The sequence below is a fragment of the Polyodon spathula genome, chromosome 2, assembly GCF_017654505.1.
Source record: "Polyodon spathula isolate WHYD16114869_AA chromosome 2, ASM1765450v1, whole genome shotgun sequence".
NCBI lineage: Eukaryota > Metazoa > Chordata > Actinopteri > Acipenseriformes > Polyodontidae > Polyodon > Polyodon spathula.
In genome coordinates this window covers 19,443,028-19,515,116 of record NC_054535.1, presented here as the reverse complement: position 1 = coordinate 19,515,116, position 72,089 = coordinate 19,443,028, and the positions used below count along the sequence as shown (strand labels likewise).

Here is a 72,089-nt window from a genome sequence, read left to right as displayed (position 1 = left end):
TTTTCTTTAGTTTTTCTTGCTTTTTGTTATTCTGTTTTATTGTGAAAGGGGCTATATTAAAAATAATAATAATAAATAATTATTATTATTCTTATTGTGTTCAACTTGTGCTCATACATATCATTATTTTGGCTGGTCAGGATTCACAAGGCACCACCATGCACCCCCACTATGTATCTATAGCATCTAAAGAGGCCCATATCTAACTCACCCAGGCCACCAACATAACCAGAGATCTCTGTATATCAAACCCTTAGTGTGGAACATGTGCGTGTGGTTAGACTACAGTTTAACTGTCATATAAGAGGAGTTATGTTATTATTATAACTGTTGTTTTAATGCAGCCATTACACAGCACTCCAAGGGCAGCAAAAAGCCTATTACAGCTGTCTCTTTTTTCGAGCAACTCTCTTCTAATGGACACTGAGTTCTGTTACACTACTAAAAGCCAGATAATTCCTTATAAAAATAAAACCATGCCTTGTGTATAACCTATTAAATGTAGTGTTGTCACATCTAGAGCATTAACTATGACTTCAGCACTGTTATTACTGTGTCAATGAGGTACTATCATTAAAGCATATAATTTTAGCTGTCCCATTATTCTTGTTTTGCTCACCTACAGTACTGTAGCTTAGCCCATCCAGTACAACAGTTCATTTGATAACATAAGTCACTTCAAAGTCATAATGAAAGATATACATGTCATATAGTCACACAGGTACGCACAGGCAGTCAGACTGTCACACAGAGATAGATCATCATTTGTGCTGAACCATATATTCAGTTACTACCCCATCAGGAACACTGCAGTGATTCAAAGTGGGAAGTTGATTTCAAGTAATACTATAATATATATATAAAAATATAAAACACTAACTATATCAATGTGCAATTAAAATATTACAATAAAGCATTAGTGCTGGGACAAATCTGAATATTGGAACAAATATTTTTTGACATGTATTCGGATACAAAAATCAGATGTCCTTATTTGCTAGAAATTACTTACCGCCTGTAATTTTTATATAAAATCAATTCAGCAGCTCTCGAGCCTCTATTTAAAAGTTTAGAGAGCAAAAAGCAAACAAACCAGATTTTGCGTGAGCATGCACAGTGATCGCTATGGCAAGCCATCTGGATCAAAAAAGTGTTGTGCTGCTTTAGAGCGAGTCAGCACCTAAAGGGACTGTAGCAGGGGAGATCTGTACTGACTCTGCTGGCGTGTTCACAGTACTGCAGGAAGAGGGCGGCAGTCTTCCAACAATCGCCTGCGAGTCATGGCAGTGACACAGGGGGGGAGGTGGGAAAGTGGGTGTGTGGACTTTCCCCCTCTCTGAATGGCTGAGAGGCGAGTCTTGGGAAATTGCTAGCCCTATAAAAAAAATGCTCTGCTGTTTCCTCAGGTCTGCCTTTGTAGACGCGCTGTGTAGGAAGCGCTGGTCGAGGATGGAGAAATCAGCTGGGAGCAGCGAACAAGCCAGAGAGTGACAGTGGGGAACCCTTGGGCAGAACCCAGAAGTATTGTTTAGAGCAGGCAGGGAGCCGCTAGAGTAGGACGGTGATCTGGGTCGTGCGGGTAGCGGCGACCGGGATAACGCTGCCGAGTGCAGCACCTTTTATTTGTAGTTTTATTACTGTTTTATTTTTCCTTGTTCTTTTCGCCTTCTGTTCTCTATTATTTTGAACACCTGCGAGTGCGCCCACAGTTAATTCAACTTACCAGCTTTGGTATTACCGTGGTGTTGTTTATCATTGTTGATAGGCAGCCCACGGACAACAGTGCCCTCTGCGGGTAAAACAGTGAAAGTGCCAAAAATAAAACTGGGCACCTGGGTGGTGTTCCAAGTACAACTGTTCTGTCTCGTGTGTCAGTGAATTACCCACCACCCTTCCACAGGGACCAAAAAAATAAAAAATAAAAAAAAAAGGCAAGCATGTCATTCTGAAATGCCTTTGAGTACAGGGACCTGTAGAGCCTGTCCTATGTCTAACTCCATCATCACTCAAGCACTCGCATGCTCCAAGCTCGCTGTCCCTCACGCCCTTCTTTAGTTACTCTCAAGCCGTCGTCGGCGCCCAGTGAATTGTGTTTTGGTGGGGAAAAATGTTGCCCAAGACATTGACTTTTTTTTTAAGAAAGCCAAGATATTTCACATAAGAGTAAGTGTTTTTGTTTTCATTGTTATTTACAGATGCAATATATACTTACGGTTGTAGTCATGGTGCTTAATTTAGTCCATAAATAAAATGTGATTCCAATATGTGCAGGTCAGAATGTTGATAATGAATTCTACACATGACTGACTGTCCCAACTTCTTTCTTTTGTTGATTTTTGAAGTCAGAAATTACACCACTTGATTCCAAATACATTCAGTGGTATAGAGGTTAAATATTTTTCAATATAATCCCCATTGTTTTGATTTTTTTTTTATTCCCACATCATGGGTCATGATCACCTTGCGAAACAAAAAAAAAACCAAAAAACCAAACATAATGATAACACAGGGGTTCTCAAGTTGGTGGTCGCAGGGTTCGCGAGCACATGCAAAATCTACCAAGATATGCAATAGTTATAAGAAGTTTAAAAACAATTACGTCACACACACACCTTTGCACAACAATGTATTTACTTCAAAAACTACTATTTAAGTATAAACATAGTGATTATTGTTTCTTTTGTTTTTGGTATGTTTGGTACCAGGAAGGACTCCTACCCGCTTCCCAGTATCGATGAGTCACTGGACCTCATTGCCGGGTCTGAACCCTGCTGGCTCGAGATGCTCCAGTCTACGACCTGGAGATCCAACACCAGCGGACACTGTGACCGGCAGGTAGCGAAAGAGACAGACACACTAGTACCGGCCTCTGTGACCGGTACTACTGGGGGCGCTGCCGTTGTGATGTGGAGACCCACTGCCGATGGTATGACGACTGCACTGCCAAGAAGGGACCAGGTGAACAGTCACACTCACCCCTACAGCAGTACCAGGTCGGGGAACCAATGGAGAAAGTAGCTATTGACGTGATGGGCCCCTTTCCCACCTCAGACAGCGGAAATCGATTTGTGTTGGCAGCAGTGGCCGGAAGCCTACGCGCTGCCGAACCAGAAGGCGCAGATGGTGGCAGACGCGCTCCTCTGCGAGTTCTTCTCGCGGGTCAGGGTCCCGCAGGAGCTCCACTCTGATCAGGGCCATAACTTTGAGAGCAAGGTATTCGGCAACGTCTGTAAGCGGCTGGGAATCAACAAAACCCGCACTACCCCCCTTCCACTACAGAGCAACGGTTTGGTTGAACGTTTCACCCAACTGGCCGTTGTCACCAACGAACACCAGCGAGATTGGGACCAGCACCGGCTGCTCATCCTGCTTGCCTGCTGCACTGCATTACAAGGAGTCTATGTGCTGCACCCCTGCCCTGTTGATGATGGGGCGAGAACGCCGGCTGAGATCCCCTATTGTCAATCGTCAGGGATGAAGGTGCCACCAGGGATGGAGTACACCCAGCATCTGCAGGATTGCTTGTACAGCATCGACTCCTTTGCCTGGGAGCAACTCCAAGCTGCTGAGGTTCGACAACAGTGAAACTACGACCTGCTGGAGAGAGGCCATGACTTCCAGCCGGGCGAGTTGGTCTGGGTCTATAGCCTTCGCCGAAAGAAAGGGCACTCTCAAATTGGACGCACCCTGGATTGGACCCTATACTGTCCTGGCCCGCATGGCAGATGTGGTCTACAGAGTCCAGCTGCTAGTCCGGAATTGTAAGGAGGTACTCCACCGTGACCGCCTTGCCTCCTACCAGGGGTCCAGGTTGGCCGTAGCGTCCCCCACCCCAGCAGCCGCCTCTCCAAGAGTCCCACCATCGGTGACCAGGATGTCCCCTGTCTCACTGGTGCCATCAACCTCCTTTACCAGCTTGGGACCTGCAAGGAATTCTCCCCGAAGGGGGAAGTGGACACATCGACCCCAGCAGCCGTCGGCTCATTAACGGGACTTGGTATCCTTTGCTGCAAAGCCCAGGTGGGCAAGTGAACTGTGATGGTCCGGAGAGCCTAACGCTACAGTCACTCGGGGGGGGGGGGTAATGGGTTGCTTTGATGCTGAAATCTTGGACTGCTCATCAGCTGTGCCTGCCTGCTGCCACCGCTGTGTGGGTCGATAGCAGCAACATGGAAGACCTGGAAGGGTTCGCTAGCGATGGACCTAGACTCTTGGACATTGTGCTCACTGAAATTTGTTGGCAAAAAGACTAAGGTGGGGGTAGTGTAGCGATCCATGCATCTGTTTCATGTACTGTATTCCCTTTTGTTCCCATTGAATTTGTGTGCTGTTATTACCACTGTATTGTGTTCTTTCCCCTGTCTATTGCCTTCAGTTGCGGGTTAGCTCTGTCACTGTGTTTGTCTGTGAGCTAGCCTGCAAGCATGGTGCGCCTTGTGTCCCTGTCATTGGCTGTTTTATGTCAACGGGATATATGTATGCTCTGGCACCCGAGTAACAAAGGGGAGGAGCTAATTTAGCTAGCTAAACACAGTATCTGAAACTACACCTTTTGGCCTTCACTAGCGATGGTGTCAGTGTTATGTAACAAATGGTATTGTGAGAATTCATTACTATCGATTAGTACTGATGGTGGGTGACTGTCTCAGAAGTTGGTGGAGTGAACCATTTTCATTCATTTATGGACAAACTTTATTCAGTTTATAGTAGATCTCCTCAAAATCAGAGACAATTTGCAGAGTGCGCTTCCGAACTAGAACTGAAAATTTCAAAGATTGGTTGTGTTTTAAGCATGAGATAGGTAGTAAGTTCATTTCAAACCGTGTCAGCGGTGTGACAACTATGAAGCATTGTGTGCTCACTTTAATTTTGCTATGAAAGATGGAACAAGGTCAGTGTCAGACAGAAAAACCTACTATGATCTGTTAAAAGATTGTCTTCAATCAATTTCTTTTGGATTTGGCCCTGATGTACGACACACTGAATGAACCTGCTTTCCTCTCATAGTGTTTACAGAAATGTACCACAACAATTGCGTATGCAGACAAACTGATCCATCGCAGCATACGCTTTTTGGATGGACTGAAAACGCAACCGGGTGCCAAAACTCTGGAGATCGCAGAAGGAAAATTTGGAGCGGTTTTGTGAACAAGTAACAACTATTAACATTAATCATCAGGAGTTTCTTACAAGTCTCGTTAATAATCTCAAACATCGGATGTTCACGACATCTTCATTGAAAAGCTCTTGTTCACCAGCATCTCAAGTTCAGTCCAGCTATGCTTCTCTAATTAACTCTGAATACTGGCCAGCTGATATGCCTCCAAGGTATGCAGAATTAGAAGTAACTTCTCTGTCCAAGCAGTTTAAATTGCTATCTACTGCTGTGATAAACGCATACAGAGATTATGTTGTCGAAGTTGGGCAACGACTTCCGCAAGATTTAGAACCTTTGCTGAATTGTACAAAACTAATTCCATGCAGTTCTGCAGATTGTGAGCGTGGATTTAGCCACATAACCCTAACCTCCAACACGCTCAAGAATCCTAATCCGATGGGTATCTGCACTTATGTTTGTAAGACTGCATGGACCCACACTTACAGAATGGGATCCTACGAGTTGCGTTGCTACTTGGTTGTGAAGTCACCGCTCAGCTGAAGACACAAGGACAAGAGTGGCTATACCTACTGTGAACGACCTACTGGACCCACTGTGGAAAATATTTTGATGCTTCATTTTCAATAGTTTCAGTGTTAACTTTTAAAGTTTTTTTTGTTTTGAATATAAGATTTTTACTCTATGGTTTTGGCAGGGCTCCGGCACTATGAAATTTAGCACTACGCCACTCTGTATGTATGCGTACATATATATTACCCACTCAATATATCAGGCGCGTCAGGGTCCAGTATAAATCCTTTACGCAACCTACTTTTTCATATAAAAAGCAGCACACCGTTTTAATTCGTACAGCGGAGGGTAATTGCTTCTCATCAACTTCAGTCTCTAATTTCATGAGTCTTCTCTACTTTCTCAAATGAACAAAATGCTGCAAAATAAGACAGTAATTCTAAGTGCCTATGTGTATTGCAGCTAATGCATATGTAGTTAGACAGTAAAATTGGGAACCAACTCCAGGACAGCGATATATCAGAATCTACAGTATAGCGAGCGGCGATATCATGGGGGGTGTGTGTATAATATATCTCACTCCAGGGGGTGGGTTGATGCAATATAACCAAACACTTAAGGATTAAAGGTACTCTGCTTCACGTTATGCCTTAACGCCTAAGTGTGTGGTCAATTATATGCCCCATAGTATTTTCAACACGAACGTCATTGTAAGTAAAAAGTAAAGCCACCTCTGCTGAGCCAGTTAGTCAAGTCACACATATTTTTGTTCCATAGTCTGCGAGTTTTGCTTGTTTGCTTTAGTTTTAGCATGCTAAAAGGTTGAATTAATCAATAGATTAATAGCATCTCAGTAAATTTCAAACAGATGGGCAAATGACAACATTTAGTGAACAGCTTGACTATCCATTATCCATGTAACACTAAATAAATGTCACTGTGTTTGACATTCCCTGCGGTGAAGTCTGCATTTCAATAAGCTAATTTTAGTAAAGTTTCCTAACATCGAGACAGACCATTGCCCTATAATTACTAAGAAGAACCTTAATCGCACCAAAGAATACATTCTTCACAGATACTTGAGCCCAGAAAATGAATTGTTCTTATGAGTTAAGATGAAAGTTAAGATGCTCCTGAGCCAACACAATTTTATTGACTGACAAAAATTAAATGAAATCCCAACACTAAATATATCACATAGCATGTTGCTTTTTGAAAATCTAAAACAACATGGTGAATAAATGGGAGCTTTTTTTCCTGATAAGGATTACTGGCTGCAAGATATAAAAAATAATCCCCAGATTACCTTTTGCCAAGTATGCAGTTGTTAAAATATGTTTATGAGGTGCAAGGTAAACTTTTAACAGTACATTCTTGGTCTGGCACTGAAGCAGCTGATGACCGCTGAGATTGTAGGGCAGTGATGTGTGTTGCACTGACATTAAATCTGCTGAACCCTGCATCTGTGACCAGGATATGGGGTCTGAGCTTGAAAAAAAACAGAAGAATTTATCTTTTTCTCTTGTGATTTAGATACTGTGAGGTCGCTGGTTTGAGCCCAGACCCCAACTGTTACACATGCTTTGCTGTCTACAGTGTCTGGCTTTAGTAGGGCTACTTGGTTTTTCTGCTCACCCCCCCATTGCATTATGCCATAATTTCTTAATGGGAAATTTAATCACATTTCAGATTATTTAGGAATAAACTTATTTTTTTCACACCCACTTAAATGAATTTTATATCAACACCTCTGTTCATGTAGAACCATACTAGTTTAGCAGCAAATTAGTATAACAAACAACACAACACTGCCGTGATGTTAATAAGTGGCTCTGTACCCAGAGGCAAACCCCCAGCTGGATTAATGTACAGTGAGCACTGGTTGGCCATTAGGTGAGCAGTATAAAGAAACCAAAAATCTACACTTCAATCATTGTAATCTATTGATAACCTTGAAAATACTGTAAATTGGTCTCAAAAAAACAAAACTTGACTTGTGTAAATATCAGTTAAAAAAAATACTTGAAAAAAAGATAAAAAAAAAAGGCAATGAAAGTTATGGAGGGGGAGAAATAAATATTTTCAGAGAATAGTTGGGTTTGAACATTGTCTTTTCAGTTTTAAAGAAATACATAAGATTCCTGATCCAGTGAGCACATGACTGTGGTGCAGCACAAGAGTTTCACATTTTCATTTTTCTGTAAACTTGTAAACTACCCGAAATAAAATAATATTTCGCTAATGTACTACAGACATAAATCACATCATTTTAATAATAAAATGTTTAACCTATTGTAGCGATCTGTGTGTTTGTGTTTCCCTCCCTGTATTCCCGTCGCCCGTGTTTACTACGCAATTCAACCTGCTTGTCTGTGTTCTCTGTCTCCCCCTGTGATTGGTCCCGTCTGTGTGGGTGTTCCATTGGTCCGAAGTGTGTGGCCAAGGAACAATCTATGTAATATCTGCACCCTGATTTACATACGGGGGTGGAGCTAGATCTATAAAAAGGGTCTGTGTCTGTCATACTGTGTCACTGTTCCTGGATCCTGTGTTGCTGACAGAGCTGTGGACTCTGGCGGGTGCTGAGATAGCATCCAAATAAAGGATTGAAAAGAAACCAAGCATCTTTGCTGATCGCTGTCTCTTGTGTGACATGTTACACTGTTATTATTTAATCATAGCTGTTAACTTTACCTTACTGCCCTGTTTACAAAGGGGGGGGTAAGGTAAAGTTACTGTTTTACACGTCTTCTAGTGCAGGAAAAGGAATTGGTCACACAACAAAGTTCAGGAAAGAGAACGGTACCTGTATATTGTCGTGCGTGTTCTTTCATGCAGCGTGGGTTAAATGGAGTACACAACAAGAGTTTATAGCAATTCCAAAACATTTATTGCCTATCAATGCAAGGTACACAATGTCAGCACTCACCAAAAGGCAGGCGAAGGCAGTTTTTATTATTAACTAGATATTTACTCAGTTGCAGAACTCGCAATGTGGTGCTTCATCTCCACCACAGAACATCAGCTGGACGTCCGTACCATGACTTCAGCAGAAATCAGGTGGGCTAATTGCATTGGGGTCTGCAATGATGGTGCCGCAGCACTGACCGGAAAGCATTCTGGTGTTGTGCAAAAAATAAAAGCCGCTGCACCTCAAGCTATCACACGTTGCTTTAAACACTAAGAGGCGCTTGCTGTGAAAGAATGAACCAGGTCTTCACAGTGCTCTGAAATCCAGAGAAACAAACTCCAGGGGCCCTATTTAGCAAATATGTGCTTAGCCACTACAGCGTTGGCGAACAGCTGAGATAGCGCACGAAAACGTGATTTAGAAGTCGGGTATTACGCGTGGGCTAACACACATGAAATAGCGACTCATTTGCCCACCCAATTAAAAGCACAGTGGGGGGTGAGTAAGGTTACAACCAATAAGGATTCAACATTCTGCAATAGTGAACGGAGGGTATTTTGAAACCAAAAAAAAAAAAAAAAAAAAAGGACAAATCTAAAATGTCCAGCAGCCCAACTGAGGAGGATGACCAAGCCCCTCAAGCAAGGCTACAAATTTAGATTCAGGACTCTTTCTTAAGTTAGGCAAGTACAGCTCACCTTCTAACATTCCAGATAGATTCAGTGCTGAGTAAACTTTCTAGAACTTTCCAGTAATAGAAATAGTAGTATACATACAGGGGCCTTAAGCCCACCAGTTCAGTTTAGTTCCAGCTGCCTAAGTGGATACATATCTGCATTTTTCTGAGATGACATCAAGAGGCTGCAATGGTAGCATTCCTGATGGGTCTCCAAGGCGGTTTTACCAAGTTTCCCTGCTATCTTTGCCTTTGGGACAGCAGGGACACCAAGGCGCACTACCACAGCGAACCGAGTTCTCTGTGGGGAGGAACAACATCAAGTGGGAGCCACTGGTGGACCCCTGGAAGGTGCTGATGCCACCACTGCACATCAAATTGGGCCTTATGAAACAATTTGTCAGAGCGCTAGATAAGGAGTCGGCAGCCTTCAAGTACCTTCAAGACTTCTTCCCTAAGCTGTCTGAGGCAAAGGTCAAAGCCGGTGTCTTCGTTGGACCACAGATAAAGAAGATCCTGAAGTGCAATGAATTCTCCAAGAAGCTCACTAGTAAGGAGAAAGCGGCTTGGAACAGCTTTGTCGCAGTGGTTCGTGGCTTCCTGGGCAATCACAAGGCCGAAAACTATGTGGAGCTGGTTGAGACTCTGGTGAAGAACTACGGCACAATGGGCTGTAGGATGTCCCTCAAAGTCCATATCCTTGATGCTCATCTTGATAAATTCAAGGAGAACATGGGAGCGTACTCTGAGGAGCAAGGCGAGCACTTCAACCAGGATATACTGGACTTCGAATGCTGCTACCAAGGACAGTATAACGAGAACATGATGGGAGACTACATTTGGGGGCTGATTCATGAAAGTGATTTACAGTATAATCGTAAATCTCAAAAAACTTCTAAATCTTTTGTAGTCATTTTTGTATTACTTTAGTATAAATACATGTTAATTTGGATTCATATGTTGTTTTTTTCTGACTATGTGAACGAAAAGATACACATTTGTCCGTTTTCTCATTGGAAATAGATACATTTCGAAATATCACTGTCCTGGTCACAAAAGCAAAGTTTGTGGGGAATAATAGCCATTTTCTATACTTTTGAGGCATAAGCAATTAGTTATTAACACTTACTACCCAGGAACAAAAATTGTGTTACATAGTGTTATATCTCTGTTCGACAGGGGTCGTGGAGTTCAGTAGTGTTCAGTAGTGAGGTCAGTAGCCACCGCTTCAGTGGATGTCCATTTTCCCCTATCAACCCCTATTACTTGCTTTCAGCTCTTGAACAGTTGCATATTTCATGTTAGCTATAACATTTGATAAGTAACTTGAACTGCAACTTTTAGGAGCTGAAAATAAGTAAACATGTCTAATTAAGCACATTAACCGTTCAATTAAGGGTCTAGTTAAGTAATTGAGAGCTCGGTTGGAATACAAACCAGAAGCCACAGGGGGTCCCCAGGACCAAGTTTGAGAAGCCCTGCCTTAGGGGTTTGCGAATGTTGCTAAACAGGACCTGTGATGTGGAGCCCCGCCCCTTCTATACAATATCTGTGCACTGTTATTATTATTGTTAATATTATTGTATGTATGATTTATCGCAAATATGACAGGCAGAAAGCTTTATTACTGTAATGGTACGATTTAAAATAGAGGATGAGCGAGAATGCCATAAGCTATTAGTTATTGTTTGATTATTTTGTATTTAGTAGTTTAGTACCGCTTGCGAGTGCGTGACCTGTCAGCTAGTGATTTATTGAATAGTCATGCATAATTAAAACTCATGTGCGATGTGGCTAGGAATTAGTTGATCATATTTTTCTAATTAACTCCTAGCCACAGGATATAAAGCCTGGCTCTACCAGTGTGAGGGGGGAGAGGGTCAAAGGTGGAAAGACATGAGTAAAGTGAACTGAAATGATACGTATGCTTGGAGTTGTAACCAGAAACTGTACATCCTGTACATCCTGGTTCTGATGTCACCCCCACATCCTTAGCCCCAGGTGTAACAGTATTCTGGGAGACAGTCAGCATGGTTGTAGGACAGGGAAATTGTGTCCAACAAACCTGCTTGATTTTTTTGAGGATGCAACATCAACAATGGATAATTGCAAAGCCTATGACATGGTTTATGTAGATTTTCAGAAAATTTAGTAAGACCGCATCTAGAATATTGTGTTCAGTTCTGGTCATCTCGCTACAAAAAGGATATTACTGCTCTAGAAAGCAAAGAAGAGCAACCAGAATTATTCCGGGTTTATGTCATATGCAGACAGGCTAAAAGAATTGAATCTATTCAGTGTTGAACAAAGAAGACTACGTGGCAATCTGATTCAAGCATTCAAAATTCTAAAAGGTATTGACGATATTGATCCAATGGGCTTTTTCTACCTGAAAAAAGAAAAAAGGATCAGGAGTCACAAATGGAGATTAAATCCATGGGGCATTCAGAACAGAAAATAGGAGGCACTTTTTTTACATAGAAAATTGTGGGAATCTGGAACCAACTCCCCAGTAATGTTGTTGAAGCTGACAACCTGGGATCTGTCAAGAAGCTGTTTGACGAGATTCTGGGATCAATAAGCTATGAACAACCAAAAGAGCAAGATGGGCTGAATGGTCTCCTCTCATTTTAAACTCTTATGTTTTTATATAATCTCAAAGAAGAGTTGCATACTTTCCTAACTGATAAGAAACCTGAACTTGCCGAACTGTAGAAAGATGTGTGGCTGGCAAAACTCGGTTACCTCACAGACAGATTCAGCGAAATGAATAAGCTGAATAAAAACAAAAGTACAGAGCCAGGATGAACATTGAACATGGACCATGACATGCATGTGGGCTTGGCGAAAATACCCCCACATCTTGATAGAATTGTTTCTTCTCTCCGAGTGGTTGGGAGGAGGGCCTTGGTGGGTCGCCAGACCATTAAAAATAACCCTTTGCTACTTCCTCCGTCTTGCCTTTTAGGAACAGATAGTGTAACAAAAACAAACCCTGGATTAAAAACCATAACAGAACGCCAGTGTCTGGAGAAAGAAAAGAGGCAAGCAAGTGACAGCCACTGCCAAATAAATTGGATTGATTATTATGTACCCAAGTTGGATGTGAAAAAGTAGTTGGGGTGGTCTGGGCAACCCCAAGAGTTATAGCAAGGGAATAGCAACGTACAAATAGCACCAGAGCAGCATTGAATAGCAGCAGCTATGGAATACTGCCAATAGCAGCATCTTTTATTTATAGGTTTATTGCTATGTTTTATTTTCTCTTTTGCTTTTGTCTTTGGTTATGAAATATTATTTTCAGCACTTGCATATGCACTTGAACTGTGACTGTTTCTACCTGAGTTGGTAATCTTGTGGTCCTGATTACCACTGTCGGTATTCAGGCCACAGACAAGAGTGCCCTCTATGGGCAAAAATAAATCAGTGCACCCCTGTGGTGTTTCAAAAGAAACTTCTGTCTCCTGTGTCAGTGAACCCTTTCACAATCAAGAATGGAAATAAGGCCGCCATTGCATAGCAGTTTGATCCATGTTTGGTTTTAGTGGTGTAAGTTTAATAAGACAAACCCTGAACTTGTTCACACTAGGGCTAATCAAGCTCGTTGTAAAACCGGGAATGGGTGAAAGTGATATGCAACAGCAATAGGAGTCTTATTTCCATCCCTGGTGTGTGTGTATATATATAGAGCATCAAAAGAAACTTATCACTTATATTTGGACAAAATTCACTAGATGTGATTGAAAAATGTTGTTTTAGAGTAGGTGCAGTGACTTTTTATTATGCTTGTTAACAATTAACATCATAAAGATGCTGCAAAATGATCTGTTGATCTTGGACAGGTGTTGTGACTCTTGGTCTCCCCGTTCGTAGCCTGTTATTAATAGAGTGTGTCTGGTTATACGGTCTTGCCAGGTTTGAAATTGCTGAATGTGAGCATTCAAGAAGACAAGCCACAGTACACTGCCCCAGTCCAGCCTCCAACATGCCGATTGCACAAAGGTGCTTTTTCTGTGATTTTATTTGTTGCTTTTATTGAAGCTTGCAATTTAACAGCTGAAATCACCCCATATCCAGTGTCCAACCAACTGTCACACTAATTATGTGATTAAGTGCATATGCTTCAATCATAATCACTCAAGCGTGTCATGGTCAAGGATGAATGAGCGAGTGATTAAAAAAAAAAAACCAAAAGCAATTCGTCAGTGTCCATCACATACCTTTTTTTTTTTTTTTTCAAAAAAAAGTGTTATAATAAGTTTCTTTTGATGCTTTGCATATTATATATAGAGAGAGAGAGAGTAAACCAAGGTTAACTCAACAACCCACGGGGATGTCATTTAATGTCGACTTATCCAAGGTGTCGTGTTAACCACGGATGCAATAAGCCGTGGCATTAACATGCATATAAATTATAAATCATAGGAATATTATTGTGCAGAAGCTCATAAATATAATGATTTAATCATTCATTCAGTGGTGTTGAATTGTTTTTAACAAGCTGTTCCCCTTATAAAGCTGTCTCCTGCCTTATCTTCACCTGCTTTCATGATGTGGAGCCACTACGAGACTTTCGTATGCTCTGCAAGTAGTCTGCCAGAATATCCACCCATTATCGTTGCTTGTGATTTTATTTACACCTTTTTATATGGGCTACACCTAAACAAATTCATTTGTTTTACGTGTGAATTGACTATGAGGAACAATCAGTTTTGTTTTTTTCAATTACGCACTTTATTCATTTTAGTGCCTCTTTCAGAGGTGTAGTGCTGTGGGGTTGGCAGAGAGCACCGACCCCTCTCACTTCTTGGTCAGGTATAGAACCACTTCCATTCTTCATGTGTAGAATATTTAACAGTTTTGCTCCTGTGTGTGTATAATATATATAACCCATACAAATAAGCAACAAATAAAATAACCACAAGAAACCCTTGAGAGATTAATAACGAAAAAGTTTGAATATAGCATGCCTGGTCTAGAATAATAATTAAGAAAGGTGAAGGGAACCTGTATCAACGCTGTGCTAAGGTCTCAGCGTTGTACAATTACATGCATTAATGGGAACAGTTATTTTTAGACCCATATCAGAAATCCAGTATATAAATAAGCTAAACATTTATTTAAAAGATAAAACTCAGTCATAACAAACAAAGGGTACCTGTACAATTTTTTTTTTTTTTTTTTTTTTTGCATACAGATGCACTTCTGTTTCAAAACCTCAGACCCAGAGTGATAAACTGCAGTTCTGTTGAGTGTATGAGGAAATGGAGATGGCAGGCAGTGTGGTAGGGTAGATAATAGTGACCCCTTACTTCTAAATTTAGAACCTACAACCTTGGCCGCTTCATGCACTTCAGCTTATTTACCTGTAAGCGTCAATTCATTTCTGTACTTAATTTGCATATGTAGCAAAACAAAATCATTAGGTTTCTCAATAAATAAAATGATTAATACATTTCAATGTCCTTAGAGGAAAAATAACTCTAGATTATATTTATAATGTATTTATATAGTTTGAATTATAATAAATTGAAACCATGCAACTCATTTTGCACTACCCCTTCATTTCCTGTTTGGTAACATGATACAATAATCCTGTGCTGTGCATTAAAGTAGGGGACTAGCCGACCCCCAAATATGTTCTGCATCTTTTTTTTGTTACAACTGATGCTAAATTAGTATGGAGCTGATGATCCCGAGATAGTACCAAGCTTTGCTGTGGTCAACTCAATTATCAGGTATAAATATGGAACTGTAGTGCTTTTTGATAGTCCTCTTCCCTCAAGAGACATTCTTGTATTAAACATGGCCATTGACTCGCACTGTTTCAAGTGAAGTGCTGATCTTATAGATACTGTATATTGATATGGCATGTTCATACATGTTAACAAACAATAACTTATAGCTGATATCTGTGATCAACTGCCATGCAAATAATAAATAAATAACAGACCTCTACCACCCCTCCGTCCCACACACACAATTAATCGATGTGAACAACAATTATTCACTGAACTTAGAGGTCATAGCTTTGGTAAATCGAATATGCCACCTTTATTTGGTCCCTTTAAATAAGTCATGTCTGTTATTGCATTTCAGAAAATCCACATTATCTGGTGCCCTTAAATGACGTGGTAATGGATACTAACCATTAGTATCTTCAGCAGAATCGAGCATCTGTGGTGCTCTACGTATATGCTGCTCTAAAGCACAAAGGGGTAGCTGTAGTATTTTGGTCACAATGCATAATTTGGTTTGAAATATTAATTAGCAAAAAAAGTACTGATTGCTGAAAACATATAAAGTCCTTCAGGCTCATATAACATAATTCTTTGCAACATATTTGCACAGCTAAATAAGACGAGTTAGGTTTGTCCCATATTGCTGAAAATTGATACATTTGAATAGGAGAATTATATATTCATGTGTAGCAATAAATGAGTAAGCATGTAGTATAAGAGGGCTGAATAAGGAAACACATGTCACACCACAAATATCACTACATAACTAGAGTTTACTCCATTACAGATTAATGTTTTAATGCACGGCTAGAGGTCTCATTGTACCGTAAACTTTTTTGATACAATACCTTGAACGCCACAAAAAAGCAGGACAAACAGAATGCCAATAATAACCGTACAATGCAGACAGACAAGAAATGTTTAACACCTTAAATACTGTGAGCAGGAGTTTATTTAAAACCTATGTTGGACTAAATGTAAATTACAAAATATGAGAAATCCTATATAAAGAAACTGAGTTTGGTCTTCATCATACAGGTGTGTGGAAACACGTCATGTCACAATCAAAAGAAATCTCTTAGGATCTCACAAAAACAGTTATTGATGCTCATCAGTCTAGAAAGGGTTGCAAAACCATTTCTAAGGATTTGGGGCTCCATCAATCCACTGTCAGACAGATAGTCTACAAATGGAGAAAGTTCAAAACCAGAGTCACTCTACCCAGGAGCGGCCGTCCTACCAAAATCTCTCCAAGAACAAACTGGAAAATCATCAAGGAAGTCACAAAGAACCCCAGAGTAACATCCAAGGACCTGTAGACCACTCTCGTCTTGGCTAGTGGGAGTGTTCGTGACAACTATCAGAAAAAGACTGAAAAAGAATGGTGTTCATGGAAGGATAGCCAGGAGGAAACCACTGCTCTCAAAAAGAACATTGCTACCCGACTGAAATTCGCCAAAGAGAACACAGATATCCACAAGACTTCTGGAACAATGTTCTCTGGACAGACGAGTCAAATGTAGAACTTTTTGGTCTCAATGAGAAATGTTGTTTGGCAAAAACAACACTGTGTTCAAACAGAAGAACCTCATCCCAACCATCAAGCATGGTGCTGGGAGTGTGATGGTCTGGGGCTGCTTTGCTGCCTCAGGACCTCGGCGGCTTGCCATCATTGACACAACCATGAATTTTGCATTGTATCAGAAGAGTCTAGAGGAGAGTGTCAGGCCATCTGTCCGTGAGCTGAAGCTGACCAAAAGTGGGTCATGCAGCAAGACAATGATCCTAAACATATAAGCAGATCTACAAAAGAATGGCTGCAGAAGAAATTCCACGTTTTAGAATGGCCTATTCAAAGATTGGACCTAAACCCCATCAAATGTTGTGGCAGGACCTGAATCAAGCTGTCCATGCAAGGAAGCCCTCAAATGTCACCATAAGGAGGAATGGGCCAAAATTCCTCAAAACCGATGTGAGAGAATGACCAACAGTTACATGAAACGCTTAGTTGAAGTCATTGCTGCTCAAGAGGGTGCCACCAGTTACTGAATCTAAAAGTTCACATACTTTTTCACACATTAATATTAAATGTTGAATCATTGGTGGATAAATAAATGTTGAAAAAGTATCATGTTTTTGTGTCATTTGTTTAATCAGATTATCTATCTATTATTAGTACTTAGATTAAGATCTAAAAACATTGTAGGTTTGAAATATGTAAAAATCCTAAGGGGTTCTCAAACTCAGCACTATATATGTATTTGCAACAAAAAATATATTAGGGTCATGCATGATTTAACAGATCTTAGATATTGTAGGGAGCAGCTGGATATTTTTTTGTTCATTGCACCTTGGCATTTCTTATGATTTTTCTTTTTACTTTAATGCACAAATACTGATATTGCTACCAGTCACTGATGCACTTTGTCTCCGGGGAGTTTCTCTGTAATTAATCAAAGCAATGCATTCCGAGTGTATAAAGGAGAGGTTGATACTTTTAACCTAAACCATCTGTCTTGTTTACTGTGAATTTTTGTCAGCGCTTATTAAAAACAAATTACTCATCCAGCACTGAACCAAGAGAGGCATTGAATTTTTTTTTTTTTTTTTTTTTTTTTTAAGTACTAGCTTTTATATCTTAGTTTCTTACAGTTCTGTAGAAAACAAAACAAAAAAATAAAGACTACAACAGTTCTGTCTGGTAAATCAGAATTGTATTTTGTAATGAATTGGAATCTCAGCCCATTTCATTGAATACAAGCAAGGGCAGGATGCAAACAGCAAACTATACAATTCAACTAAACAGAAAGCGTTGTAGTTGAGAGGTTAGTATGGGTCTTATGCTGCTGTTAGTATTAACTCATCAGCCACAGCTGGATTTGCATTACAACTTCATATTGCTTTTTCAGTGATTATGTTACAACTCAAGTCCAGATATTGATTTGTAAAAATACAAGTTTATTTCCCCAGAAGAGTAAAATGCACTTCAAGCAGCAGTAACAGTATACAGGGATCCAATCTGTAAACAATTAGTAGTTGTTACTTTTTTTTTTGCTGCAAACTTGGAAAAGTATTTTCTTATTAATTGTGTTTTAATATTATTCCTGTATATTCGCTTTAAACAAGTTCAAATGAATAATATACCTGCATACAATTACTGATTTCTTGCAGATAGTTAAAATACAATTCTCTTTTCCCCCCCTTGAGAAAGTTGCTTCTACCAACGTTGCTAATAATGACTTCACTCAGGATGGAGAATCCGCAATGTGAATGAATTTAATTGCAATTGAATTGGTAGGCTAGTGCCGCAGATAGGAAGTAGCGTGTGGGCAACCTCCACCCAAGGACAAGGCATGCAGCAAGGCGGTGGCAGAGGAGGAGGCGGCCAAAGAAAAGAAATAACATGAACGAAAGCCCAACAGAGTCTTTATGCGCTTGGAGGTGACGTGTTGATTAGTGGGCGGATTTTCCTTCCAGAAATACAACCAAGTTTACCGTAAAGCAAACAACATTTTTTGTCACAGAAATACAAAACTACTAAGATTATATTTCCTTTGAAATAATGTCCAAGTTCTGCAAAAACAAACAAAAAAAATAAAGTTTTGTGAATATAAAGCTTATATTATTCATAATAATATTGTAAACAATGTCAATGCAATGAAATAGTAAACCTGGTTTTATACCGAGTTAACTTTCGCAGCATAGAAATACCATACTTTTTCTGGTGACCAACAAAAGAAAAACGCTCCGGCAATACACAACAATGTGTAATGCGCGGAGCCAAACAAATGGTTTACACTCCCAAACAATAAACGTTCTCCGCCCCACAATATTAAAACACGGTCACCAGTCCCTGCTGCGTGTAGTAGTGCTGGTGAAGGGTGATAACAGGTTATTTGGCAACAGTACATGCAGTGCAGTTCCGGCTTGTGCTGTCCCAAAAGCGACAGCTCCGGGAGTGTTTAGCCGTCTAGTGATACAATAAACAAGACTATTACTAACACTCAAAACAGACAAACACTCACGAATATTCCTTAGCAGCTTCTTCAGCAGCTCTCAGTCCTTCCACGTTTAAAGCGCAAACCCCATGCAAAGGAAAAGATTATCGTTTCTCTGGCCCCTTTTATGCTACCCCGCATGATCCCTTAGTAAACGATTTCAGCTGCGTCTATAGCTTGCAGATGCTACCTCATTTACCTTCCGGGTCAATACGTTCTTGCAACAGAGTCTCGCTTCCATCCAGGCTGACCGACTTCCCGACCTTGGAAACGAACTGTCAGGCCAGCCCGTCCAGATACTTTTCCTTTTACTATTTAGCACCCTCACAGCTCGAGAGGGAGATGTATAACCAGAACTTGTTGTATTTCTGTCACAGGGCCTCTGAAAGAAAACCTTTTTCAAAAAACAGAAATGTAGGCTTTTTTCATGTCTGTTTTATCATTAGAGGGGCAAACGTACATAGTATATGCAGTGTTCTTGTACATTAAAACCTGTACAATCCAGTGTTGCTTGGGACTGGAGAATTGTTCCAGATTAGACAGTGTGCTGGATTACAGTTACTATAAAAAATCTAACAATGTAGCTAAAACAAGGTAAAATGACATGCTGGGGGACACTGTTGTGATTGTTTGGTACCGTTCTGCCAAACCAGGACACTTTAATGTTTTAATGCAGGCAAAGCACTCTATGGCCAATGGGACATGCTGGAGACTATGGAAGCAGTCCTCTACTGCCACTGGGCGAGACCTGGCCAATGATCACCACCACTGCCAGCTGGTGGTCCCGCAGACCCTCCGCCCCAAAGTGCTGCAGGCTGTACATGGGGACCCAGGCATCGGACACCTCGCCTCTCCAAAACACTGGGTCGCCCTTGGGAGTGTTTCCACTGAGACCCACTGCCCCCGGCACGACCCCTGCACCGCGGCCACTCCACCTTGCAACAATACCAGATGGGGGCACCCTTGGAATGAGTGGGGGGGTCTACATCCTTGGTCCCTTGCCCCAGACCGACCTGGGTAACCGATTCGTCCTCGTGGCTTTGGACTACTTCACGAAGTGGCCCATCCCAACCGCAGAGGCAGCCCCCAGGTGCAGAGTACCTGACTGTGCTGCTGGAGCACCTTGGAGAGCACCCATGCTTTTCCCATGACCGTCTGCAGGGGGCCGGGCTCCACCAGAAGTGTGCGTGGACCCAGGGGGTTCCAAGCGGGGAACTGGTTTATGTATACTGCCCATACCAGAAGAGAGGTCTCAGCCCTAAGTGGCAGTGGAATGTGTGAGAGTCACCTCCCAACTGTGTGTTCCCCTGTGTATCTTGTGTAAAAAAAAAAAAAAAAAGTACTTAAACAACAGACAGGCTGTAAACAGTGCCGTCCCTGTATATTTATTTTAATTTACAAAACAAAAGCCTAACTCCACCAAGGAGTGCTTAACTAAACTTCAGCAAGTTCTATCTGGAGGGCTAAGCCATTTACCAATAACCAAAACACATACCTTTTAAGTGTCACAACACCTTTTTATGTTGGCCTGTCCCTGCAGGCTTCCCACAGGCCTAGCCTACACACAGACCTGTCAAACAGAGTTTGACTTGCTAATTTATACCTGTCTGCTAAATCCCAGGTAAGTGTCCCTCATTAAATTAGAGCCAGGCGATTCCATTTCTGGCTCTACTGCAACCTTATGGCATTCTAGGGGATGTAGTCCTGCAGCAAAGCCCTGGACTAAATCTTTCCTCCCCTACTCTGCCACAGTACTGTAGACATATTTTCTTTTCAGAATGTTTGAAACGATTTCCTTTGTGATTCTAAATTTTTCACTCAGCTCTATTTGTGTTGGTTTTGGTAAACATTAATCTTTTTTTGATAAGCAAACATTTTCTTTCAAGAGATAGCTCGTTGTGTGGATGTTTAAACATTTGTTTGCTGGTGGGAAATGTGAGTATATATGCAACATTTTGCTTTGTTTTTATTTTGTTTTTAATACCAGTTTTAAACTTTGAAAAAGAAAAAAAAAAACACTTGACCTGGTGCCAGATTGTGCAGTCAGATTAGGCAGAAAAGACTTAAAAAATAGCCTTTTAAATTTACATTTTACAAATTTACAAATGAAAATACTGGAAAGACGATTTTAAAAGAGTTTCCTCCTGAAAACAACATCTATTTGTGAAGTGAATCGTTAAGGCAGCAATAGTATTTCCTTCAAGGGGTATGTGTTTAGCTGAATACCATAACTGCTCAAGATTTATTGAATCACTGGGCAAACAGAGTAGGGGAGTGTGACAGTAGATAACATAATGTAAAGAGCAGTGCCTTCTAGGGTGTGTGAAACACTGAATATATCTGTTTTACACTGCTTAACAATTTCTTTATTATATACAATATGATATTCAGTAATTAAAAATGTGTCTCTTTAAATGACAGTTCAAGATTCCATTACAGCTGCTGAGTCCAGCTTCTCTGATCCCCTGCTCCTCTGCTGTATAAACTTCACTCAGAATTCCCTCCTCTTTCCATCTGACAGCTGTCTCTCTTTGTTACCTGCATGCTCACATGCCTTTAGTTCTTGCAAGAATGACCATTTATCCTGAAGGACAGCCCTTGTCCAAAAGCAGGAGTAGCTGCATAATAATGGGGAATCAATATGTCTTCCTTGAATTAAGTTTCCTGTAATCTTTTGTTAGCTTGACTTGTAAAGCTTGGGTTGTGCCACATGAGGAATGCTGTTCAGCATAACATAGTGCTGCTGTGAACTGCTTCTATCTGTTGCTTCTGTCTTTATCTCTTGTTTAATTAAGTATTAATTACGGTAATACACTGTTTGTTGGCGTAACTGCAAAGTCATTATCCTGGGATGTGCACAATACAGTACAGCTCACTGGCTCCCAAAAGCTTTAAGTGTTATTAAAACATTTTCTTTTTAACCTAGAGGGTTGAATGCTTCAAACCTTACTGAATTCGTGCCGACCTAGGTCCCAAACTTGTATGCGTGAGATGATGGTTTACTGTTGCTCCCCAAGATTATAGTGCATACTAAAGGGGAAACAGCCTTTTCAAACAAGACCTGCAGTAAGCAAGCCAGAACTGTAGTTAGAGGTATGTAAGATGAGTTACTATAAAGTTGCAACACCATATATTCTAAACATGTACATGTAATACTGTGTGCTAAACAATTCAAGTAACATTCAAGAAACATTCAAGTAATAAACCAAAAAACAATCAATCAAGTAATCAATGCCTGCTGGACAAATAGCCAATGAACACTATGTACTATACTAAATTTAAAACTGTTAGACTTCCCATTATTAGTAAAACCCAATTAAGTAAACTGATTGGATATATAGGAGCTGCAAGCAGACCTCTGTGTATTTTGTTTGGAGATATTTTTTAAATCCAGTCCAGGCTATACCAATGGCTTTGAAATTGCATGACAAACTGCCAAGGTTTGATCTGAACACCCTTAATTATCCCCCATAGTGAAAATAATATGCTATTCATAGAACTTCAAAGAAGTTCTTTTGTTTTCTGCAAATAGATTTCTAATCAACTCAATCTCATGATAAGACCAGGAATGTTATCCAGTTAACACCCTCCCTCATAACTTCTTGCACTTTGTGGAATAAAAAAATACAATTTTAGTTCATGTCTTGTCATTCAGCCAGTAACATGATCTACAGAATGATGTCTGTAAACTCATACTGTATGTTTATGATCAATCACAACAAAATGCACTGTCCAGTAAATCTTGAACGTGTCAAATGTGGTCTGAGCACACCAAATAACCCTAAATAAGCAGTAACCCTATGGTTACAATATCAATAAAGGGTTATATGAACATTAGAAGTTGCTAGCAGTGGAGGCCATTCAGCCCATTGATCTTATCCAGTTCCTAATAGCTCACTTTCCCTAGAAAAGCATCCAGACGGCTCTTGAAGGATCCTAGCAACAGCATGGCTTGGCAATACACTTCAATCCACTCTGTCCTTAATCTGTCTCCACTAAACTTCCAAATGTTTTAAAAAAGGGACTTGGGTTGACTTTTATCTCTTTCAGACTTTGATCAAGTTTCCCCTGACTCTTCTATTTCCAAGTGCAGCTCCGTCAGCATATCCTCATATCTCATACCATGTAGACCTGAAAAAGGAAGTTAGGAAACTTCATCCTGAATGTTATTTATTTTTTATCTCATTTTATTTTATTTTTGTTGGCTGCCATTTTCTCTGGCATGTGGGTAAGTGGTTATTTCACAGTATGACAGTGGATGCAAAATGGCCTCTTGCTCGTATAACCTCCAATTTCTATAAATCTTGAGTCACGTTACTCTTCTTTGAATCCTCCCAAGCTTTTTTTTTTTTTTTTTTTTTTTTGTAGTATCTGTATAAAGGGAGAAATCCTTTGTTTGGTGGTGTTTGAGGGTTGTTTTTGAGTGCTTGTCTGGTGATTTTGAACATTTAGTGACGGCTACTGCCCAGCCTAAGGGGAAATATTTAACCACATCCCTATTTAATTACATTAAGAGCTTTAGGCCCTGCCACATATACTCTAATCTGTGTTTACTATATACTATAATTAAGCATTCCATTAGCCTTTTGCTTGGCTCCACACATTGCCTGGATGCTGACAATAAAGTATTTTTTTTGGTTTGCCTGCTCTAGTTCATCTGGTATCTGTATCCTACCTTTTTATATCCGGTCTACTGTGCAACACTTTATATTAGTTAACAGTATTTGTCTGTCTGGTTGTGGTAGCTTTCATAATGCTGTCAGTGTACAGACAATAATCACACAAGGAGATGGAGCTATAACAATACAAATGGAATTTCCAATAAATTCATGCATTTTTGTTCTGTAGCATAAAGTAAGCAAGTAGCATAACTGATTTGCGAAAACATGCACTTGAGTAAATAAATGAATAAATAGTGTACAGCAGCTAACCTTTACTGTTTGTACATCAGTACACATCTACATGCCTACTGTGTAATGAGTAAGTTAAATAAATAAAGAGAAGTCACATTTTAAATAAGGCTAATCCAATAGAATCCAATATAATGTATTATAACAATGTGTTTGGGAATATGAAACAAACAGTGGTACAACAGTGGTACACTTTACATTAACTGAAATTTGACAGAGCTAATAAGTCTACAAACCCCAGTTCCTGATGCATGTTAGAGGTCTTTGTCAAAAATTACAGTATGTTCTGAACATTTGTTATGCACATTTATTTTCCATATGCCTATCAGGTCAAAGTAATTTTCAGTCATGGTTTATATTCAAAATTTTTTTTAATTCAAATTAAATGTCTGATGTTAGTTCAGTTAATGACAGTTTAAGTACTCACACAACCAACAATTTCACTTCTAGGTAGGCAGTTTGTCTGAGGTCTTGTCAGACATGTACTTTTTTCATATCGAAAAGGAAATTGTTTTATGTTGTTTTATTTTGAATCACTGATATTAGAGTCCAAAAAGTATTACTTTCTGTCAAGTGAAAGAATGCAGAAGCTTTGCTGAGTATGCCTTTCAAGTCAGACCCGTGCTTGTATTTAGCTTTGTGCCTAGATCTGTACCTACTTACACTTTTTGCCATTTAACCCTTTATACTCAAAAAAGGGCACATTCGTGCAGTTAAGAAAAAACTTGTTTCTCTAATAAACAACCAATAGAATAACCAGTCACTACAAGTCTGTTACATTGTAAAACAATACTGTTTTACTTAAAAGGTAGTTCCAGGAATAGTAAAATACAAAAAATACAACAAACATAGTGTTCCAGCTGTTTAAGAGCTGTTTCTGTCATTTTTCATTTCACTTTATTATTATTATTATTATTATTATTATTTTATTATATTATTATTATTATTATTATTATTATTATTATTATTATTTCTTTTTTTTCTTTTTTTACACTTTCAAGTTTTAAACACACATTTATCAAGCTGGGGTTTTCCCATTGGGGTAAGTCATTGACCCACTTATTAGCACTGTTACTTTTTCAGTTATTGAAAATCACACCTGTATATGACGTGCAACAAATTGAATACCTTAAAGATGTGTTTTTTTTTTTTTTTTTTAATGAACACATAACAAAATATTTCATTGTATGACGGGTAGAAGAGAGCGGTTGCAATTACAGTAAGTAAAGGATTAAAATAAAGAGGAAGAAGGGATATTGGATGTAAATCAGTCCCAGTCCCTCAAAAGTGTGAATTATGGGAGGTTTGTACAGTTTATAAATGAAAACATTGATGTTTCTTAACACTAGCATTTAATAACACTGGAAGAGTAGTAAGAGGAGAAATCTCTTGTTATGCTGTACACTCAGTGGGGTGCTAAAGGTACCGTGCATGAACCCCTGCTGTTTCTTATGTATGTCAGTGACTTAGATTGCTGTATAATTAGCAAGCTTGTATAATTTGCATATGAAACAAAAATTGTGGGAGTAGTCAACAAGATTTCATCCATGTCAACACATGTATTGTGTTATACAACTGTCACAAAAACGTAGCATCCAAATAGCAGATGTATAATATAGAGCTAAACAGGCCCACTAATAGCCTTTTCACACTTGCATACCCGAGCCGAGCCGAGCCAAGCCGAGCCAAGCCGGAACCAAGCAGAGCCCACCCAGCGCGGCTCAGGTGTGTTCGCACTACTGTTCAAAGTAGAGACTGCACTGTAGAAAGTGACGTCAAATTCAGTGGACACAAGCGCACAGAGGAGAGGTGTTGATTTGTTTTGAGAGTGGATCACAAGGTCGTACTGTCCAAAACGTTAAAGTCTACCAAAAGATTTCACAGGAATTGAGAAATATGGAACTAAACCGCAGCACCAGCGCTTAATTGTAAAGAAATTGGTACCGGGGCGCAAGCAATGACAATAATACTGACCTAAGAACCATACATTCAAAATCATAACACATTTATTTGAAAGAGTATTGTACGTACCAGTGTTAAATGTTTACAGTCATATATTCTACATCGTATACAAAGTAGTAGTATGTGCAGAAAAATGAATTAAAGGCAGTTGCAGAACAAATAATAAATGAATTTAAAAAAAGCCTTTATATATGTTTTGTTATGATTTTGCATTTAAATGGTTTAAAAAACAAACACATTATAAGGCATTCAGAGGTTGTCTGGAATGACGGCACTGATTAAAAAAGAAATACGCACCCCAACACGAACATTGGCTTCCACAGTCAGCACTATTATCAGTGATGTGTGTGCAACAGATGCCGCTGGTAGATTACACTTAGGCTAGGTAGTAGTTATCTTAGTATGTTTTTATTCTCTATTAGTTCAGTTATATTCATTGAAAAAGGTAAGAGAGAACCAGATCGTTATTATTTTTATTGTTTTGGTTGAATATAATATAGCAGGCTAATGTTCCTATTGAAGTAGGCTACAATATTTTTTCATTAAAAAGTTGCCATTGTTCTTTGTAGAAATTAATGTGGCGTGTGCTAGGATCCACTGGGCCCTAGTGCAAGAGAGTGAAGTAGGACGTTTTTGTTTTTGTTTTTCGATAATGGTCTTAAAAAATAAATAATAATAATAATTGATATGGGCGAAGATATTCTAGAATATCTTTGGAATGGGCCCCAGCAGAGGCTGGGCCTGGGTGCAGTCTCAGCACAAAAACCAGGACATGTTTTTGTAAGTCATTTTTTTCAGTTATTACAGTTACATTACAGTAGCATAAAAAATGAATAAACAGCCTATACTAGAATGACAGCTCTGAATGACAAGGCTTCTGGTTAGGAACAGGGCACAAGATGAAAACTGGGCGTTGGTTTTGACCTTAGAAAATAACCAGAACAATCCTGGTATTTAATTTACTGTATACAATTACCATTGCAGTAGATCTTTTATGACAATGTAAAAATAAAGTTTTAATGATGTCTAAAAATCCAAGAATAAAACATGTCTAAAACTGATAGGCTGTATCTTCCATCCCAGATAACACTGCTGCAACCTGAATCTTAGTGCAAACTGAGCAGATACTGTCTGTAAAAGTTAGCTCGGGGGAACTCTCGAGTGAGAATAATAGGCGCATGTACTGACTATTATCCGGGTGCACTTGACAGGTAAGAATGCAGCCAAAAATGTAAACACAACCAAGACTTGGAATAGAGCTGAAACAATCGGAAGCTTGAACCAGTTCATAATGCCGAAAAATAAAAGCTATTTGAAGTGATCTGGAAAGACTGGAAACACCACAGCAAGGTCCAATACATCTTACAGTTATTGTTATAACTTACATGGACAAGATATGGCTCGTTAAGTGGAGTAGACTCTTTACACAGAGAGCGGTGGGGAGGATAGAATTTATCACCTAACTATGTTGTTGTTGTCAAATCATTGGGATCTTTGAGATCAATCGATTTTTTAGTTCAAAATTTTTCTTATGTCTAAGAATTATGTTCTTATGTCTTCTATGATTTGTCACTGTGGAGAATAGACTTCCATTATTACACGTTTGAAAATGAAAGTCATGTCACATCCAACACGTTCAACAACACAAACTTCTAGTAAGATTATTTTTTAAACAAAGAATTATAAATAAATCCGATAGCAAAAGTGATTAGCTAATTACAGTACTTAAAATGTCCAAATGCACATTATGTGGAGAAAAGCCACTTCTAAATAATATTTATAAAAGGAAATACCTGTGTAAACACTGTGTAAACAAATTTCCTTGGATACCGATACATAGTGTAATGCAAAAATTACTTGACATAAGCCATAAGCGGTTTATTGAAATTATGTTAGGGTTTATTTAAACTAAAAGACATATTTCACTAAGAAATGTGTCTGTTTGCTCCTTTAAATTGAGTTATACACTTCCTTCAACAAAACAGTCTGAATAATTCCATACATGGTAGTTTCAAAAGGAATGGGTACTGGTACTTTACACAATTAAAGCCGATGTTCAGTTGAAAACCAGTGTAGTGTGTTTGTCGTATATTAATACACTAGGAGCCCTGTTTTGTACACGACAGAACATTCCACCAATACAAATAACCCACTGACCAACTGCGGTGACTAATGAGTGAAATATAATAGTGTGACTGTGGCGCACATGAATCATATGGACGACACAGCAGGAACCACATACAGGTGAGGACTATGACAGGACAGGGGCCCTCGACATATAATTATTGTAAATATTTGTTTTTATTTTGAAGAAAGAGTGTTAAACATGGCAGGATGGGTTAGAACCCCCTGCCTGCTAAAAATATGTGGAATGTGGCCAGGTGGTAATTGATTAATTGATGATCAATTGCTCCTGGGTACATACTATAAAAGATGTGCTGAGTTAGTTTACAGAAAGGACTGGGAGCAGCAAGTTTTATTTTGTAAAATAAAAGTGTGCAGCAAATGCTTTAAAATTGCAATCTCCTATCTCCTGCCTCTACTATTCCCACCAGTAGCTTTGACCGCAACCCTACTCTTCCAGAAGGATGTTTTTTAAGTGCATTCAGTAGTGAAGGGTGTGCATTCAATCTGCCATTTTTTTAAATAACAAATACAGGACAGACCAAAGGTAACTAGCCAATAGTCTAGAAATAACGTGTTGTAGGTTAAACGTCAAGAACTCCTCAATTCACTGGGGGCCCGCAGCAGACCCCGAACGTCGTAAGGTGACACTTTTTCATAGTATTTTTTTTTGCCTATACATTAGACAATTAACGTTGCCCCTTTTATAATCATGAAATTATGTTTATATTTTGTTACGAGACAATAGTCAGTTATATAGCATCAGGATTAATGTCCCCCCCCCCCCCCCCCCCCCACACACACACACACACACACACACACACACACACACACACACACACACACACACACACACACACACACACACACCATGACACAATAATAGCAATCTATAATGCTTAATAAAGGAAATTAGAGTCCTCCTCCCATAATTTCCCTCTTAAATAATGTCCAGGTAACTAAATACAAAAATTAGGGTGGTGAACTTTATAGAAACAAGAAACAGTAGTTGGCATCTAAAGTATTATGTTTAATAATGTTATTTCTCTTTGAGTATCTAAACCTATTTGAAAAAATAGATTATATATATATATATATATATATATATATATATATATATATATATATATATATATATGTGTGTGTGTGTGTGTGTGTGTGTGTGTGTGTGTTTGGTGAGAAATTTACCATAATTGTGGGACAGGCTTGGTTTTTGTTACGTACCAGATTTATATAGATACAATTATCAGTAACAGCACTTTACATTAAGTGTCTATAATTACTGTGTATTTACACAGTAGTTACCTAGTAAATACATGTGTACTTATACATAATTAAAATGTTATTATGCGTGGTAACAATGTACTTAATTTGTAGCAATTAGAGACACTTTATGTAAAGGGTAACCAAATTATCTTAATTCATTCAGGAAGAGGTGCCTTTCTTTTTGTACTTGCACTGTACCATGTCATTCCCATACAGATTAAGCATAACAAATTGTGATGCCGGTCAACATGAGAGAAGGGTGAGGCACATCATAAGGTGAAACAGATGTTGAGAGACGATCACTCACCCACTCAATCTCCAAATGCCTTACTCAATAAAGCTGAATTTATATCCCTGATGCAAGGGTTAGATGAAATGCAGATGTTGAATGGATGTTTTCAGTACTGGTGGTTGCAGCAATATGTCTAAGGGGGGACATCTTCAGTCAAAAGGGCAATCGTCAACTGACTTTGCATATAATAAGATGGGATCTGTTTTAAAACCCACAGTGATGTAATAATAGATAAGCCACATAATTATTGTAAGCATGACTTAACACAGAATAATTATTTTGTAAGTTTGTAGCTATTTTTGGATTGTTACAAAATGAAAACAGCAATGTATATCATAGATACTGGTGTAAGCCCTGCCATGGGAGGCAAGGAGTAAGAGGGTCCACATTTAAATTTGGACTGAAGCAAAATAACAGAATCTTATGGACATTTAATTTTTTTTTTTAAATGAGTCACAAAATGTCAGAGGTAGCTGTGCTTAACAGGGTGAAAAAGGTACAAATATACATTGTTTGGCTTACTTTTATTTTGTTGATAACAATGACCAGTTCCATTTTTTTACCCATAAGTTTACACCAAAGATCACCTGTCATAGCCAATCCTCAGGATAACATTTCTGCACTATGGAAGATGATTTTCATACAGGCTGTAACTGTCAGACATGCACCTGGGAGCCATTATTATGCTCAGTGATTCAGAGAATGAAGTTTTCAGGTATCATTTGAGCTGGGGAGGTGGGAGAGGGGTGTTGACAACTTAAATTTCTGTCAGCTCTGTGTCAATCAAATCAGTGAAAAGGGGTAAATATGAAACATGGGTTGTTATGCATGTGACAAAGTCCCCAAGGAACCTAGCCAGCTGTTGTCTAATTTAAACGAGTAATAGCTTAAAATTGCATTATATTATTATTATTATTATTATTATTATTATTATTATTATTATTATTATTATTATTATTATTATATGATGATGATGATGATGATGATGATTTCAAGGTGCTTTGACAATGAGTTTAGGAGTTGTGCGTCAGTTCTAGTTCCATGCCATAAACATTTTATTACAATTCTACTCACTCAAGTTGTAAATTACTGAAATTATGGGAAAAAAATTGTATTTTGCAGCCTATTATTGTACTGTACATAACATATACTTTCAAATGAAATGAATGTCTTGTACAAGACTAATACCAGATTCATTTTTTATATAAAGCAGGAGTATATACCTTGGTTATTGAGTTATTTTTCTATGCATTTTGTTGTTCTGTGCAATCTCCTATGCTTAATGTTTATGAGCTCTGCTGTAAAGTTAGCATGAACCTGACGTGTACTAGCTTCTGCGAATGAGGTTTCTGTTACATTTTTTTTTTTTGTAAGCACAGAACAAGTTCAGAGAGGTCTGGAAACAATAATAATAATTACCACTAAATGTGTTCTTCATAATTTGAATAGTGCAGACCATTTAAATCCAAAACACATTTACATTTTATTTCACTTGCATATTTGTATAATGTTTTCAGTCCCAAAAGTAATCATTGACTGTAGTTATTAAGAACATAAGAAAGTTTACAAACGAGAGGAGGCCATTCGGCCCATCTTGCTCGTTTGGTTGTTAGTAGCTTATTGATCCCAGAATCTCATCAAGCAGCTTCTTGAAGGATCCCAGGGTGTCAGCTTCAACAATATTACTGGGGAGTTGATTCCAGACCCTCACAATTCTCTGTGTAAAAAAGTGTCTCCTATTTTCTGTTCTGAATGCCCCTTTTTCTAAACTCCATTTGTGACCCCTGGTCCTTGTTTCTTTTTTCAGGCTGAAAAAGTCCCTTGGGTCGACACTGTCAATACCTTTTAGAATTTTGAATGCTTGAATTAGGTCACCACGTAGTCTTCTTTGTTCAAGACTGAACAGATTCAATTCTTTTAGCCTGTCTGCATATGACATGCCTTTTAAGCTCTGAATAATTCTGGTCGCTCTTCTTTGCACTCTTTCTAGAGCAGCAATATCTTTTTTATAGCGAGGTGACCAGAACTGAACACAATATTCAAGATGAGGTCTTTTAAAACTGGAAAATTGTAATTTAGTTATAAAACCGAATTCCATTTAATATGTATTTACATAAACAAATTCTCAGAACAATATTCTGTTATATAAAATCTGTAAAATAATAAAGTAGGAGCCAGTCAACATATGCATATTAACGAGCTTCACATAAACAGTGGGTCCAGTTTCAATACATTTTCTATGCTGGCTCCTGGGAATAATACCTTAGGGAAAACACTTGGTAACCTAAATCGCTTCCAAAATGTAAAGATGTGAAAACAGGTTCCTTTGAATTGTAATACCTGGTTCCTGCTTTGGTACCGATGAACCGGATACAAATATCAGGGATCTGGTTCCAGTGAGTACTATTATGTTTTTCGTAAAGCTGATTATTAAAACATTACTTTCTGTCAAAAGTACATTTGATAACTATAATTGAAATGTTCACACTTAGAAAAAAAAGTGTGCAAAAAATGTATTACAGCAATAACAGGGTTTTTAAACTTTTTATTTTTTTTTTATTTTTTATTATTATGTTTATTTCCCTATATATAATAATTCAGTCTCACTTTTACATGGCGTGATGAAACGTTTTAGGTAAAGTGAATCTTCTGCACCTCGATGGGATCATTCATAACCCCAAGCCAAACACAACACGATCGATGTGGTTCACAAACACGACCCAAGCCGAAAGGGTCGTATTTCGGTTTGGGATACTAACATACACTGACCTGTTTGCATTTTTTTAATGATATAAGCTTTGTGAAATTTGCAATTAACATGGTTCATATACATGGCAGACTTTTGCTGTTTTAATAAAACTCTTACTGTGCAAATTGGATATTTTGTTAACTTTAATTATACAAGGCGATTTCATAGATTGTACAATATTGTCAGACCATCGCAAACGCTGCATCGTTTATGGATCATATCTTATATGTACAGTGTCAAATATGTTTCCTTTGCAAAACATCTTTTGGAGCTGGCGTTGGAGCGGATGCGGTGCCAGAGGCTTTTCATGCTCACGCTCCACTCAGGCACTTTACACTATAGGCACGATACCACTGAATAAAAGAACCAGCCCTGCTGCTGCCTCCCCCCGTGCACGCTACAATATTATCATTGTGAGAAGCATATTTTCGCGATGATGTTTGTATTTCAGACTGTAACTTCTGCTTCATGAAAACACCAAGGAGATTTTTTTTAAGTTACAAAGGTATGCCGTTCAACTTTAAAACAAACATGTTTTTAAAAACGTTTTTGAGAGGATTTGACACTTAGTTTTTTTTTTTTTTTACGGGTTGAACTGTCAGAAATAAACAAGCTTCAGGCAGTTTACAGATTCTATACCATTATAACAACTTTCCAGTTTATAATGTAATGCCTCGTTTATTTAAACTGCATAAAAGTAAGTTGACAGCCTGTGTGAAAGATATAATACGCTGTAGCATATATATTTTTTTTTAAATAATAACAATAGTACAACTAAATTTCCAAGGTTTTAAGTTTTTATTTTTACTATTGCATTTGACCCTTTGGTCCATTTTAACTTCCATAATATCAATATTGCACCCGTTCAATATGAAATAAATAGATGCAATAATAAAAATATTGGAGTTGAGTAGAAATGGGCAGTATAGTGATTTATTTTAGTTTTGCTAAAATGTAGGCCTTTGTTAAAATGACTAGTAGTACATGCTTACATTTAGGTTTATTTTTAGACTATCAGCACCTGAGTCAAGCACATGGACAGAGAGGGCGATGCACACATTGGACAGTGAAAGCAACTAGAGCATTGAAGTTTGTAGCACAAATAGCAGCAGATTAGTTGCAAGTGCAAGTGCTAGTACTTCTTCACAGGAAGACAATACTGAGAACATCAATGATCAGGCTTAGAATTCTGAGTCCATCTGCAGTGAAGTGTATCCTGCAAATGCAGACAGATAAGAAGCATGTAATGAGAGTCTTACATCTGAAAACAATATAGTAGCAGACAGCACTCATGTGCAACTGTACACATTTGCAGAAGAAGATGAGGCTCTAAACAACAATTTACGTTAACATTACAGACCCCACCAACCCAAAAACGACCTTTTCAGACATCATAGTATGAATCTTGGAATTGGCTTGATTGGTGCTCAGAGTAACATAATGTTTTGCCACGCATGCCAGATGTGTTACTGACTTAAAATGCTGCATTTTTCAAAATGTGCCAATGATGCCTTCATCGCAGATGGATTCTATAACTGGAAGGGCCAGAAAAGTTTAGAACACGTGAGGCTTCTGCATGCCACAAAGAAGCTGCAGTAAAGTGGCTTAATTACAAACAGTCGACTTCTGTAATTAATCAGTTACATTCATCAAAACAAAAAGACCAAGCCACTGCCCAGGAGGCTTTTTTGAAGGTAATGGAAATAATGCTTTTCTTAGGTGAGCAAGGTCTAGCTATTAGAGGCAGTACTGATGAAGACAGCAATTTTATGAAGTTGCTTCAGCTAAGACAAAGGATGTTCCAGTTCTAGCAACTTGGCTTCAGAGATGGAAAACATTCTTTTCTCATGAAATACAAAACAAGCTTTTGGATTGTATATCTGTCTGAGGAAAGTGTTAGCTGAAATAAGAAGCAACAAATTCTTCAGCCTCATTGTTGATGAAACAACAGATGCTTCAATGAAGGAACAAACTGCAGTACTTACTTAGCACATTTCAGACTTCCTTGGCTGCTAAGGATTCAGCAAGCATTGTAAAGATGAAAAAAGTTGCATTCATTCGCTTTGATCTAAATTTACAAAACCTTCAAGGCCAATGCTATGGTGGAGCTGCGAATATAGCTGGTCATCTTCATGGTGTGCAACCAATTATTGCAGCTGAGCAACCAAAAGCTCTTTTTACACACTGTGCTGCTCACTCTATGAATCTTGCTCTGCAGGAAGCAGTTTGTTCTGAACCACTGGCTAGAGATACCACAGACTACATCGAGGCTACATCAGCTTTCGTTCGTATGTTTGCCAAAGGTGAATCTGTTTTTGAACAAGCTCAGAAAGACCTTGCTGCTGAAAACAGCAAAGATTCTGCGAGGTCTGGTACTGAAAACTCTGTGTCCCACGAGATGGGCAGTACATGTCAAGACTGCTACTGCACTTCTGCACCATTACAAAGCTTTAAGAAATACTTTAGAAACAATTGCCTCATCAGACAGAAGTGAAAGTGGAACAAAAGCTGATGGTTTTTGTGAGGTAATGATTTCCCAATTTCTTTTTGGCTTCATGGCTTCTAAGATTACTTTTGAATCAGCAGAAACACTCAATTGGATTTTACAAACCCCCAATTTGTGTGCTGCTGAAGCAAAAACCTCAGTTAAGAAAACTACTGAAGTCTTGTTTGCACTCCGTTCAAATGAACAATTTGCTACCCTGTGGCAGGACTGCATGAATGAAACAAGACAGCTTGAAATAAATGAACCTTGGCTTCCTCGGCAATGGCATCTTCCCAGAAAGAGGGATTCAAGTTCTGATACAGCATCAGCACCCCAGAAGACTACTATAGACAAATATTTTCAGATTTTGGATGTATTAATCAACCAAATTAAGGAAAGATTTGATCAGGATAGCTACGAGATCTATGTGAAGATTGAGAGCCTATTTGCTTTCTGCAAACACTGTCCAACAATATGTGATTCACAGCATTTGAAGAAGTGACTTCTCATTTTGGAAGTGACTTAGATTATGAACCAGCTAGCTGTCTTGCCAGAGCTCATGTGTGGAAAAGGTGCCAACTGACATAGCTTGCCATAGCAAAGGAAATAAATGAGGTTGGCCTTGCTACCCGTTTATACTCTTACGTGGTAAAACTGCTAAGACTTTTCCTCATTATTCCAGCATCATTAGATTATGCAGAGAGGTCTTTTTCATGTTTAAGGAAAAACCTACCTGAGCGCCACAACAATGCTCAAAGACTAAACAGCATTGCAGTGCTCCATACCCACAAGGACACATTTACCAACCTTGATCTGAGAGAGATTGGCAACGTATTTGCATGAAAAAACGAGAAGCAGAGGGATTTATTTGGAAAATTCTTAAGATCACTATTTATTTATTTTTTTATTGACAGTTAGTGTTTATAGGAGTGTTGCCACAGCGGAGTGCTGTAATGCAGATTTGTGATTTATTCTGTGTTATATGGTCTGCTCTGTCCGACACTGTGGCCCCCTCACTTTTGTATCCGTGGCGGCACCTCTGCAAGTGCTTCGGATCGGTGCTATTCCGTCGTCGTTGTGTTATTTTTGTGGTTAGTATCAATTATGTCAGTTGGTTAGTTTATCATTGTTCGTCATTGTTCAAATGACTAAACCGAAGCTTCCGAGAAACCTTAGAGAATCCATGTCTTAGGTCAAAACATCCTTCGGAAGGTGACCCTTCAAACAATATATATATATATATATATATATATATATATATATATATATATATATATTATATATATATATACACACACACACACACACACACACACACACACACACACACACACACATATATATATATAGATATATATGGCCTTTTTTAATGCCTGAATAATTTTTTCCGTATGTACAGTTCATATGCCCCAGAAGTCCATCACCCCAGTGGCTTAATCAGGTGCAGCAAAATGTTCCTTGAAACAGCTGGTTACAACTCTGATCCTGAAGACATGGCATGAATAGTTTGATGAAGAAAGTTCGTAAAAACTGTAGGTCCGGTGATGCGGATTGGGGTCTGGAGGACAGATATCTCAGGATGAAAGCATGGGGACAGAAAACATAATTAGTGTGAGCAATGAGCATGGTTTCACCTTCCATTAATTTATCAGATTTACTTGTAGCGAGGCATCTGATTAGTTATGCACATCGTGGGGAGACATGATTGCACTAATTAGCCATCGATTTTAAGAAGAATTTGAGTAGTCGACGTGAATTGATAATGTAGCCTGATGTGTATATCATTAGGAAAAACAAAACAAAACAAAACAAAAACCTAATTGTATTGAGTAAAGCGAATGTAGTATTCTACAATAATGCGACCGACAAGTATGACTGAGTATGGAATCCGATAACATTTGCCATTAATTGATGACACAGTAGATAGATTATCCTAGATCCAGCACAAATTCGAGAGGAATGAAATCAAGGTTGCTTTAGTGGCGGAGCTGATCTGAAAGAATGTCCTGAATTAAAATTCGGGAGGAAATATGGTGCTTGGGAGAGATGAACGTAGGAGGTCGCATTGTCAATCCCTCGAACAATTGATTTGTCTGGAGTGAAGAACAGGAAGGGAGGTTCGGATGAGCTGGTGTCGGGCACATCAGCAAGTAACTGGAAAGACCAGAGAAGGACGAACGACGTCCTTGTGTTAATGTAAGGAATACATATGTTGTAAATGTATGGAATGTTGTTGACATTTAGAGAAAATGACATCCGGACAAAAATGAACGTCACAGTAATACTGCATGTGTGATGAACTTATTGTTAGTTTGCTTGATATTATTGCCCACCGAAATCTGATATAGAAACTAGAAAATGTCACTTTTGACGAGGGAGACGTCTAGCGGTTCAGAAAAGGAACTGCTCGGCATTGTGACAGTGAGCTTGTAGCTTACGTAAAGAAAAGAATATTGCTGAATGAATGGCTTGGTCACACTACAGAAGATTGCATAGGTAGCATTACAAGACAGAACAAGATGACATGAGCATGACAGATTGGCAGCAGCAGAGCCGGCAGCGTGGCGAAAGCAGTAATAGGACAATCAAACCCATGGTTCAGTGCAAGTATCAATGTGGGTGTCATTACTGGAGCTCACTCAGGTGTAGGTAACAAGCCTTGTCACTCTATAAGCAATCCAGACATAATGAACACAGTCGTGGATGTAAGAGGCGCGGCAGTAATTACATATTTTTGTATGAATTAATTGCTAAGCCTTAGACAGACAGCAGAACCTGACTGTCTACTATTGATAATTTTTGTACAGCAGTATCAACGCTATGCTTTGGTGCGAGGGGTGCCAGGTTCGTGACGGCCCTCCATCTGTGTGTGGATTGCCTTGCCCTGTGTGGTGCGCCTGCCTGCGGAAACTGGGATTGCTAATATATATATATATATATATATATATATATATATATATATATATATATATATATATATATATATATATATATATATAGCGGATCCCAGTAAATGCATGGTTCATGGTAATGATAACAACTTACTTTATATGTGACTTAAGCTGTATTTCAAATGCAAGATCAGTGCCTGCACTCATGCTGCATTTAGTTTTCCACATTCACCATTTACACACAACGATATTGCCGGTCAATGTCGGAAATTTGGTGACTTACCCCCATTTACACAGAAGGCGGATAGTTAACATAATTTGCTAGTGTTCAGCACTGTGATCAAAACAATGATGCCTTTGGTACCTGCCTTGATATGCGTGATATCTTTATACTTTCTGAATATCACAATAGACTAATGAAAAGATTGGAAGATATACAGACAGAATTTAGCCATCACTTGCTTTTTATTAGCACAACACCGCTTGTCATTAACTATTCTACTAGTGTGGAATACACATTAGCATCTCACACAGTTCCATCAAGTTGTGCATTTATCTCTTTTTCTGCTCTGATGGTCAAAAGCTCCCTTCTGGGGGACTCCTGAGTAGCACATACGGTAAAGTCTCGAAGCATGAAGTGCAGGATGCGTCCTATAACCTGGAGGCCAACAGTTCGTCCAGACTATTCCACTGCTGACCGTGGATGGGAGCTCCCAGGGGGCAGCACATAACTGGTCGAGCACTGCCCGGGTGAGAAGGGCTTAGATCGGCCAGGGTGTCCTTGGCTCACCGCACACCAGCAACCCCTGTAGACTGGCCGGGCAGCTGCAGGCCTGCCTGTAAGCTGCCCAGAGCTGTGTGGTCCTCCAACTCTAGCTCTGATGTGGCTGCATGGCCAGCCTGCAGAGTGAAAAGAAGCAAACAGTTGCCGGCATAAAGTGTGACTGGTTTTTACCGGCATTTCCCATTTACACTGAAAGTGATACTGCATCAGCGTCAGCACAGACACAGCAATTTGCTTCTGTATAAACATGCCTTTAGTCATGGCTGTTTTTTGTTGGATTTATTGGAACTGAAACTGTAAAAAACAGACAAACAAAAAAATTTCACTGACTTGTCTACAGTGAACTGTATTGTTAAATACATCTAATTTGTGTATGACTGTGTTGTTTTGAACAGCGAAACACCTGTCAAATGTACATTCCAATTTCCAAACCAAAGGATCAAATAAATAGGTAATTTAATAATGCCATTATACTGTGAATATGTCTTGCTTAATGATGCAGTGTTTTTTTTTTTCTTTGTAATACTGTTTGTATTTCAACAAATTAAATTACCACCTCCTCACAGGACACAATGAATGATCCCCTTACTGTTTGAGAACCCTGGCTGGGTTGTAATAGGTTTCTCACAGAACAAAACCTTTAGAAATGACTAAATGACTTATCAGTAGCCAGACACATTTACCTGGAGTGCCGTGTTTTATGAAACCAGCTTGTAAAATCGACAGAAGATGAATTACTTATTGATTTGGTAATTTTCAAGGTAGCACATATCCTGTACAGCATGTACTACCAACATCAAAGCCAGTCTTGCTGTGCAATAATATAAATCACCGCAAGGCTTAGTAGTGAATTCTTCACCACAGGTCCTTAATGAAGTGCAGTTTAAATTCATCAGGAAACGTGGTGGCCACAGTGTTGTATCTGTTGAACATTGCTGTTTGCCTGTTTTCTGTTTGCTTCTAAAAACCAGAAAACAGAATTGTCAGTTATACAGGTGTAATAGAAGACTGTGAGCTAAAACATCTGAGTGCAACTCTTTGGAGTTCAGTTTTCAGCCTCCCCCAGATCACACTGCCTCCTGGTGTTTGCGAGTTAGTTATTCACTATTTGGTTTTGAGCACAATGAATATTTGTTAGTACTTATTTTGTTAATCACTATGTATTTGGTTGTATTTTTATTAAAACACTTATTATGTACTTTTTGTTTTCTAGCTTTGAGTACTTTCTTCTCCAGGTGACTGTGGCATATGGGAGAGGCCGCCATGACATAATTGTGCTTTATCTACCCATTCTTGCTTTCTTTTAGGTTTGAACCTACTGTAGCATATCATTGCTGTTTGTTAGTAAAAAGATACCTGTATTAAAGCAAACATTTCTCTTTTATTCTTTTGTCTGAATTATTTTTTTGTCGTAGATAAATAAATGACACCTTGCCTATGCTGGGTAAGGTTTAAACCATATGCACGTTTTCCTCATTCTTTCATTTGTTTGAAAGGGACTCAAGGGGGGGGGGGGCACAATCTATGGGTGTTATTTTAATTCAGAGCTCTCCTTACTCCTGGTATAAGTAATGAGTGACGTAGTTAAAACAGCAGTCCTATAGCAGGGGCGCCACATAGGCATTCCTATCTCTGTGCTCTGAGTGAAGGTAAAGAATACATGCTGTTCAGTCATGTTTCTGTACACATCAGCTGCACAAGCAGACCTATTTCCCTTTGTGTTTTCTCATATAATCAGAGAAACAAATGCAGTTAACAGTAATGGGTAATATGCCTCCTATGTTAAACCTTCCTAGGGCATCTTCAATTGTTCTAACTGGTCAGATCTTACTACCACCACCCCTGAAATAAAAAAAAAGACTTTTGTAACAACTATCACCTCGGACAGGTCACACAACACTCAGGCAGTGTGTTATTTATTAATTTGAATGGTACTGAGACCCACCATTGTGGATGACAGAGAATTATAATATAAACAGGTAACTGGCTATTTTAAAGTTTACAATGTTCAAAAGATGAATAACCTTCAACAGTTTCCTGTTTGATTCTGTGTTCAGTGCAGAAGATAGTGGCGAGACCATCTCCCCGCCCAGTAAAGCAGGATTTCTGAGGAAAAAATACTAATTCAGAGGAGAAGCAGTTAGCAAATATTGTTATCAGTTCCAAGACTAATTTCAGTTGAGAAAAAATATAAATGAAGAGCCTCCACAGCTGGGTGGCGAGCTTCACCTGCCCCCACAGAGGGAGGAAAAGTGAAGCAAAATCTGCAAACAAATAGCGAGCTGGAAAGGGGAAGAGCCCTTGGTTACAACTAAAATTACATTTGTAAATGATTACTTATTAATAGTTTAAATGGTGCACCTGTTTAAACCCCAGACACTTGGTATAATGGATTTATATTCAACATTTTTAAACATCATTTACAGACTATAAAAACAACTACAAATATTTTGTCAGTGTCAAAATGATTTCCCAGTCCCTTTCCAGAGAATGAAAGCTCCAGATCAAGTATCACATTTGAAATGAAAAAGTGTAATATGTATGTCACTGCAGTCAAAAAAATTGCACATGAAAAATAGTAGATCCTTTTTCTTTTCATTTGATTACAGTTTGTGATAACGTTTGTAGCATTCATCTGTGGTTGGTTTATAGCGTGGCGAGGCTTCAAGGAGAGAGGAGGATTGTGTTCCTGCTGAAGAAACTGCTAGGGAATCTAAACCGACTGGAAGTTCTGTTTTCTCGTGCACGGAAGGATACCCGATGGGAGGTATTTATGAGCAGGTGTCAAGGGATCATATTTTTGTATAAAACCGAAAACAACATTTGTAAGGCCCTGCAGCAACACTTTTAAAAAGTAGTGGGGTTCCAAAACATATAGCTACACGTCCTGCATGTTACTACAACTGTTTAAATAACATACCTGTGTTTGTTCTTTTCATTGTTAACATGCTGACAACTTTTTACACTTATAACTTTAAAGTCTGTTTCAAAGCTCTTTCCAAAATGACCGCTCTAGTGCACTGATGGTAAGTGAGTTGTCAGGATGTTAACAATGAAAAGATAAATGACAAGTACATTATTTAAACAATTTTAGCAACACCTGGGACGTGTAATGCTATGTTTCTCGGAACCCCACTACTTACTCTTTAATGTTAAGTAAAAAAGAGATTCTGATAAATAATGCTTCAATGACTGAGACATAATTTCAAAACATATTAATAGAATCACAGGACAAATCAAATGTTCTCAGGTCTGCTTAAACTTTCACCAGTGGCCCATTGACCAAATGCTTTTCGAACTGCCGCTGCATACTATCAGCAGTGTTTGATGTTTCTTTCACACTGTTTGGTGTGTGGAGGTTATTATTATTATTATTTGGTTTGCTTTTATTTTTAATTAATTTGTTTAATTAAATATGTATAGTAGACCCTGATATTAATGCTACAGATATATTTACTTTTTTATTGTTTGTTTTAGATGCAAGAGGATTTTCATCTACTTAAGGTCAGACTCACCATTAAGTCTTTGGTGGATATGAGCTTGTATTATACAGCTCACTATACAATATGATTTATACTGTATACAGTTTTTGCTCAAAAGAGACAACTTCCCAATGTTTTGGTATTTTTAATATACTTTTGTCAAGGAAAAGTGTGTATAAAAACAAACAGTGGAGGTACTTATAAGCTTTTGATACGATGGTAACTACACTCACTTATTTTATTTCTATTAATAATTTTCCTATTATATTCCTATTATATATATATATATATATATATATATATATATATATATATATATATATATATATATATATATATATATATATATATAATATATATTAGTTCGACAGTGATTTGAATGAATGTGCTGCCTTCTTATGGACTATCAGGGAACTGCATGAACTGGGTGACGTTCCTCTAAATCTCCACAGGCCAAATGTAGGAGGAGACCTCAGACAGTGAAAGCTAAGCTCAAGTTTAGTATTTTGGAATCTAGTTTTTTTTTTTTCCCACTGTGGAGTTCTTCTTCAAATTACCAACAAATGGGAAAATACACCAACGCCCAATACTGGATAACACCAATTACCTCTTTAAACTAAAGTATTGCAAAATTGCACCAAAAATTGGATTGGTATCCTAATATTAAAAAATGATATCTCAATTTGGACAAAATCCTACACTATGGGCATGAAAGTGCGCGGACTTTGATTGTCAGTTCTCCTTAACAGGGATATGCATTTGTGGACGGGGCGTCTCTTCAGATTTCGAGATTCAACATCACTGAATTGGCATGCATAGTAAAAACTGTGCATCCACCAAAGGCATTATAGCCGACGTCATTTCGTTTTATTTTTAATTCTACCACCCAACATGTGAATAACTGCTGTTTTGTTGGTGAAGTAAATTAAGCTTTTCTTTAAGCAGTTTTAAAGATGACTTTTTTAGAATTGATCAATAAGAGCTACAATGGAAACCACTCAAGAGACGCGTTCAACCAGTCCCTTTTGGTTAATCTTTTTACGAACGACAACACCACCAACTCAACCGAACTCCCCTTGGACCCTCAATCAATTGGTATCGGTGTCTTACTCGCTGTTTTTATCTTATTTGCGATTGTGGGGAATATCTTAGTAATACTTTCAGTAATTTGCAACAGACACTTACAAACTGTAACGAATTATTTCATCATTAACTTAGCCATTGCAGATTTACTGCTGAGCATCATTGTACTGCCCTTCTCTGCTTCTTTGGAAGTCTTGAGGTTTTGGGTATTCGGCAGGATTTTCTGCAACATCTGGGCAGCTGTTGATGTACTTTGCTGCACTGCTTCCATAATGAGCCTGTGCGTAATTTCAATAGACAGGTACATAGGAGTAAAATATTCTCTCAAATACCCGACTATTATGACTGAGAAAAAAGCGGTGGTAATCTTGATTGTGGTCTGGGTGTCGTCTATGGTTATTTCAATCGGACCGCTTTTGGGATGGAAGGAACCCCCGCCTTCAGACGAGAGCGTCTGCAGTATCACCGAAGAGCCGGGCTATGCGCTCTTCTCGTCTTTGTTTTCATTCTACCTCCCGTTGATGGTCATCCTGGTGATGTATTTCAGGATCTACGTTGTAGCCAGGAGGACCACCAAAAGCCTGGAAGCAGGGGTAAAAAAGGAAAGGAACAAATCCAAGGAAGTCGTTCTTAGGATTCACTGTAGAAGCGTCCTGGAGGAGGCAGCTGCTAGCTCAAAGAATAAGAACCACCCGTTCCGAAGTTCGCTCTCCGTGCGCCTTCTAAAATTTTCAAGAGAAAAGAAAGCTGCTAAAACCCTAGCGATTGTGGTCGGGGTTTTCATTCTCTGCTGGCTCCCTTTTTTCTTTGTTTTGCCATTTGGTAAGTGTCCAAGAGTTTTATTTTACTTATTTAGTATTGTTTGACAAATAAAGTTGCTGTGCGCAAAAAAGATTCACTGGATGTAAGACCCGTGTTTTGTGCAAGATAAATATTATACTTCTGTAAATCGGATACATCTGAATACATTTTTAGTTTTCCATATTTTTAATTTTTTTATGTTGTTTGTTTGTTTAAAAGATGGGTGACCTTATCGCATGTAATCAATTTGTCACTGGGACAGAATATGCTGTGCACACATATGGAACCTAACACATCTTACAATGGCTCTGGCACATTCTACAGTTGTACGTAAGCATTAACCCATTGCAGAATTGGTTTACCCATTTTAGGAATCAGTATTTGCTTGTAGTATCTTTTTGGCATTTGTTGTAAACTTTTTATGATAGTAGAAAAAACAACCTGCACAGTGCTTCTCCTACTAGATTTTCTACTATAAGAATACTGGACGTCCACGTGTAAGTTATTACTGCAGAGATTTCTGCATGGGTAATGTCAGCTTTTCCTCAGGTTTATGTGGTAAAAACGCTGGACTCACAGACCTTATAATATCAATTTACGCACCACACAATATGAAACCCCAAATTATTTAAGTAGGCTACCCTAACCCTCTACTGTCAGCCGACCACACTGACACAGCAGTTCGTTTCGTTTAGATTTGTAAATATTAATTTATATCAACGTTAATACTATGGGTAATTCTAGCTAACAAGAATAGGTTAAAATACACGATAATTCATATCTCAAGCAATCGCAGCAAATTGCATTCTTCTTCTTCTTCTTCTTCTTCTTCTTCTTCTTCTTCTTCTTCTTCTTCTTCTTCTTCTTCTTCTTGTGTGTGTGATAACAGTTTTTTAAAAATAGTTAATTCATGGGAGTGTTTTATTTAATATAATTTCTAGAATTACGTGTAACAATTTTTAAGCATCACCCGCAATAAGTTACCATTTTATGTCAATTAAGACTACACTCTAAAACCAAGTGCTAAAGAAATCAATATGCATCTTATGCAATATGTTTAAAAACTATTTACATTATAATTATTATTTATGTATCACTACTTGTATGTTTGTATGTTTAAGGTATATCATCAAACAATTAAACACTAAAATGGGCTTAAAATATGTTGTATTCCATTAAAGAAAATGCAATTTGTTATTTGGTGAATTACACCAGAGGTTCACAGGTACTATTAAAACTGGAGTTCTAAAAACTTGAAGATTGCTTGAAACATAAATCATATGCAACTGATTTTCAGCATGTTGAATGATTTAAAAATATACTATGCAATATGCATAATATTTATGAAATATTAACCACGTGGCTAGGTAATTATTACCTATTTAATATCATTATGTGTGTTCTGGTGATTGTAGTTTCTGCTTAGATCATCACTTGCCATGCTAGCTACTATTCCAGCATAATAATAATAATAATAATAATAATAATAATAATAATAATAATAATAATAATAAATAAGAGTTGCCAGCAACTTTGCGGCTTCCAGTACTATTAACAGTACCCTTCCTCACAATTCTTCTAATTGTTCTTGATGAAAGAACTTTCTTTCTTCCAGACTAGGGAACATTGTGACAGTAGTTGAAATTTGGATACTGACATGCTTGGAAATCTTCTTGTATCCTTCTCCAGCTTAATGACAATAAATCAATTTTCTGCCTCAGTTCTTTAGATAGCTCTTTACTTTTTTCCCATATTGGCTTATTGGTAATGACAGCAATCATCCTATGCCTAACCCTGTTATACTTTCTAAGAATGTTCACCTACAATCCAGCATTTTCTAGACTTTTCTAGAATTGGGTTCTGCATTATCATATTGAAATTTCTAACACCTTGTAGACACTACTATCATAGCATCAAAGGGTATGAATACATTTGAATGAGCATTTTTGGAGTTTTGCAAAAAAATTGCTAAAATAAATAATTGCAGGCATCTATTTCTTGTAACATCAAGCAAAATCTTATATTTAACACAAAAATGTATATCACGTTATACAATACAAATAATGTATAATCAAGTAACATTTTAAATAGACATTGTAAGATTATCAAGCAATAATAATAAAAGCAAAAACTGATATTTACACAAAACTATGCAAATTACATTTAAAAAAAAAACTTCAATTAAAATCGCTCATCAATCGAAAAAGCTAGCTGACCTCTTCAACAATATTTTCGTAGTTTTAATTTGTTCCTGAGATCAGCCTCCCCAAATATCCTGACATCGATCACAATTGTACAGATTGAACAGCAAACTGCACCATGAAGGCTTTCTGGCTGAAATGTTGCACTTTGTTTTTTTAACTGTGTTTCTTTTGATAAAGAATAGGTGTGTAAATCTGATCTGCAGTTTGAGTTTTTGGTGTTACACCCATTTGCTGTCAGAAAATTAAATGTTTTTAACACCAGTATTGCTGTTTTGTTTTATTTTCAGCTAGTATTTCTCCATAAATGACATGCAATACCTTTGGGATATTCAATGCCAAAAATAAAATATACTGCAACCTTATAATATGCAACCTTTTCTGCTTCAAGTGGATTTTGATTTTTGCATCCGAGAAACTGAAATGTAGGAGAAGGTGTTTCGGGCACCTAAATAGAAAAGTACAGTAAACATTTTGTTAATTTACAAAACTAGCATTTACACACCAATACAATGTGTATTTCAAACCAGGTTTCAACATTTACACTAATAATACTCTCACTTCTGTTTGTCACAGTGAATAACATCAATCTATAATGCTTAATAAAGGTATTATTGGTAAATGTGAAATTAGAGTCCTCCTCCCATAATGTCCCTCTTAAATAATGTCCAGGTAACTAAATCCAAAAACTAGGGTGGTGAACTTAATAGAAACAAGAAACGGTAGTTGGCATCTAAAGTATTATGTTTAATAATGTTATTTCTCTTTGAGTATCTAAACCTATTTTATATATATATATATCTATATATATATATATATATATATATATATATATATATATATATATATATATATATATTACTCACACCAGATACCCTGCCACATCTATACAGAAAAGCAGCTTTTCGTTCTCCTTGAACAATGAAGGAAGGCAGAGAACAGCAACACTTGTTGCAAAACCTAAAACAGAGATTGTGGGATAACTTCAATAAGCATCCACGTGGCAGAGTGGTCCTACCAGGCCATTGCCACCACAGGAGGGGTAGAACAAAGGACAGTTTTGTATATATTTGTAGTCCAGATGGGAGCCATCTAAAATAGTTTCCCTTCAATAAGGCTTGACTCCCTTGGTGTTTGTGTGCACTTCACAATGCCCAATTGCCAGTATGAGACAGAGTGGTCAGCTGTCTGTCACACAGAAAAGTAATGTGAACAAATGTGTTTTCGGGTGACCATGAACTGCCTATTGTATGTGTTATTAAGAAACATTTGCATTATAAAATGTATGTTGGTATAAAAGGTAGTGGATGTTAATGACTACACATTATGCTTCTGTGCCAAAAGTAGTAAGTAACGTGAATTGATTTTGTTAGGCTGTACTTTTTTTCTTTGATTCCTCACTGGTATCTTGTGGTAGGCAATTCGATTCTTTTTACTGACTCGATTCATTTGATTCAGTTCAACTTGGTGAGTCAATTCAAAAGATTTACTGATTTGATTCACTGATTCAATTAATCAAAACCAATCAATGTAGACTGAATGCTTTGTTACAAAGGTTTATTTGAACAGAAGACAACAAATCATTCATGAACTGCACAACGGTAAATAGATAGCCAGAATCTATAGTTAGTTGTCTGGGTTCTTAAACATGAAATGACATATAGTTTGACAAACAATATTACATTTTAATAAGAATCCTGGAGAAAACATAAGAGCATGAACTATTTAACATTGTTTAGCCAGTACAACTGCAGTCAATTTAATAGCCTAACCTTACAAAAACTGATCTGCTGTTATTCTTATAAGTCAATTGAATTACATCTTCTTTATACAGCGTTGTAAGCAAGAGGTTCTATTTGATTTGACAGATCCATCCCTTCCTACCATACAACACTGCTACGAGAAGTTAAATGTTCCCAATGCACAATGCTACCATGGATTAAACCTGTTATAGCCGTTAAAATTTAATTTCAGTCACCACCAGAATGCAAAAACGTAACAATCACATTAGTCACACGACATGTCAGATTTTGAATTCATTTTTTATAAATACAACACAAAATACAATTCAATATTACTTACTTAAGCACTAAATATCTCAGCCTTAACTCAGTTGTATTGTTTTTTAATTTTTCATGAATCTGACTTGTTGCTTCATGGCATAACCATTCTGTCATTCTCTGTCAAGCCCAAAAGTGTTTCTACACCAATTTGCAGATCTAAAAAAAAAAAAAAAAAAAAAAATCAGTGGCAAATTTGCAAATGTACATTTCTTTAGACGGGCATTTAAGTTCAAATATCTTTATTTAGCTTGTTCTTGTAGCAGCATTACAAAGTTTATTCAGATATATAATAAACACCTATCATGTTTCTAAAACAAAGATATAAAAACTAACAACTGATTTAATCTTAGAAATAGGCAGGGTAATAGAATATTTAGTTGGAAGTGAGTTAAATTTATTAAAGAATAAAACTGGCATAGGAGAGATTTGGGGTTGTGCAGCCTCCTAAAATCCCTCAGTCACTCTCAGTATGCCCATACTACTCACCCTCCCTCTCTCCCTGCCACACAGCAAGGCAAAACAGTGTTTCAGACATGTTTTCCAACAAGGGTAGTGAATCTTGTGAATGATTATGGATGAAAATGGCAATATGTGATTGTTTTATGAATATATTTTAACATTTTGTGTGCTGCAATAAACCAAAGGTCAAAATGGACACTTTGTGTAATGAAAGGTTAGAACCTGAAAAAGACTGGAGTTCTACACAGGACACATTTAAAAATTAAAGCTATGTTAACACTTATGTTGTTATGAGGTATGTGAACTCTATTAATTTAGGTTTTGGTTGTCGGTTTCTCTTAAAAGGAACACAGATCTTGGAAAAGTCACCACTTAATTGTTATTCAAGATTAACAGGACCTAGGGTGTTGGTTTATACATGGTAAACCAAGGTAAATTCAGTGGCGTAATGTAAGCCCTTGCAGACTGTGTACTGGTATTTAAATAAATATCCCTTACCTCAGGCTCACAAGCTTCTCTCACCAACAAAAATTCTCGAGAAATGCATCTATCAAGCTCTTTTTTTAGAGAGAGAGTGTAGTAAAAAAACAGTTCCTTCTGCTGGCTATTTTCAGATAATGTTAAAGATCTCTGGTGTGCGGATATGAGAAGTCAAAGAACAAATGAGGAATTAACAGTAAAAACTCAATATCCCACAATTTCAGCTTCACCTCATTTTGCTTAATATTAAACATTTCAGTTTGTTCAATTGGTAACAGGATGTAAGGTTAGGTTAGCTAAAGAAAATAATAATAAAATAATAATAATAATAATAATAATAATAATAACTATTATTATTATTATTATTATTATTATTATTATTTATTATTATTATTATTATTATTATTATAGAAATTAAAGAATTGTGGGTTATGAATTAGTTGTTTTTTTTCTTCCAGGGCACCCTCTTGTGCAAACAACTATGGTTGATTACAAAGAAGAAAAAAACAGTTAGCTCTACTTCTTGAACGTTAAGCCTATTTTATTGTTAATACAATATAGACTTGCAACCTTCACAAAAGGTCTTAATTCATAGTTTAAAAAAAGAAATGAAAACTAGACCATGGGCCCTATTCACAAAGCTTTACCTCATGAGTTATTTAAACAAGTTGTCATTTTTACTATTGATATGAAATTAAAAACTGTTCCATGAATATTAAACGTTAATTCATTAAACTGACTCATGTGGTAAAGCTTTGCGAACACAAATAAATGAAACCATCGTCCTGAATAAGGCACAAGAAGCCGAGGTTGTTTAGACCTGACTCTTTCCTTAATTTGCAGGCTTCATGAATAAATGGCCGTCTCTGCTGGCCTCTGTACACAAGACATTCCTTTGCAAACATAGGCCAGGTCACCTTGTCAGAGCCTCAGAATGTCTGGAGCTGGTGCCAGCATCCTGTAAGTACACAGACCCCCGATTCGAACACTCTGACCTTTTCACACATTACGGTCCACTGCTCTAATTATGGAGCTAACAGTGCCCTATAATTGAGGGTGTACTCCCCTGCAAAGCCTAGCAGCCTGTCAGATTTAAGCAAAATGATATATCTCCTCCCAGCACGCAATCCTGCATGTCTTCAGCAGGGTAGCTCCCCACATCTGTGCCAGAAGTTCACGGTCAATTAAAGCGTAAATAAATGGATAACGCAGCATTGACATTGTTGAAATCATCGACCTGTCTAATGCTGGACACAAAGCTGGTCAGTCTGCAAGCTCTTTGCAGAACATTGAAAGTGAAAACCTCTGTGTTTATTATGCCAGTGCCTGGCAGTGATCCAGCATTCCTGAGGATATATTTTGTTTGTAGCTGTTGCAGATCGTTTTTTCCCTGTTGTCTGAATGTGTTGCCTTTTTCTAAATTTTAAGGGCGTTATTATAAACACATATTGATAAGACATCAAAGGTACATTGGAGGCATTCATTTATAGCAGAATTCCTTTCAGCATCATCAAAAATATATAGACACTAAGATCGCTCAAATCGGACAATACAAATTTCTATGTCAAAAATGGACATTAGTGGAGAAAATCAGGGGCCATCTTGAAAAATGGTAGCCATCTTGGATTTTCAGGTGGCTGACTTTTTTTTTCTTGTTGACTGGTCCATTGAGATCATACTGAACATTTTCATGCTTGTATCATCATTTGAACAATAGTCTCTGTTATCCGCTATCTGTTGTGTATCCGGCTGCAGTGGGACCAGAGTAAGGGTGGTTTTGTAAAAATTAGGATAAAGGAATCTTGTTTTAAATACCATTAAACAGCCGTAACAATTACTATATTCACAGAATTATTGTTTTGAGATACAGCTTTTATTAGGGAGTTCCCCTAAATCCAGTGTTTAGAAAGATACAGGGTGTTATGCTTGTGACAGGGTAGATGTCTCCCGTGTGGGTGCTTGCATTCGCTGGTGAGTGCCAGGCAGGAGATCGAGACAGGATTATTTATTTACATGTCAACACACTGAACAGCTAGAGTGCATTCAAGATAGTGTACAAAAATGGGAAGTGGGATTTACAATCACTGAACTAATGTTTTGTGTTGAATAAGAAAGGAACTCTGGCTATTGTATTCCTATATTTGTGGGGACTTCTCATTGACTCTCACTATATTTTTATTTATTACTTCTAACTCCAGCCAGAGAAAACTCCACACAGGGTGAAAGTCAACAACAAACTAAATATTTTGGCGCTTTTTTTTTAAAAAAAAAAAGGCATATTTAGTTCTTAAAAAGGTATTTTACAAAGAAACAATTCAACAGCTGAAATCACTCCATATCCAGTGTCCAATTAACTGTCTCACTAATTAGGTGATTAAGTGCGTGTCATGGTGTGGCAAAGTGGAGGGGAACAGGTATAGCGGTGATGCGATGTAGGAGTGACAGGCAGACAACAGTTTCCAGTCAAAAGGTGCTTTTATTTATAATCCAGGTCTGGTGACCGTAAAATAATAAATCCCCGGCGATACACAACCATGCGTAAAGCATGGAGATAGCAAAACAGGGCACAGTCCAGAACAAAAATGAACCCACGGTCACCAGTCCTGGGTGAGTGCAGACGTGAGGGTGCGTGGTGAATACACAGATACGGTGGTGTGCAGGGGTGCTCCGAACAGTGCTGACCCCTTGCGACAGCTCCGGAGTAGTGCTCTAACTGTCTACAGTAAAATAAACACAGACAGTTAATAAACAAACACAACATGTAATCACAAAAACACTGTGAGTTCCACTCTCGCTCCTTCTTCCTCCAAACGTTCTACCCAAACGAAGGAAAAGATCAGCGTTACCCTGGCCCCTATATGTAATCCCGCATGACATCAGAAACAGATTAGCAGCTTCCTCTCGTTTACCTTTCAAATCAATACGGTCTTACAACAGAGTCGCGCTTCTTTCCAGGCTGACCCACTTCCCTGACCTGGAAACGAACTGTCAGGACAGCCCTTCCAGATACGTCTCTTCTCATTCTTTAGCGCCCTCACAGGTCGGGAGGAAGATTCATCACCAGAACTCATCTTTCCGTCACACATGGTCAAGAATGAATGATTGAGTGATTAAAAAGAAACCAAAAACATTTCATCAGCGTCCATCATTTATATACCTTTTTTTTTCTCAAAAATAAATGTGATTTAATAGTGTGTAACAGGGAGAGATCTGTGCTGACTCTGCTGGCGTGTCTACAGGGCTGCAGGAAGAGGGCGGCAGTCGTCCAACAACCGCCTGTGAGTCATGACAGTGACACGGGGAGGTGGGAAAGTGGGTGTGTGGACTTTCCCCCTCTCTGAATGGCGAGTTTGAAGCCATGGGAGCTGATTTCTTAGCTCGCTCCCGTGACTTCCCGACTCGAGCAAGGGCATGACGACGTGCTGGGCAGGCTCTTTGACCAAACGGCGGTGGTAAATGGTCCGGTGGTCGAGCCCAGACGCGCCGCCACGTACCCCCACTTTGAAATTGATCGAGACCTACTGTACCGTGTTGATAAATTACCCCAGACCGGTGAAGTGCGTCATCAGTTGTTCATTCCTCAGCCCTTTAAGGAGGATTTGTTGCAGCTGGCTCACGCTATTCCCCTGTCTGGTCATTTGGGAAGGGATAAAACTAAAGTAAGGCTTGTGTCACGGTTCTTCTGGCTGGGGCTGGATGGCGATGTCAAGCGGTTTTGTGAGCGTTGTGGGGAATGTCAAAAGGCCAGCCCTAGAGCTGTTCCACGAGCCCCACTGGTGCCTTTGTCCCTAGAGGAAGCTCCATTTGAGCGTATTGGGATGGACATAGTTGGGCCATTAGAGAGGAGCGCGGCAGGATACACCCACCTACTTGTCATTCTGGATTATGCTACGCGTTATCCAGAGACTATTTCCCTCCGATCTATGTCCGCTAAGTCTGTTGCCAACGAGCTTGTTAAGGTTTTCTCCCGGGTGGGGATTCTCAAGGAGATACTAACCAATCAAGGCACCAATTTTATGTCCCGGCTTATCCGTGGAACATGTAAGCTTTTGGGAATTAAGACCATTAGGACCTCGATGTTTCATCCTCAGAGTGACGGTTTGGTGGAACGCTTTAATAAGACCTTTAAGAACATGTTGCGCAGGTTTATTCATAGTGATGTGCGTTACTGGGACCAGCTGATTCCTCCCCTTCTCTTTGCGATCAGAGAGGTTCCCCAGGCTTCCACAGGGTTTTCACCATTCAAGCTGCTGTATTGGCGGAGACCCCGGGGCGTGCTAGATCTGGTCAGAGAGATGTGGGAGGAGCAGCAGGACAATTCGACCAATACCGTCCGGTATCTGTTGAGAAATGGGCGCATGACAATTTGCAGCAGGCGCAGCACAGGCAGGAGACACAATATAACCGAGGAGCCCGGTTGTGCACATTTCAGCCGGGGGATAAGGTACTTCTGTTGTTACCCAGTTCTGAGTCGAAACTCTTGGCTAAGTGGCAAGGACCCTTTGAGGTTACACGCCAGGTTGGGAAGGTGGATTATGAGATCTGCGAGCCGGAGTGACGGAGAGAGAAACACATTTATCATATCAATCTCTTAAAGCCTTGGTTGCAGCCAGAGGTGTTGTTAGTGGTGCATGCAGATGACGTCACGGACCTGGGACCTTATCTTTCTGTGTTGGCAAGAAAAGGATTGGTACAGATTGCTGAGAATCTGACACCAATGCAGAAATGTCAGGCTCAAGGTCTGGTGGCGGAGTTTCCTGATGTGTTCTCTTCCATCCCAGGGCAGACTCGAGTAGCCCATCATCACATTGATATTGAGCCGGGGGCGCTAGTTTGCCAGAGGCCGTATCATATACCTGAGCGTAAAAGACAGGTAATAAAAACGGAAATTGACGAAATGCTGAGACTGGGGGTAATAGAAGAGTCCCAAAGTGACTGGAACAGTCCAATCATTTCAGTTGATAAGCCAGACGGGTCAACTCGATATTGCATTGATTTCAGACAAATCAATGAGAAATCGAAATTTGACGCTTATCCGATGCCCCAGGTAGATGATTTGTTGGAGCGTCTAGGCATAGCTCATTTTATGACGACACTGGATTTAACGAAGGGGTACTGGCAGATACCCCTGACTCCGGAATCTAGAGAGAGGACGGCATTTTCGACTCCCTTCAGGTTGTACCAATTTAGGACCATGCCCTTTGGCAGATGATGGATCGCATCTTGCGGCCCCATCAGCAGTACACCGCTGCTTACATAGATGATGTGGTTATCCACAGTGAGGACTGGCCCAATCATCTGTGTAAGGTAGCGGCGGTGCTGCACTCTTTGCGGGAGGCGGGGCTCACTGCTAACCCAAAGAAGTGTGCCATTGGGAAGAGTGAGTCGGAGTATTTGGGGTATCGAGTAGGAGGCGACCAGATCAGACCGCTAGTTGCTAAGGTGAAAGCCTTGGCTGACTGGCCGGTTTCTACAACCAAAACCCAGGTGCGCTCTTTCTTGGGACTAGCGGGCTATTATAGAAAGTTCATCCCAAGCTTCGCTACACTCGCTGCTCCCTTGGCAGACCTCACCCGGAAGGCTGCCCCAAATACAGTTCAGTGGACGGAGTTGTGCCAGAGGGCTTTTCTTGCCTTGAAGCGGAGGCTGTGTAGTAAGCCAGTGCTATGCAGCCCGGATTTTGGTAAGAGGTTCACCCTGCAGACAGATGCGTCAGAGACAGGTCTCGGGGCAGTGTGGTCGCAGGAGGTTCGGGGAAGCGAGCACCCAGTCCTGTACATCAGCAGGAAGCTCCTTCCCTGCGAAAAAAATTATAGCACCATAGAGAAGGAGTGTCTCGCAGTAAAATGGGCAGTCGAGTCACTGCGGTACTACCTCCTGGGGCGACACTTCACCCTGGTCACAGATCATGCCCCCTTAGCATGGCTTCACCGGATAAAAGATAGCAACGCCAGAATCACACGGTGGTACTTGGCCTTGCAGCCCTATGCCTTCAGGGTAGTCCACCGAGCAGGAAAGCTGTATCAAAACGCAGACTATTTCTCTCGGGAAGGCATGGGGGTGTAACATTTTCGAATAAACTGGTGGTGTCATTCTGAGGGGAAGGATATGTAACAGGGAGAGATCTGTGCTGACTCTGCTGGCGTGTCCACAGGGCTGCAGGAAGAGGGCGGCAGTCGTCCAACAACCGTCTGTGAGTCATGGCAGTGACACGGGGAGGTGGGAAAGTGGGTGTGTGGACTTTCCCCCTCTCTGATTGGCTGGGAGGCGAGTCTTGGGGGGTTGTTGGTCCAACCCCTCTGCTGTTTCCTCAGGTCTGCCTTTGTAGACGCGTTGTGTGTGTGCGGAAGCGCTGGTTGAGGATGGAGAGACCAGCTGGGAACAACGAACAAGTCAGAGAGTGACAGCGGGGAACCCTTGGGCAGACCCCGAACTATTGTTTAGAGCAGACAGGGAGCCGACAGAGTAGGACGGTGATCCGGGTCGTGCGGGTAGCAGCGACCGGGATAACGCTGCCGAGTGCAGCACCTTTTATTTGTAGTTTTATTACTGTTTTATTTTCCCTTGTTCTTTTCGCCTTCTGTTTTCTATATTATTTTGAGCACCTGCGAGTGTGCCCGCAGTTATTCCACTTACCAGCTTTGGTATTTCCGTGGTGCTGTTTTTATCATTGTTGATAGGCAGCCCACGGACAACAGTGCCCTCTGCGGGTAAAACCGTAAAAGTTCTAAAAATAAAACTGGGCACCTGGGTGGTGTTCCAAGTACAACTGTTCTGTCTCGTGTGTCAGTGAATTACCCACCACCCTTCCACATAGTGGTAAGTTTCTTTTGATGCTCGATGTGTATACGTATATATATATATATATATTATATATATATGATATATTATATATATATATATAGATATATATATATATATATACCAAGAAGACTGAAACTCCCAGAAGCAACTCAGTAGCAATAGCTGCTTTCACTATGAGTCCATGATCATATGTGCAGCTCTGAAACAAAGGAATTCACCAACTTGTTTTTATTACTAGTTGCTATCAAAAAATATAATTACAATTCCAATACACCTCTAACATTATGAAGACAAGTGAGATCTACAAAGGTTTACCGAATTATTCAAATCTCTCACAATCTCTTTTAGTCTAATATAAGTATTTAGACTTAAGATATTGTTTATCTTTTAGATTGATAACAAAAAATGTGAACAAATACTATAAAGAAAGAAAAACACTAATGCATAAAATTAGCATTCAGAGTTTTTTGTTCTAGTACTAAAACATTACAAGATGCATATTAATTTCTGAAAAAAACAGGGCAAATGTTCTGTAAATCTTTTCATCTGTAAATAATGGTAGGGAGATCATAAAACATGTGACACTGCATGCGCAGCAACAAAACAATATATTATCATTGGAAATAATGACGTAAGTTCTGCATTTAAAATTGATCAATAAAGAATGTATATATTTCTTCTTTATTACCATTGTGCTTTGCCTGCTCAAAAAAAAAAACTGCTTCTGGAACCCTGACTGAGGTTAATTAATAATGGGTGGGAGAATATAACACATCGCTGGAGTGGAAAGGTGGCTGTGATTTGCACCACTGTTGCATGCAGATTTCTAGTCACGGTCTGCCGTTTGTTGTTAGTTATCTGCAGATGTTGCTATTCCAGGGAGCCTGTCTGTAGCACACACGGGCACACATTATCATGCCCTTTGTGAAGTCATTGAGAGCCTTCTGCTTTTGCACAAATGTCACACAACTTTTATAGGTCCACTGCTCCACTAATCACATTGAGATAATAATGCAGACAGATTGTCTATTTTTTTTTTTTTTTGTTGCTATTTTTTGTTTGATTTATATTCTCTATTATTATTTTTTTGGCCTGTTAGTGCATTTAGAAGAGCAGATACAAATTATTTTGATAAGCTCAAGGCAGCCTGGTAGTAATAATAATAAAAATAAATTATATTATTACAAACAAATTGCTTTTGGAAAATAAATTTTCCAAAAGCAAAACAAACCTGGCAAAGATTCATGAGAAGTGATTTAGACCTATCATGCAGATAGAACCACTGAAACCGCAGAATGTGTGCCAAGAAAAATAACACGAATATAGATAAAACCATCAGAACTTTGACTTGCATTTAGGCATAATCATTCATACATGACAGGCATTTGGGCTACAAGAAATGTAACCTTCCAGTTTGGGCAAATAATTACTCCAGTTCAGTATAAATAAAAATCTATCAGCCCATGTCATGAGTATAAATGGTGTAATTATAGCCGCTTTAGTTCAGAGTGGTGAAAAAGGTTAAGTAAATGTTTATATTCCACCTGATATGGACACCAGCGCCCGGGGAATGTACTGTCCATGGGTGTGCAATACACCAGCGCCCTGGGAATGCACTCTCCGTGGGTGTGCAATACACCAGCGCCCTGGGAATGCACTCTCCGTGGGTGTGCAATACACCAGCGCCCTGGGAATGCACTCTCCGTGGGTGTGCAATACACCAGCGCCCTGGGAATGCACTCTCCATGGGTGTGCAATACACCAGTGCCCTGGGAATGTACCGAAACCAGTAGTACATTGAATGCTGGGGAAGAACAGTGACAGGGAAGCACCAGCACTGTGGGTTACACTGGCTTGTTCAATAAAGCCAGTCCATACATGAATAATTTGAATTGTGTTCAGATCCTCTTTTCTGATCCAGTGTGTCTCCAGGCTGATCTCATACTGTCTTTCATAATTGCTATAATCCACACAGTACTGTGATTAATCTTAAACTTGGTACAGTAGATGAAAGAAAAACTAATAGTATGTTTTACTGTTGAACAAACAGCTACAACAGTTGCTAGCTAAGGGGTCAAGACTAATGGTTTAAACTGATGCCCCCTGTTGTTTGACACTAGACTGCTGTAATAAATCCCTAAAGTTATATTCTAGGTATTAAATAGTTTTTGTGTTTGAGTAGTTTGTAAATGTTTATTAACAAATAACAACAGGCAGTCAGAAATGTGTATTTTGCCCTTCCTAAAGTAAACTGTACAGCTTTAAATTGGGATATTCTGTAAAGCAGTCCCAGCTCAGCAGGCTCAAATAAATGTAACCTCATCACATCCCAGACAGCCCCAGGCAGGCATTTATTAAAGTTTATTACTGTTACTGAATCTTTCTGAGCACTAATCTTTCTAAGGCAGAATCTAATGATTGGACCTGCTGGAGTTAATATCTCAAGGTACTTAGTAGTTCCATACATTTTCTCCAGCATGTACATTTGTTTATTATATATGTCTCAAAAATCTCATTTTAAAAGAAACACATATTGTAGCAAATGTGTGTGTGTGTGTGTGTAGAAATCTGTGGAAATATATATATATATATATATATATTCCCCAGATTTTGTTACATAATGAAATCTTCTATTTTCTGTCAAGAAAATCTGCAGGTATCTTAAACATATCACCATAAATCCCTTTATCCCTTTGTTTTTTTTTCATTGCCGTGGAAATAACAGACCCTTTAGACTGAATAAATAAAAAGTTTATGAACAGAATAAAGCTGAGAACGTTTTTCTCTGGGTTGTTGTCTAAAAACATTTTAGGTTGCCTGTATAAATTTTTGCAGATTTGAGGATAGCCTTTCGTATCATATTATGTCTGCCATCTGGTTTAGTTGCTATGCATCCTGACTGTGGGATTCTGTAGCTGGTGTTAGAGCAAATACTTTTTAAAGCAGTATCTTGAATTTATTTTTTGTCTTCTTACATTAGCTGTGTTAAACATTTTGCTTTGCAAAATATGAATTTGCACATGAGAACATTGAAAAATCATTGAAAGACTACACAATTAACAATATCTTTGCTGGGTGTAATTTCTATATTTTGTTATGTATTTTTTGTATACAACTGTAAGTTGCCCTGGGTAAGGGCATCTGCTAAGAAATAAACAATAATAACAATAATAAATTCATACTTGAATTAATTTAGAATGGCAAACTGCAGTGCTCCAACTAACACCACAAATGTAACCCTCAAATTCAGTATCGCACATCAGTCTTTGTTCCTAAAATACATGGCAAGGTATGGTCTCTGTATTTAATGTTAATTGTGCTATGTGAGTATGCAGTCTATACACGCATCTGAAACTAATTGGACGGCATCCTGTTCAGAAACTGCCTGGTGCGTAGTGAGTGAAACAAGGGCACAGGTTTGTGCACTGTGAACCATTAACACTACTGCAGACTGCTCCAGAAAGCGTTTTGTTTAGATTAGCTTGGAACAAGTGGCAGGACTGAATAACGGTACAGAACCATACCGAGATATACAAATCAAAACAAACTCTTGGTTTTATTTTTACAACTTTAGTATGCAATTTACAGATGTCTAGCGGCAAATATGGGAAGATCTTTTTTTTTTAAAAAAGAACACAGTATTCTGAAATTCTTTCACATATTCATATAAGTGTCAGATGCTAGAATAGAATCAGTGTGTCACTAAAGTAGCCCTTTAATTTCCAAAACATGGCCTGACTTCTCAAAGTAACATTTGTCAAGTTCTAGTTGGTCTGCTGTGATTCAGTAAGCTTCCTGAATATAAAAACTCAACCAGACAACTTATTACAAGCTTCATCAAGAGATGCAGCTTTTAGCAGACTTTTAACATGAGGGTAACATTGTTTATAAGTGTTAATGTAACAGGAAGTGTGATTATTCGTCTGTTTGCACCCTGTTACACTAAATCGAAAACGAAACTGAACCAAACCTATAATGAGGCATTCTGCATGACTGGAAACTGGAAAACAAGACAGCGATACAATATAAACTGTGTTAACAATATGGTATTGGTGATCCTGGAATGGCACAAGAGTTAAAGATACTTCATATAAGATACAGACACAAAACAAATATATATTCAAATTTTGAACATTTTAAAATAGCAATCAAACAGTGGATTTAAGTGGAGTCTTCCATTCACTTCAACAAAGCAACACATGTTAGCCATCCAGCCACGGGCTGGCATTGGGGAAATATGAAATATGGGAATATTTCTCTTCCTTTGTATAAACAAAGTGTTTCCTGCAACAACAGCCTTGAAATGAATCCCAACCAACATAAATATTTGTGTAGTGAGCAAAGTGCTCCTGCTGTAATGCCTGAAGCTACACTAAATGAGGAGGGTAATTTGGTTTCTCTAGTTCCTAGTTTCCTGCTGCCCTGTGTAGACTTACTGAGATAGATCCACTGAAACAGCAGAATGTGTGCCAGGAGCTAAACTGAATACTCTGGAGGAAGTGTAGGGGAGCAAGTTTCCAGCTTCTGTGATTACTTGTAGGCCATATACTGTAAGACTAGTAAATGGTGAGATTGCGTTTCTCCTGGCACCTCCTTGATTCACATTCACGGGCCACAAGGAAAAGTAGAAAGAAAGGTTTCTTTTCCAGTGAAAACTGTTCTATCAATATCAAGAATTTAGGGGCACTAAAACTAGGATAATGCAAATCTATGCATATTCTCATTGGGTAGCAATTTGGGGCTCATAACCGGTAACTCAATTCTACAATAAACAGACCCACAGAGGAAGGAAGAAGTGACATAGGATGAGTGAAAGGTATTTCTCCACTAACATTATACAGGTTTATACTTACCTGGCACCCCAGTACACTAAGGTTTCTCAAATTATTTCAGGAAAAAATCATTGAGAAAATGGTCTTGCTCTAAAATGTCTGCATGATGCCAAAACAGCTTCTAACAATTTCAGATAAACAAACAACAGGGCTAGACACATTTCATACACATCACAGATAGCTGCTAATTTCCATCTAAAAGAAGAACCTTCAGGATTGTGGGCCTTGATGCCACCTAGTGGCTGGCTGCCAGAACAACATCTAAAGATTTTGATTCATCACAAATAATTTTCCTAGGCTTAGCAGTTAATAGTTTCGGGTCAATTTTTATTTAAGTTACAGGGCCAAAAGCTCTGTAAGAAGAAGAATGTTTTTATGCATGTTACTGGTATATTATATGCTTATACCAAATTGTAAATTGTAAAGCCATAAAATGAAACACATATAAAATCTGAGATAAAACTATAAGAAGCCATGTAGATTTCAGCAATGTATTTCTCATAGTTTAATGTCAAGAACAAAGAACATAAAATTATATAGAAGAACTTTGAAGACGTTAATAAGAAAAGGGATAGTATATAATTTTTGAGCCAACAAACCCAATCAAGTCATCTGTAATGAGTAAATATTCCTAATGTCTCTCTGTCCCTAGACTATAGCAGGAATTCTTTCAAATCTGTTTTCAAATCCTATTTATAAACACTAAATTGATAATGGTTTATTGCCTTTGGAAAGACATAAATGAATAGGTGGAGTACCTCCGAGAAAGAGAGTGAATAAATTCTGCTTCATCTGTGAGAAGTTGTCAGTCACTGTTATTCGTTTCTACAGAGAACAGAAACAGCAGACACAAATAAAGCCGTACCAGTTGTTCAAAGCAGCGGGTGACCTCAGCCACCAATTTCATCCCTTGACACACATACTGCAATCTACAAAATGCATGTACTTTCGAGGTTCAGAAATTAAATGTCACCAAGAAGGATTGATGGTGTGTGTTAAAATTGGGTTAAATATATCTCCAGAATGGAACACAAAATTCCCCACAACAATGTGTTACCACTTTTACTATTTGGCAAGTGACTAAAGGAAAAAGAAAAGCTCTGAATGCATTATTTTTCTTTTCAATGCCAAAAAATGATGCCGCCTAAATATTGTATGTCTCTTTCAACAGTTTTTTCCAATCAAAAATTTGGCTACAGTTCAAGAATGGCTTAATAAACTGACGGACTGAATAAGTGTTCTTTTTGTGGGCCGTATTTTAAAGCATTTTTTTTTTTTTTTTTTTTTTTAGCAGTCAAGAACAGTTCAGTAATTATCAAAATTTTATTTTATTTATAAAAACAAACTTTGAATGAAAAAAAAATCTTGAATTAAAACTTAGTGAAAGGGCCCTCTGTCCTGTCCACACTTATCAAATAACAAGACATAGTGCTGAAGTTATTTGGCAGGTTCTGATGAGCAGAAGTGGACCCAGTGCTTAGAAAATATTTCCGTAACTCAAAACCATAGCAATTTGAAATTATAGGTTTTGACATTGAGACACTGTTATGTATTGCTGGGTAGTAGATTCTAATAGTGTATGAAGGGGTCCACAAGCAATCACAACACAAAACTGAATGATTTGCTTTTATACTTTTCCGTTCCAACAACTTTTGACAGAAAGTTGACAGAAAGGCAAAGGTAGTTTTTTTTTGTTTTTAAGAAAGAGGAATAAAAACGATTTTAACAATATAAAACAACTTATTCAGAAAGGGGCTGTTCAAATGTTTCTCGTTTTTACACTGCTAATGAAATTGTGTTCTCAAGTCTACAAAATGTGACTTTGAATTTGAAAATGGAACCAGAAATAGTGTAAATAAATTATTGATTTTTCTGGAAGAAAACTCTGTCTGCCAATCAGAAAGAAAGTTTTAAGGCAGACATTTTTCATTTTTAAAGGTTTTTAGTACAGTTTTTTTTTTTTTTTAGAAAGGAAAGGCAATTAATTTACTAAACCAGAAATAAACAACTCTGATATTTATTTTCAGGGCTTTTATTCATAAAACATTCTTTAAACAACTTATAACTCAAGGCTTTTGGCAATTGGGAAAATAAGCTTTTTGTGAATGGGGAAAACAGTGGGCTGCCTTGTTCAAAGTTATAGATGGCTTTGAGTGATGGTTCCAAGTAACAATTGGGAAAAAGCAGCAATCACATCTACAAAACTTCTGTTTCTTTAGAAGCAATTTTAAAATGAATATAACCTGTGTTCTCGTATTTTGTTTCCTTACTGCAATGGTTGTACAGTTTTAACTTATAAACAAGGTAGCATGACGATTTGTTAATACAGCAGTTGTAAAATGTTCTGAAAATGATTTCTACGCCTCCTGGAGTAAATACAAATTCTTTGTTTTCCAGGTTCTTTCTTCCCAGCTCTGAAACCATCTGAAATAGTTTTCAAAGTGATCTTCTGGTTGGGCTACTTCAACAGCTGTGTCAACCCTATCATTTACCCCTGCTCAAGCAAAGAGTTTAAGAGAGCTTTTATAAGACTTCTCAAGTGTCAGTGCCAGAGGAGGAAGCGTCCTTTGTGGAGGTTCTATGACCAAAGGTGGAGAACATCTGCCAATGGCTCAGGGCGAGGATCCTATGGTGACATCAAGCCTAGATTCTCCCCCAACGATTCTTTCTCGCTTAATAACTCTTTGATGTACAACAACAAGAGGAGAACTCTTAGTCTTCGGGGGTGGAAGCTCTTCCCACCTTTTCAGAAGTCGCCTTTCCAGCTGAAGGAAAAATTTAACAATCTCTCAAACAAGATTAAGATGGGGCCTAGCAAAAGCAGTGTGCCCAACCTCAGCAAGGCAGAAATCGAGTCTGTTTCGATGGGAATCTGCAGTGACTTTACAGAGCAGAATGACTATGAAATGCATGATCTATCTGACTGCTACTGGCTCAGAGAAACTGATATCTAGCAAGCCAAACCTCCAGTGCTATGTATATCTTTTGAATTGTTGTGTGAAGATAAAAAACTCGCTCATAGGCAGTGAACAACAGTTTAGGCCTTTCTTATTTGAGGCCTGCATGGGTTTGGTTTAACTCAATACTGGTTGTAAATTACAAAAGTTGATCAGATTTAAGCACAAAATAGGCCTGATGTGAAGCATAACAATTGAATGAATACATCATTTGTTTAATGTAGGGTGTGGAGGAATTGAGTATGCCTTTTTTTCCACTGAAGTTCTCACATTTTGTGTGCCGAGTTTAGCAAACTAAACAGCATTTCCAGTTCTATGGAATACTAGAGGGGAACAATTGTTTTATGAAGAGATGTACCAATGTATTTAAATACTTGTAAAATAGGTGTCTCCCATACACAGAACCAACATTGAAGTTTTGGAAAGAGAAGGAGGAACGAATGGTTAAGTTTACAATTGCTTTTAGGACCCGTAATGGAACAAACACAGCACTATCACTGCATCTTCATTATTCTACTATTTTTCTAAATTTTGGATATGTGAGTTTAAGGAATGGCACAGCATTAGGGGCTATTTTGGCTTGATTAGATTTGTACCTTGTTAAACATGACATTGAGATCTCACCATGGTTTGAGGACTGAAACAAAAAATTGTAAAAAGTTGAATTGCATATAGTTTAGAAAAATCTGATATTTCATATCCATACAAAGTTGTACCTTAAACATTGTATTTGTATTGGGCTAAATGTACATAAGAGGGAATTACTTAACCCTCAACTAATAAGTTGAAACAGTGAAGTGTATTATAAACTCACCACCAGTTGTTAGTGTATTTTAATGTAGTAGTTTGAAAAAAAAGTATATTTGTTGTACACCACATTGTATAAGGTTGTGCTTTGGGCAGTTGGGTACTTTATTTGACAGTACCACAGGAGTTCCTGTATCCAAATTCACATTCTGGTTTAGAGGGGCAAACTGAAAGCTCAGAGCTGTGTTGCACCTGCCTCCCTCTACCAACAGGTGTCACTGGTGTGCTACTGTTTTTTTTTTTTTTTTCTTACGGTCACAGATATCATACTGTAAAAGAAATACTTTTAAAGTGTTTAACAAGATAATTTGATGAACCGTACCTGTCACACACAACATTCACCTTATAGGTCTCAAATGTGCAGCTTTAAAATAATCACATGGTATAGCAAACACGTATTTTCATTTTAAAACATGACATTTTTGTCTTACAGTAAATGAAAGGGAATTCTCAGTTTGCTTGCCTTGCCTTTCAGGAAATCTGTTACTGCTTCCCATCACTTCCCAAGTCATTTCACCTGAGCAGCGTCTTCTTTACACCCGCAAAGCAGGTCAGTCATTCGGGGAAGCAGGAAATTGTAGATATATTGTAAACATATATATATATATATATATATATATATATATATATATATATATATATATATATATATATATATATATATATATATATATGTGTGTGTGTGTGTGTGTGTGTGTTTTTTTAAAACTGCATGGCTAACACCATTATAGCGATTGGATGTGGATGGATAGGAAAATGCATGAAATTAATTTCTAAAATAAAATCATTGTAGCTATAGTTTTTAGTTTTAAGAGGGTTTGAAGTGAGTTGTTAAAAAAAGGGTATAGAATATTTATTGACAAACCACCCATATTTATTTGATAAACATCAGCTTCATGTGCATTTCAAGCAGGCGGCACATATAAACTTCAGTTTAATAGCTGAGCCATGGCAGCGAGGTGTTCTAGCCAAGCTCAGCTCCCATGTGAAATGCCATTTAGTAATTGCAAGCAATTGGCTCAGATTTTGTTTCTGTAGTTTCCCGGGGGTGTACTCTACAATGTTCTTAGACACAGTTTGTGATTGACCAGCTCCTGACCTTAGCATAGGTAGGCTATTAGAACCTAATTCAAATAACTTGTCATGAATGACATGGCAGTCCAGAGAAAACCCATACAGTTCCACATTCATCCTGTTAATTTCCCAAAGCATTGATTGAGCCAAGCCAAAAATGTGATCCCTGTTCTTGCAGACAAATACTGCAGTTTGTAATATATACTGTACATGTAGCAATTTCAACACAATTCAGCAGTACTGAAAAAGTATTAATTGCACAGACTTTGAAAATGCTCAGTACTGTCTTGTAAGGTTTATTGTTAAAAGTCATGTATTTTGCTTTTGATTTGCATCAGTTCCATACCTTCTTTATTGTTTACAAACTGTCCCTGTGCGTAGGTGTGTAATATTTACATTATATAACATTGACTATGATTCAACTGTTTTATTATTTATTGTATGTTTTTTATTCAGTTTGTTGTGTTCTATATATATATATAATATATATATATATATATATATATATATTATTATATATATATATATATATATATATATAGGTGTACAAACAAAACTGTATTTATATTGTAAAGGTAGTATATCCAACTTATTACAACCATTGAGATTAAATATTAAATTTGTAAAATAAATAAAGGTCAGTTTATTATTCTGTAATTCTTGGCTCCTGTTCTGTAAATCATACATGCTGGCCAGAATTTTATATTGTATGGGATATAGGAAAAGTTGCTAAGTCACAGATGACATGAGTATAAGGAATGAGGAAGAACACTGAAGTCTGTTTCCCTCATGGCAACAGTCTAAACTTCCTAAAGCTATACTTGCTGTTATGGTTTCCCTAATAATCCCCAGAATTTCCCACTAATCCCCAAAGGCAGTGCTCAGTAGTTGTGTGTGATCATGTAAAGGTTTGTATTGTGTAAGAGTACGCTTTTGCTGCATGGCAATCACTCAGGCTTCAAACACAGCACGTCATCATCATTCATGCAACAACTCTTGTAATTTGAAAATAACATTTTTAAAAACAGTATTTTGACTTGGTTTGTTTTGGTGCTCAGCCTTGCCCGCCGGGGAACTTGGAGCTGTGAAATGGGCCGAAAAAAGTGAGTCTCTGAATAAGGAGAAGGTTGGGAAACGGAGGTGAACTCAAAGCACAGCACTGAGCGGAGGTTGTCCAATGTTAGGGGTAGGGTTATGGTTAGGAGGTTGGGAAATGGAGCTGAACTCAAAGCACAGCACTGAACGGATGTTGTCCAATGTTAGGGTTAGGGTTAGGGTTAAGGTTAAGAGGTTGGGAAATGGAGCTGAACTCAAAGCACAGCACTGAGCAGAGGTTGTCCAATGTTAGGGTTAGGGTTAGGGTTAGGGTTAGGAGGTTGGGAAATGGAGCTGAACTCAAAGCACAGCACTGAGTGGAGGTTGTCCAATGTTAGGGTTAGGGTTAGGAGGTTGGGAAATTGAGCTGAACTCAAAGCACAGTAAAATATTGCATATCTTTACAATCATCTAACATACTTTCTTTTTTCATGAAATACAAGACAAACTACTATATATAGTAGGTTAACTTATTATGTAGCCAAGTGATCTGTTAGAAAGTTCACATAAAAAAGTAAAAGTGTGCAAACTATTTACTAGAAAGTCTTTATGAATTCCCGTGACTGTTTTTTTAGAAATATAAAATAAACTTTAGGATCTATTTGTATTCCATTATGGTTTGCTCCAGCCTGCTTTTAATGTCATTTATCCATCTGGTATATATAAATATTTAAAAGGCTTTAAGATAAATGTCAGTAATGTTAATAATCCCATATGTACACCCTGCAAGTGTATAATAACTGGGTAATTGGTCATGGTACCTGCTCTTGCTGTGTTAAGTGCCTGGTGTAATTACAAGGTAACACCACTGCAAAGGACACTTCCATGTAATTACATGTATTTGACCACTTGTGATTCAGTTATTGTAATACTATTCAATTATGATTTCTAAAATCATACAGATTCTTTGTTTATATATATATCACACACACACACACACACACACTGATGAACAATGAGAACTCAACAGTCTAAGTTTTACAGCAATAGTTAATTGGGCACATGCATAATGCTATTTACATTATGAACAGATAGGTTTGTTGATTGTTTGAGCAGTATTGTTTCTTTGGATAACAAACTACTGAGCTCAAGTCATGTGATTTCATTAAAATGAAACTGTTTCACTGTTTAGTATTTGAGTTGAGTTAAAATTGCCAAAAGGAGTTGATTAAGAATCTTCATAAATAGCCATTTGAAAAGACATGATTTTAGTAAATACAAGAACAGCGAAAGATACGACCATGCCCCACCTGAGTAATGACGATCAACTGGTTGCTATCGGCATGACTGAAGGCAGCCTGTCTGACAGAAGTTGCCTGGAGAATGAGATGTCCAGCTTCAACAATCAGCTGACTAGTCCAGAGAAACCAGGAAACTGGCTCTGTGAGAGACACCACACTGGCCCACCACGTTGTAGTCTTGTAGCATGAGCATTAACCCAATCCTGGCAGCGTTGACGTATAGACCTGATCAGCCTCTGGATAGACTGCTGTGGGATGTTCCTCCACTCTTTCTGTGCAGCTGCAGCCAGCTGGCAAAGGTTGGCTGGTTGCAGTTGTCTCCTGTGGCTGGCACTATTGGACTCAAGTCAGCAGAATAAGCTGACCACTGCATTTTTTTCTTGAAATCATGCAATTGTAATCTTAGCACTGTGTGGCCTTGCATTGTCCTGCTGGAAAAGCAACACTTCCGGATTGGCTTGCAGGAATGAAAAAACTGTTTCCTCAAGGACTTCATTAGTGTATTTCTGAGCAGTAAGGTTGCCCTCAATCTCCACCAAAGGTGTTCTTGTGTTAAAGGTCATTCCTCCCCACATCATCACATTTCAATATAATAATATTGTCTTATAAAAATATGTAATACGTTGGACTTGATTTAGAAATAGCTGCCATAACATGTTAGGGTGTAGGGTCACCATGGGCAGCCAGAACAGCACTGATTTGAGATGATGGGTGTGCAAGGTATTTAAATAGTTATGGACTTTTTCTTGTTATCAGAAGCACGTAAAAATTGAGCAGCAAGTTTTTGAGCACTCTGATGCATTTGTGTTGTAAGATGTTTTGTGACAATTTTCTTAGCGTTGCTCCAGTCCACATGAGGCTATGATTTTAGTACTATTTCACCTGATGAAAATATGATACAAGCAACACAAAACACACCATCTTTTGCTTCACTATTTTGCAATGTTAGGTACACATGGTAACAGCATCCTGTGAGACAGTCAAAGGGAGCTCATGTCTAACTGAACTGCTTGATTTTTTGGAAGATGGGACATCAACAATGGATAATTGCAGAGCATATGACATGGTTTATTTAGATTTTAGGATAAAAAATTAATTCTCAAACTGAACACAGTAGGGATTCAAGGAAATGCATGCACATGGATTATGGAGTGGTTAACAAGTAGAAAACAGAAAGTACTAATTAGAGGAGAAACCTCAAAATGGAGCGAGGTAGCCAATGGAGTACCACAGGGATCAGTATTAAGTCCTCTGATCTTCTTAATCTACAAATGACTTAGTTTCTAGTATAGTAAGCAAACTTGTTAAATTTGCTGAAGACACAAAAATAGGAGGAGTGGCAAACACTATTGTAGCAGCAAAGGTCATTTTAAATGATCTAGACAGCATTCATAACTGGGCAGACACATGGCAAATGGCATTTAATATGGAAAAGTGTAAGGTACTGCATGCAGGCTATAATAATGTGCATTATAAATACCATATGGGAGATACTGAATTTGAAGAAGGATTCTATGAAAAAGATCTTAGGCGTTTATGATGACTCAGAAATGTCTTCATCTAAACAATGTGGGGAAGCTATTAAAAATTAAACAAATGCTTGGATATATTGTGAAAAGTGTTTAATTTAAATCAAGGGAAGTAATGTTAAAACTTTACAATACATTAGTAAAGCATCTTGTGTAAGAATATTGTATTAAGTTCTGGCCACCTCGCTACAAAAATGATATTGCTGCTCTAGAAAGAGTGCGAAGAAGAACGACCAGAATTATTCCTGGTTTAAAAGGCATGTCATAATCAGACAGACTAAACAAACTGAGTCTATTCAGTCTTGAACAAAGAAGACTATGTGGCAATCTGATTCTATCGCTCAAAACATAAAAGGTATTGATAATGCTGACCCAAGGGACTTTTTCAACCTGAAAAAGAAAGAAGAACTAGGAGTCACAAATGGATATTCGATAAAGGGGAATTCAAAACAGAAAATAGGAGGCACTTTTTAAACAGAGAATTGTGGGAGTCTGGAACCAACTCCCCAGTAATGTTGTTGAAGCTGACACCCTGGGATCCTTCAAGAAGTTGCTTGATGAGATTCTGGGATCAATAAGCTACTAATAACCAAACAAGCAAGATGGGCCATATGGCTTCCTCTCGTTTGTAACCTTTCTTATGTTATTATGTTCTTATATTTATTAAATTCATTTTGTTCATTTAAAAAATAGAAGCTTCTCAATTTTTCATATGCCAGATTATCAGTTTAATTGGACTTGATTAAAAGTATTCATTACAATTTGATAAACCAACAGATGTACATTTAGCTAAGGATCAAAGTTCCAAAACATATAAGGCAAAATAATATTTTATTTAAAAATACATTTTATACAAAGTCCTCATACAGTGACACTATTGCTTTGTTTATAGTTGTTGGTTTATATTGCCATACTTTTAATAAAAACAGAAATTAAATGCACAAAATGTAGATGTTTTATTACAAAAGAGAATATTTTGATATAAAACATATAAAAATTTTACAGTTTTACTTTTTTTGTTTTTAAAGTTCCATTGTCCTTTCTGTGCAGACAGGCATAGTAAAGCATTTGATACAGTGTATGCAATTAATGTGTAATTATCCAGGATTCTGAAACTGTATAGTTACATATATATATATATATATATATATATATATATATATATATATATATATATATATATATATATATATAGGAAGGATTATATATATTTACCAAAATGTTTACCAAGGTTTCTCTTTGTATAATTACCAATACATAAACAGACAACAGTAAAACGTTATCTTCAGACCAGAAAACTGTGTGTGTGTATATATATATATTATACAAAGAGAAACCATTTGTGAAAATTGTTTTTCTATGGTATTGCATTAACATATGAACATATGAATCCTATTTCTGTAGGGGTTAAATGATTGGTAGGTTGGCTTACATTACAGAAAACCAAGGTGGCTTTTTTATTATTATGGTCTATAAAATGGGGAGTAAAACACAATCAACAGCTTGGTGTACTTTTCTTTCTACAATGTTTTTTTTTTTTTGTTTTGCTATTTGAGTAAACACAAGAGGAAGAATACATTAGTTAAAATAACTGTGATATTTCAGATCTGTACCTTAGCTCTCCATCAGTTTTGCACAAAATAGAGTATTTTGGGCAGCATTATTCAGACGTTATTAACAAAATACAAAATAAATAAATGATTTGGAGAATCTCTACAGAACACTACGGTACAAAGCTGAGTAGTTCTTTACACAGAGTATTTTCCTTTCAAGTTATCTGTTTAATAAATAAAAATAAAGCGATCATAATTCAAACACATTCCCTCCCACCTTACCCTACTGTCTGAGGAGTTCTGGTTTCTGTTCCCCCTGTCATCATTGTAATTTAAAGCCTTTTTCTCAGGTTCCAATTGGATAATTAGTTTTTTGATATGATAAAAACTATTGCAGGTTGTAGACTTATCTTGAGTAGACTTTCTTGACCACAACGAAAATAAAATAGAAACAGAAAAAGTATTAATTGTGATGAGAAGTCTTTGTTGTCCGTTCATTGCCTTTGGTGTTGGAAAGGTCAGTGTTGGGTGAAGATCCAGGAATGCAGATTTTACAACCGATGATGATGACGAATGCCCTTCTGAACGACCTGTTGAAGAAACCATACAGGAAAGGATTCATGGAGGAATTCACGTAACCAAGCCATAAAAACACTTCCCACAAAACCATGTCTGCCTGGTGCTCTACAAAGGGATCAATGATGTTCATCATGAAGAAAGGCAACCAGAAAACAAGGAAGGTTCCAATGATGATCCCAAGAGTTTTCGCTGCCTTTTTCTCCCGTTTCAGGGAGCTTTTATGCCTTGGCTTCCTGGTGGCACCTGGATCGGAGCTCTGAAGGTTCATCTGCTTCTCCACTGCGTTTATTTGCATTGCTTGTCTCCGAGCTACCTTGTAGATCTTCCAGTATGCAATAAGCATAATAAACATAGGTAGATAAAAGGCAACAAAGGAGGCCGTAACAGCGTACACTTGATTGACTAAGAAGTAGCATTCATTGCTTGGTAGTTGGTTTTCAATGCCAATCTCAGGAAGTCCTAGCATGATAGGAGCAAAAGATATCAATAGAGGGACAATCCAGCAGATGACAATAAGAACTGTAACCCTCCATTTGGACATTTTGAATCCATATACCAGGGGATTGCAAACGGCGTAGTAGCGATCAAACGCAATGCAGCTCAAGTGAAAGATTGAGGCTGTGCATAGCAT

At 38.2% G+C, this 72,089-nt stretch overlaps 2 protein-coding genes across 2 annotated transcripts in view; one reads left to right on the top strand and one right to left on the bottom strand.

Moving 5' to 3' along the window:
• Positions 1 to 42,770: 42,770 nt before the first annotated feature.
• LOC121327724 (alpha-1D adrenergic receptor-like) lies at positions 42,771 to 64,924 on the top strand. Its single transcript, XM_041271889.1, has 2 exons — positions 42,771 to 43,805; positions 63,021 to 64,924. Exons 1-2 carry the CDS (start codon positions 42,854 to 42,856, stop codon positions 63,575 to 63,577), a joined length of 1,509 nt encoding a protein of 502 aa, XP_041127823.1. The 5' UTR covers positions 42,771 to 42,853; the 3' UTR covers positions 63,578 to 64,924.
• A 6,353-nt stretch (positions 64,925 to 71,277) lies between these two features.
• The window catches only part of LOC121327719 (5-hydroxytryptamine receptor 4-like), a 1,157-nt gene continuing 345 nt past the window's right edge, over positions 71,278 to 72,089 (bottom strand). The window contains exon 1 of the mRNA XM_041271875.1: positions 71,278 to 72,089. This exon is cut by the window's right edge and continues 345 nt beyond it. Within this exon, the coding sequence (XP_041127809.1) occupies positions 71,343 to 72,089 (747 nt within the window). The 3' untranslated portion in view covers positions 71,278 to 71,342.

Excerpts from the sequence above, each read along its gene's own strand:
- LOC121327724 (XM_041271889.1), top strand. The coding sequence starts at position 42,854 with ATGACTTTTTTAGAATTGATCAATAAGAGCTACAATGGAAACCACTCA. Across the intron at positions 43,806-63,020 it reads TTTCTTTGTTTTGCCATTTG|GTTCTTTCTTCCCAGCTCTG; the intron begins GTAAGTGTCCAA and ends TTTGTTTTCCAG.